This window comes from Triturus cristatus, chromosome 2_2 (assembly GCF_964204655.1).
Source record: "Triturus cristatus chromosome 2_2, aTriCri1.1, whole genome shotgun sequence".
Taxonomy (NCBI): Eukaryota; Metazoa; Chordata; class Amphibia; order Caudata; family Salamandridae; genus Triturus; species Triturus cristatus.
Window position 1 is genome coordinate 392048344 of NC_140582.1, and position 72089 is coordinate 392120432.

Genomic DNA, 72089 nt, shown 5'->3' on the forward strand with positions numbered 1-72089 from the left:
TCACGATCATGTCTCCTCCCAAACATGTACCTGTACTGTCCTCCAGATCTCTGTTTTTCTCGCTCATGTACTTCCTCTTCCCATTCCACTAAAGCCTCAAACTGTGTAGGTCTTGGTTTCGGGTCAAGACATAACATCTTTTCCCGTAAATTTCTCAACACGGCCAAATTAAATGAACCATGTTCTGGAAATGCTAGAACACCATCCTCTTTAGTATACCTAACCCAATTCTCCAACCATATACAGGTATGATACCCATATCTCGCAGCCATGTAGGATGCAGGTGTTTTCGGTGGAGGTAACAATTCACCCTCTCTCGTCTTAACATCTTTATCCTTGTTAAACCACGTTTTAATTTTTCCAAAGAATGTTTTCTTCTTTTTCTCTTCTTGGTAATACATTTTAGTTTTTACCAAAACTCTCTACTCTTTTCCGTATTATAAATATACAATACAGATTTTCAACCAATAACAGCGCGACTCACACTAACGCACCAATCCTGGAGCGTCTACGTCACTAGAATAGCTCTTCCAATCCTTGTGCGGCTCACACCAATGCACCAATCCCAGCGCGAACACTATTCTGATCTATTATCCAATCAGAGCGCGGTCTTCCTGACGTCAGCAGTCGCTGCAGTCGCTTGTCTCCTGTCTCCTGTCACTCGTCTACCCCTCCTTTACAAAATCGTTTCAGTAGACTTCGTGTCAAAATTTCTACAAAATCTATTAGTTACAACATATAAACATCTCCATTGTCTGCTTCGCTAACCACAGAATAGTAAAAGAAATCTATTTCACAAGAACCTCTCGTTGACACAGTAGCACTTCCCTCTACTCTGCCCTTCTAACATACATTCATTAACTGTTTCCTCTAGGACTTGTCCAAAGAGTCTTACAATCAACTAAATGTATATGCATTCACGCACATTCATACAAGAAAATATAGTATATACACACAGAATCCTGCTTCCCGAGAACAGCAAACAATCTGCTCCACTACAGAATTATAACACACGTTAACCAAGCAGTTTACCCTGCCCAGTTCCTCAAACAAGCTCAGAGAATACCTATTACTCCTCCCGCGATAAGCTTTAACGGTAAACCTTACGGACACCTGGGACTTAAGACCAGAGTTTCACAGATAACCTTCACTACCATACACACTCCTTATATACCAGAAATATATTCTAATAGTAACATACAATAATGTCACTGATTCCGAACCCAGACAATGTGAATTTTCCTGCATACATACAGGACCAACAATCCCGTCTTTCCCGAGAGCAGCATATACTTCCCTCTGCCCTACTACGGAACTGCTACCAGCTTCCAAATTCCAGAAGCACTACATATAACTCAACATGACAACGCCAACATATAGTATTAGTACATATACCAACATCAATAATCAATAATCAATATGTCATCTAATCAGATCAAGACAATCATCAATAACCATCCTACTCTGCTACCAGGAAATTGATAGAGATCAGGGTGTATATCATATCCCTACTTCCACAGATAGAGTAATCTCACAGTTACACGCACATACATTCTTCATACACTAGGGCCCATTTCACTAACATACGCTCAAATACTCTACCAGCAATAACCTGTGGAAGGAAAACTCCTAAACACCCTGCATCTATATCGGGGTCGATAAGATCTGGTTATTGAGACTGCCCTTAAACATAATCTAAACAATTTATACAATAATGATCAAAATAGGATACTCAATAATTGACAAGAAATAATAACCAACACCATATTCAAAATTATATTGCTTTATCTAAAATTAGTCAAAGGAAATCAATCAGAATAAATCATTTTTCTCATAGTTACCTATTCTAGCTAAATGTCAGAACGGGTCAGGACAAGTCTCTCGGTAAAGTCTCTCAAGACGAAGTCCTCTCAGCAACGATCCTCACCAACGCAGATTCGGAACGCGGCAAAAGGCAAATGGCAAGTGGCAAAGCCCTCTCTAGGCTACCAATTCTTATAGCAAGTCGAACAAAGGAAAATATAATTTGTATTAACTTCTTCCGTCAAACCTCTGAGCAAAGCGAGAAGGAAAGGATGTAGCATCGCTACATTTGAAAATCTCCGCTCAGGAAAAATCACAAAATAAACATAACGGAACAGGAACCAAAAAATACATTTGTATCTTGTAACTTCCACGTCTCCTCGGCAATGAGATCACAGTTCAGAGTCTTTCTTTAAAGCTCCTTTGTTTCCCAAAGCTGCCAAGGACGCTTCATTCATTTGGAGATCGCCCAAAACTGCTGCTGTCCTCACGGAAAATTTCAACCAGGCAAAGCAAGGACTGTGGTCAGCTGACTTCAGGACCATATTCAGCAAGGCTCTCTCTCGTCACAAATTCTACTCGAGGCCAGGCTTTACGTATCGGCCATCTTTGTTTAGGCCACAATAGGCCACAATAGACCATCTTAATTAAAAGAGACAAAAACAACGTTACCACAGCATAGTGATTGAACAGTGTTAACCCCACTAATACCCTTATGTGTATGCAATTATCTAGCTCTTGCAACATAGAAAAGCATTAATTCAAAAAGCGTTTCGTGCTTAAAAAATAAACAGCACTCAGCAACGTTTAAACATGAAAACATGCACATTATTGTTAAATAGCACACTTATGCATTCCCACGTGTAATTCTCTCTTGTTAAAACAAACAAGTTGATTAGTATAAACACTTACACAAGACAAATAATTAATAATTAATAATTAATAAATTAATATAACAAATAGACATGCCAGAGCTTCAAAACCCAGTTATTTTCAAACTGAAAACTCTGCTCTAGCACCTGCGCGCTAAGAGAGGTACTAGACCTGATTATGTTTTTAGCAGCTTACACAGCAACCCCACTCTCATTTTCCTACTCCCTGCTGACGAGAGGCAACTACCTCGAAACACGTGTCCAGGGATGGCACACGCCACGCATACTTGCACGCACTCTTGAGCATAGGTGTATCCGCCGATGCTGACCTTCAGGGACCATTTTCATTGGGGGAACACGACTGGTAGGTGTAGCAGTGTGCGACCAATCTGATGTAACTTTATATTCAGGCTCCCTTGAGCCGGTGGAGTCGACGGACTCATGGTTACGCACCAGCGCGCTAAGAGAGGTACTAGACCTGATTATGTTTTTAGCAGCTTACACAGCAACCCCACTCTCATTTTCCTACTCCCTGCTGACGAGAGGCAACTACCTCGAAACACATGTCCAGGGATGGCACACGCCACGCATACTTGCACGCACTCTTGAGCATAGGTGTATCCGCCGACGCTGACCTTCAGGGACCATTTTCATTGGGGGAACACGACTGGTAGGTTTAGCAGTGTGCGACCAATCTGATGTAACTTTATATTCAGGCTCCCTTGAGCCGGTGGAGTCGACGGACTCATGGTTACGCACCTGCGCGCTAAGAGAGGTACTAGACCTGATTATGTTTTTAGCAGCTTACACAGCAACCCCACTCTCATTTTCCTACTCCCTGCTGACGAGAGGCAACTACCTCGAAACACGTGTCCAGGGATGGCACACGCCACGCATACTTGCACGCACTCTTGAGCATAGGTGTATCCGCCGACGCTGACCTTCAGGGACCATTTTCATTGGGGGAACACGACTGGTCGGTGTAGCAGTGTGCGACCAATCTGATGTAACAACGACTGATGTCTCCCAATCTGGCCCTCATCACGGGGACTATATGTCAGTGGTTTTCGTTTTGAAGCTCCTAACGACACCCCTCCACCGCTCAGAATCGCCCCGCCTAATTGCTCAGAACTGGAACGTCTAAACACCCCGTCCTCCCAGAATAGCCCCAGTTTGGTACTAGCCATCCCAGGGTATTTTGAACAATACAGCTGATGACTTTATTTTCTGAAGACACATTGCCTAAACTAATAAGGGTTACCTATTGTCTTTAGCTTGTTTCCCTCCCCGAAATAGATATTTGTGAACCCATGACAGTGGCACCTCGCATTTTTTATAAACTTCCTCGGAGAAAAATGTGAATTTACAGAGCTTGTGTTAGAAGAACGAGTTTCTACCGGAGAAGCCGGTTCGAACTTTGATAGACCAGAACGTTGACAGATGTCAGGCTTCCTGCAACGATTATAAAGTACAGGAATGGACACCTAGCAGGCCAGACGATGGAAATTTGCAAGAACACACACAAAACATGCACCACAGCAATGATTAATAAGTTAGTAACATACACCGACATAAGAATTAATAGACATCCATCATAGAGCGACCGACAAAACATTTCCCCGACTACTCGGTGGTTGGGAGAGAGGATGAAGTGCGTAAATGTCTTCCCTGCCAACTCTCTAAGATTTTGTTTTTTGTACTCATTCAAAGATAACATGCAGTCATCGGAAGAGAAGGGGTGGGACGTGACGCACAGCCTGGCTGCGGATCATGGAACACCTATGGCATCGACCAAGGGGGAGCCACGAAGCAAAAAGGTCACGGGACGAGGAACCATTATCAACATGAAAAGCGATAGAACGAAGGGCCATCCCGAGGCCCCCTGCTCGCTGATCTACGTGCCTGAAGTCCCAACCCGTCGGGCCCGATTGATGGGCCCAGTGCTGAAAGATTCTGCTCTCCTTGGTCCGCTTTTTGATCCGATCCCACTCCGCCCCCTCTTCCCTCGGCATCCCAAAGCACGCCCCTATCCCCCCCCCCTCTCGTTTATATGGGATTTTGAATTTGACTTGTCAACAGAAGAACAAAATGCGGGTACCCCGTCTCAAGGTACCTATGATAAGATGAGTTAGGAAACAGGACTGTGATCCGAGAACAACAAATGGTCACACCCTGCTACGTGAAAACTTGGATTTGAGCTGGACCTTAGCTCCACCGCCGGTGCTCAACAGTGCCAACAAAAGAAGAAGAACAATGAGAGCTTACCAGTGATGGCTCGTTATAATAGGACACTGGGAAGAAGAACCCCCCCCCCTGACTGTAACCATTGTTAAGTTGAATTCCTCTCCCAACCGCTTTCGTATTGACTATCTTCCAATCGAGTTTTCATGATATTGCATCGGTCACTTCCAACTGTACACTGATAGTTAAGAAACTTTAACTTTATATGATGACACTTGTATAACACCAGCCGTGCACATGACTATGCTGTCTAGTTTGATCCACACGAAGTCTAGGCCTTAAGTAATGTACGTAATATTCCTTGTTTTTCCAGAACATTTGTTTTATTACTTTACGGTATCATGTTTGTGTTCAAGCGAGCTTCCCTCCTCCTATCTCCGGGTCTCACATATGACGCAGCTGACGTAATTTTGTATGCACTTCCTCCTCACCTATCCCATCAACTACATGTAATTATGTACAAATGTGTCGGATTATTCCTGTCCGCCCTAAAACTCTGAACTTTGAAGCAGAATATATGAAAGCTCTATACAGGGTAAAAGTTCGCGGCATTACGGGGATAGATCCGAACTAAACAAGCTGGCGAGATATGTTAAAAGGGAGGACTGTGGAAAAGTAGCTCGTAACTGAATATTATCTGCGCCATCTTGTCTCTCCCCAGCGCAACACACAGGAAAGCGCACGGCAGCCATTTTAGGCACCCTGGTCTCTCTCCCTGCTCATTGCCGATCGCCAGTGCGTCCCCCTGACGCCGCGAACCTCCCCCACGCGCCGGCCACCCCCGCTCTCTCATACATGGGCCATAAACCCTCTCCTTCTGCGCGACCCTGCCATGGAACCACATCCCACGCCTGACCGACATCCCATACATGGTCATACATCTCTTTGATAACCCCCTTCCTCTGCGCCCGATTGTCCGGGCCGATCCCGGGCCATCACCTAGCCCTGTGGATGCAGTTTATTGCCCCTACTGTAAGGGAAACACCCCACATCAAAGGGATTACAGTAGATCAAGGTCCCCCCACCCCCTGAGACCCGACCAGTCGCACACACCCCCGGGAATTGGCGGAATGTCCAGCTGTGTGATAGCCATCTCCAACTGTGGGTGGGGTGGGGACTTCCACTGTAGATATGTGTGGGAACGAGCTTGAAGTGGGGATTCTGAGGATGTTCTTTCATGTATCAAAGCGATCTCAAGAATGTGCCATGTATGATAAACCTGCAATAAAGTCATAAACCTGTGTATAAGAGGCCAGGCCTCAGAGATGTGGTTAGAGCACCTCGTGACAATACCTTGCTGTCTGACCTGATGTGTTCTCCTCCGGAGAGAATAAAAACTTTGTTTCCTGCCTTCCAGTCTCCGGCGCCTGCCTCTCTGTTGATTTATCATCGAATGGTATAAGAGGCGATTACCGCCGGGCAATACTTGAAAGGTTATCGACTGCAACTGCCGCTACCATTTAACACAGTGGTAACCAAAAGAGTTCCAGTGTTCTTTTATTTACAAGACACCACAGGCACTAGTGCCCAATTAAGTTGAAAGACATAAAATTATTACAGACCTGTTATGAGGACCAACATCCCATGTCCATTGGGAATGGCCCAGTGTTGCTAAAAATTAGTAAGGAGTTAAAGGCAGCTCTTAAAGACCACTATGGGGCACATGTATCAAATAGTCACTCAGCACAGCAAGCCACCTTGTTGTGCTGCACTAAGGGTGCCTGCATTGCAAGCAGGATTACTTCTGTGCACGAAGGGACACCTTCCTGCACAAAAGCAATCCTCTGAGGCATTTTCCTCTGTCCATGTGTACTGCAGAATGCAGCACAAATAGAAAGAGGAAGTACTGAGGAGAAATAAAAATATAGCTCCTTGTTTCGCCTCTCCTAGGATGGTGTAGTATTTTGACACATTCCAAAGACTTTCACTAATGGTCAACCTGGAAATGCGCCAAAATCCATGGATGGATGCGTGGCAACACCCAAGCTCCACCCACGAATGCCTCCCTGGGACAGAAAAAGGCAACGCAGCAATTTGTGCTGCATTGTGTTACTCTAGATTTATCAAACCACATAAGGTCACGCAAAGTGGACTTGTGTGGCTTGATAAATCTCACTTAGTAGTAGCGTTGCTGCTGCTTGGTAACTATGCCCCCAGTATTTTTATACTCTGGTACACAAATGGCTTTGTGAATCGGGCCTTTAAGTAGATATTGTATGTGTGTTATTTTTAGGAGTTGCACCATCGCACAACTATTAAAAAAATGTGATTGAGTGGAATTACTCCTCCGTTTCCCCTCGTCTCCCTCCGAACAGTTGCCACTTTCTTCCGGGCTCATGCTCTCAGCCGTGCCACCGGGCAGCACGGTTAGCTGCGGTACGTAAACCAGCCCGTCAGCTCTGACACTCCGTCTTCCTGACTACCACGCGGAGTGTAAACTGGGACATTTAAATAATGATAGAGCTGTCAAGATTCCGATGTGATTGTCTCCTCGAGCAGCTCACCTCACATTACACGTTTTATTGTAACTCATATTAGGCGTCTGCGAGCCCACGGCTCATCCTTGCCGGCCCATTTGCACGCACGCCACGTACCGCCGAGTTTTAACTGACTTACTTCTGAAGGATTCGCCGTAGTTGCTAGGAAACCTGCCTGTGTTCTTTTCACTTCTTATAGCGCATTAGCTTTTCAATTGATAAGGCTGTACCTTTTGGTACTGAGGGATTTACACAGAATCAAACAATGACAGTGGGACTGTGGATAGATAAGCAAAAGAAGACCTGTTCTTTACACAAGTAATACATGGGATTAGAGCCGAAGAGAGGACGGAGCACGAGTCGGCCCAATTTCAATGTTTTCAAAGTATTTCGGAAAACAGAGCAATTGGTTGATGAGAGCAAATTGTGCTATCCTGGGTTTAATATACCATCGTTTTTGTGAGTTTACAGTCCGCATGCATTTCCCGTCCCTTGCTTTTTGTGAGCCTGGTATTTGCAGAGATCGATTCCATACCTGTGTTATCGACGATGGTTTAAAGGTTTGGGCAGCTGGGCCACGAGGGATTTGCATCACTGCTTCAATAATCCCGGTCTGCACAAAATCTCAAGAATAAAGAAGGTTAATAATAATTCTTCATTAAAATTCAAGTTTACATTCCTGCAGAAGACTATATTTCATTGAATGTGTGCATTTCATGTGATGACATACTCGTTATATTCAAACTGTATTTTGTATCTCTTCCCTACTAAGTAAAAAATAAAAATAAAAAAGCGCAAAAAATAAAAGTAAAAAAAGTGTAACAGTTTACTGATTGGTGGTACCAAAGCACTGATGGCTGCGCCTTCCATGGGTCGTTCGGATCAGTACTGATCTTAATAATAATAATACCTCAGCGTTCTTGCAGCATTGCAGCATTTGTTGAATACAGATTCAGACACGTTGTTTCATGTGTTTAATGTTTGAGCTATTACCTTTTGCAACAGCTGCAAAAACGGAAATAAACCCAAGCGTGTGCAAATTTTATATAGAACTACAATTTAACCACATTGACTAATGTTCAGAACGTAATTAACATGGGGTCAATATTCAGTGTAAGATCAGCATCACACAGGTGTATGCTTGATTCATTTGAATGTCAGTAATTTTCAAGTTATGAGGACGCACAGAGCACGACAGTGCGCCCTTTTTACTACAGGGAAGTTCTTCTTATAAATACTTTTAGCTCTGGATACGCAGCACATCTATTCCCATAATCTAATGCTTCCAATATATTGTAGGGCATGATCGTGTTATATGCACAATGCAAACCCAAAATGCGATTTATCAAGCCACACAACGCCATTTTGCGTGACCCTGAGTGGCTTGATAAATCAGGAGTAATGCAACGCAGCACAAATCACTGTGTTTCCTTACTCTGCTCCAGGGAGCTTTCCATAGGCATTGTGTGGGTGTTCCTACACAACTCCCATTGATTTCGATGCATTCCCAGATTTACCATAACGGGTAGACCTGAGAATACACCAAAATGATACGCCTTTCCATGGGAGGCGTAACAAGGAGAAATAGTTTGATTTCTCCTCGTTACTTCCTCTTTCTATGCACACATAGATACAAGAATAGGCCTTGGGGGATTGTTTTTGTGCTGGAAGGTGCCCCTTCCAGCAGAAAAAAAATCCTACATGCAACAGAGGCATCTTGTACCATGGTGCATGGATGCCTGCGTTGGTGCTAGGCAGCCCATTGTGCGACAGCTCTGAAGAAAGGACAGGAATGCACCGTATTGGGTTAAATATGGTGCATTTCTGCCCTTTCCGTTTAATGATGCGCAGAGCATCAAGGTGACTTTCTGTGCTGCATTAATTTTTAGGCCGAGCTTTCGAGACTTTTTGTATATACTTTAGTATATACTTACATATATACTTATATGTGGGCTTACAGCCCACCCACTGCTTTCATTTGTCTATTTCAGCCTCCTTTAGAAATCCTTGCTTGCTAGTGGTCAATCCCTCCTCTTATCCCTCCTTTTTGTCTTTCGTTTCCTCCCCCTTGGAGCATTGACCTAGTATGATGTTTTATGGTTTTGGGGGACTTGTATTTTTTTTACTTCTGTTAAAAGTTCTGCCTGTTAAATTCATCCAAACTACTTGTTTTGCATCTGCAGCGCTGCCCAATTACGAAGGGCTCAGCCGCTGCTCAGACCAGGTGTGCCTGGGTCAGTTTCATGCTCCGATCCAGCGCACACCCAACCATTCCCCCGGGGCCAAAGCAGGCATCCTCATTTGTGTGCCTTTGTAGTGCAGAGGGTTCCCCGGGACAGGCGCACATAATTATGTGTACAGATTAATTTGGCATGTTTAAAAGTACAGCATTCTCTAATGGTACCAACGCATTTGTTATCTAATGTGGACCTGGTTTATCAGCATGCCATAAGTATGGTTGTGTTACTAATGTAAAATATGTCTGAAATAAGAGTCCGGGGCGTTTAACTCACCCAGAAAGCAGACCTTGTCTACCTCGCTCTAGAAGTATTATTTGAAGTACATAATATTTCCTGTTGCTTTGAATATTTTGGGATTGTGCTGTCAGTGGTCGCAGCTACACTCTCAAACCGATGTTTGCTTTGCGGTGGGAAGACATCACTTGCATTTTAGGGGCAATTTCTTCATATTTTATGATGCCAGTCAATAATGGATGGCTTATTTTGGAAAATATTGACATTGACAGGCACCTCTTTTGTATGAATTTTGAGTGAAAATATTTTGCACATAATGGCCATTTTGTCATTAATAACCTATAACCAATAACCATGAGTTATATCAACCAACGAGGAAAAAAAACTTTCAGTCAATCAGCATGGAAAATTCAGTCTCCGGGGGATGAGGCTTAGCCAAAATCCAGTTGGTTCCTTTGTGTTGAAACACAAGAAAAAGGTACAGTCTTACGTTTTTAGGTCTCTCCTGATCCAGCGCATGCGCTGGCCTGGCCGAGACATTTAGTGTACGGGTTTTCAAAGTGCTGCCACACGGCCTAGAGCTTGCGTTCACGTGAGCGAGCACGCGCGCATCCGGCAGCGTTCAGCGCCCTAGGTGCCATCTGGAGCTTTCACTTTTTCCGCTGCTGCGCAGGCACCACTCGCATGTTTGCCGTCGCACCCCTGCTTTCACTTTTGCCGTCTTGTCTACTTTTTAAAATTTCCTTTTGCTGCTTAGCGCACGCGCACTCCCCCCACCCCTCCCACTTGTTTACTTCTTGCTCCCATGCCTTCTCTTACACTTCCTCCTTGCGCGCACCACTCGCATGCTTTTTAAAAAATTTCCTTTAGCTGCTTAGCGCGCGCGCAATTCCCTCACCCCTTCCACTTGTTTACTTCTTGCTCCCATGCCTTCTCTTACACTTCCTCCTTGCCAATCTCCAATCCTACCTTCCTCTCATAAGTCCGTACTAGCAACTCTGTGTCCCTGCCTTCCAGGGTCTGCTCCACCCTCTCAGTAAATGGCTCTACACTCCTGCTCCCGCCTCCTCATGGGTTGGGCCCTCCCTGTTCCCCACCTTCCCTCTCTCACATGCAGGGCTCTCTTGTCCCCTCCTCCTCTCTGAGGACGCCTCCCCCGGTGCACGCCTCCAGATCTCTCAAAGTTGGGCCCTGCGTGTCTCTGTGGGCTTCAGTTCTCATGAAGTGGCTGGCCTCCATGTCCCTCCCTCCTCAGAGGGCAGCTCCCTCCTTATATCCCTCTTGTGACCCTGACCCATTCTATCCCCCTGCCTCAGGGGGTGTCGCCTCTCTGGCCACCGTGTACCCTCCTCGTGGGGTGGCACTCTCCTCAGTGGGTGCCACCTCTCAGCGGGTTGGCCTGCCCTCCACAGACGGTGGGCCTCCCCTCTGGGGGCATCACTTCCCTGGGCCTCTCCTGGGTGCCCCGCCTGGCCCTGGCTCAGCACACCCCCCCTTGCCCGCCTGCTCTTTCATGTAGCTCCACCCCCTCAGTAGTGCGCTCTCCCCGCTGTAAGATGGCGAAGGCATACGATCACCTCTTCAAGCTGCTGCTGATCGGGGATAGTGGGGTGGGCAAGACCTGTCTCATCATCCGCTTTGCGGAGGACAACTTCAACAGCACCTACATCTCCACCATAGGTGAGGGGCCAGGGGGTACACCGATACCCTCACCTCTACCACTGGTAGGGTTGGGGGCCATCCCGTGGGGGGAGATGACACTCCTGCTGGCCCCTCAGGCATCGGGTCACGGCCGGTGTAGATCTACCCCCAGAGAGTGAAGTGGTCTGTGTCCGGGGCCTGTAAGCGCACAGGTGCCTAGTTCACCACAGGCAGGATACTAGATCTTTGTATGAACTATTGCGCACTCTGCTCCCTTCATTGATGACGCTATAATCTTGGACAGTGCCTAGACTCCCCCGGTGTGCACCCTGGCGCTCTCTACACTGCCTTAGTTTCTACCTCATCTCTCCACTCCCCCCATACCCATTGCATCTCTCCGCTACACACAGTACCACGCTGCAGTCCTCCATCCCATCCATTGCTTCACCCCTGCGCATTGCACCCCCTCCCAAATTCCCTGGGCCTTGCCCAAGCATTACCCCTTATTAACCCCTTCTTTGCACAGTACTCCCCAATTCTCGTTCTCCTCCCTTCATGCTCCCAGCCGTTGAAGACAGCAAAACACAAATCGCCGTTATGATTTTGGTAGCCAAAGTTTGGGTGACAAACTACAAAAGTCACAGGATAACTGAAAATGTTTTTTATTAACCCATGTACATTTCTTATCGGTTTCCACTTAGCTCAAGTTTTCCGGGCCCCTGCATGCGTAGCTCATCCATTTCTTGATTTATCTTTGCATTTTGAAACTTGTATTCCTCAGTTCCTAATGAGATAAACAGGACAGCAAATCGCAGAATGCGAGGTAAAACCCTAGACCATATGAGCTACTTATGCATAGATCTGGGAAACATATGAACTCTGCTTCCAGCCTTATTTAAGTGTGGGACACAAGGAAATCAACTCTAAAAAAAACAAAAAATCATCAGATAGTAGAGAAAAGAACACCACTCTGAACAATGAAAACACAAAAACATACAAAGCACACTATAGCCCGCTAGCTACTTGCACCTAGGGTTCTTTGAGTGTAAGTGCTACACAGTTTGCATACTTGTTAAAACTAGTGCGAGTGCCAGATTTTTACCAAATGAACCACTGGAAGACCCTACCTGCTCACCAGAATCAGCTTTTGCCATTAGTACCCCCAGTGCCAAATTCTCACAGAGAGCACCAGTGCCAGATTCCATACTGCCCACCAATACCAGCCTTTGACATTAGTACCACTGTGAGATATTCACAATGTAAACCAGTGCCAGATCCCCACACTGCCCACCAGAACCATCATTTGCCACCATTCACCAGTGATTGACTCCCATGCTGCTCTTCATTTCCGGGTCCTCATACTTACTATCAGTGGCAGACACTTACTTGCACACCAGTGCCAGATCCATCATTGTCCACCAGTGCCAAATCCCTCACTGCCCACCAGTGCCAGATCCCTCACTGTCAGTCCCAGTTTATCCAGTGCCCACCTACGCTGTTCCTTGCGTTGCCTACCTGCCTCAGAAGTTCACAAGGGGTAACAATGGAAGGTTTCCACTCTGCCTATCCATGCCAGCTTTTCTCACTGCCCACCACTGGTGACTTCTCGCGCGTCTCATTCGCACCAACGCCTCCCGTACTTCACTAATGCTAACTTGAATTCAATGCCCACTTGTTCGTTGGCCTCTCCGCACTCAGCGTTTGTAAACAGGTGCAATTTGTTATTGTTTTTAGGTCTCGCCTGGCGCAAAAACTAAACAAGTGCCACCATTCCCAAAGCCCCTGTCCCGGTTGGGCACGTCGTCCTGACTCTAAAAGCAGATGAGGAATTAAAGACCTTAAAAACAGTAACGCTAATTACAACCCCCGGTTTAGTCATCTGTCAAAAGAGGTATACATTTATTGCAAGTGCTATTTCCGGAGTCCCTTTTAACCCAGAATATCCTGCTTTTCTTGAACATGCCGGACCGGTCTGCATCTAGCAGCAATTGGAAATACATCCTGTCCTTCGCGATAATCCGTGTGTTTGTTGTTTATGAACAGTAAAATAGAGCCCGAGCAACAATCCGGGTCTGACTGCGACAGAAAATGGGTCCGGTCATTGGCTTCTTTTGATTTCATGGTGCTCCTCTGCAAATAAGAACTATGGGTAAATGGCGCATGCGCAGTACAGTTGTTGCCTCTGACTCCCTTCATTGGCAGAAAAGGCCAGTGCGCATGCAAGAGGAATATGCACTGATGTTACTCACAATATAACATTCTGCATCAAAAGCAGTCAGTGCTTACATGGCTGACCCTTCCCATAAACTTAACAGTAGCTATCAGCGCAATAAAACAAGCATTTGCAATGCAATAAGTCTCGCATTTACGAGAGTTTGCGCTATTGGCATTGCAAATTACAATGCCATTTAGTTATGTGTTGTTTTTAAACAGATAAATTCCATTGTCATTTACAGTGCCAAAAGCTTAAACTCTGCAAATGCGAGACCTATTGCATTGCAAATGCTTGGTATAAACATGCACTCGATGTTATTATTATTATTACGCCAGGAGGCTATTTAAATTCATGCTATGTAGTAAAAAACCTCATCTCAAAGCACTTCCAGATATGTGAATCAAGACTACCAGCTGTACAAAAATAACACTTTGAATAAGTACTTCTCAAAGCAGTGCTATAATGTGAATATTAGTGTCAAAGCTTCCATGTTAAAGAGCAGTAGATGTTGCAACACCCAGGATAATGTGTTCTATGTCTAAATACTTATAACGTCCCAAAGGAGAGACCGATTGCATTGCAAGGGCCTGTTTATGAAAATTCCCCTGAGATGGTGTTTTGGATCATCCCTCTTCAACTATTGGCTTTTTTTTTGTTGTGAGAGACTCTTGAGATGCTGTCAATCTTACCTTGATATTGAAAGTATTTTAGCATCACTGTTGTGCTTTTGCTCTTTGAGTGTATCAGTCCACCAGCCGCTGTACGTGCAGGTAGCAGGGATGGGGCGGTGGGGCTGTGTAAGGGGGGATTCCGAGGGACGATGCAGAGGGAAAATTAAATAAATAATTAATTTTCCCATGCATCCTCCCTCGGAATCCCCCCTTACAGAGCCCCACCGATGTTATCTGCACGGACCGCGGCTGCAGTTCACCTTCTTGAAAGTGTTTTCATTGAATAGCAGGAGGAAATATTTTATGTCTGGTCACATTCAGCCATACTTCAACTAAATGCATTGAGAAAAAAAAGTTTTTTCTCTTTTCAGTGATAAGACACATTGGGTCATTTGACAACAAACATAAATATTTGCTGGGGTGTCCAAATATCTTTCATCTAACAGTGTCCATTAGAGAAAAAGCCCTTTAGAATACCCTGCAAATGATGGAGCGGGTAAAATATTTAGTTTTTATATACCCAATCCATTTATATAAGTTTATATTAAAATGATTAAACGATTAACTTTAATGATTAACTGTGTGCTGTGATGAACTAACCAACCTTATTAATCAAGAGAATATACGTGGGAATGCATTAGCATGGCTAAAATAATAAGTGAACTAAGTTTGTACGCATATTAAAATGATAAGTGTTGCTTAGGCACTGTTAATGTGAATTGCGCCTAAATAAATCAGCATTAACAGCTTTAAATGTTGCTTATGGCTAGATAAATACATACACATAAGGGTATTAGTAAGGGAATAATACTGTTTTAGTCATTTATATGTATTAATTACGATTCTTGTGTTTCTTTATTTAAGTTGACCATTTTGGCCTACTAAAAGATGGCTGCCGACTGAATCCTTACTAAAGTACATGACTTCATTATTTGAGAAATGGAGAAAAGGCCTGAACTGATTTCTTCGTGTTCTCACCATGAACTAATGAACCAGGACCATGAAGAATACTCTGGGCGAGATGCCAATGTCCCTGAACACGGATGAAATGTTGCCATCTGGGAACCAAAAGCCACCTATTGACAATAGACTGTTACCTTCCTGACCTGGGAACAGCTTTTCCCATGCGCTTAGTTTATACATCATCCGTATGTGAACTTTTTCGAATGTTTCTTAAAGTATTGGGACGAGGCTGAATTCAGCCAACCAGAGGCCTGGAAATAAAGAAAATGATACTGTAATATGTAAATTTTAGTATAAATATTAGTAGTCCAGAGAGGGAAAATAGGTTACCACCCAAAGAGCTTGAGACGCATCATGATCGAAGCTACTCTATGCGGCACTCCATGCTGACAGCAGAGGACGGGACGGTAGAACTCTGATGAATTTCTGAGGACCAGTTTCTGACTTAGAAAATGACAATTAGCCAGAATAGGTAATTATGACAAAAGATAATATTGCATTGTTAGGATTTAACCTGAAAATGTAATTAGATAAAGAAAATTCATTCTTTGAAGAACTGTGTCTAGTGGTTATTTATTTGTAATGTTTATTGATTAATATTAGAGTTGAAGTGTTGTTCATCAAATTCTAAACCAACTAAATGATCCAGTCAACCTCCGGATGGAGGAACTGTTAGGGTAATTAAAAGATGTGGTTTCCTCTATCCAAGTAAAGAAACTGTAGTTCGGGATAATTTGAAAATCCCTCTGTAGGCACGGATAGCTTGATGAGAATGAATGTTAGTGTTATGGGCCCCACTAGCGTGTGATGTGTGTATGTGCGTGTGACTGTGAAATCATCCTGTCCGTGGAAGTAGAGGGAGATTTTGTGTTCTGAACTGCACCAGTATTTCTGGTAGCAAGATGATGGTTTTTATTGATTAGGATTGATGATTTGTGTATATATGTAGCTACTAGTATTTCTGGTAGTTAGAGAAGGTTTTTATTGTTTTGGTTTGATGATTTTGGCATGTATATAGCTTATCAATTATTGATTGGTATTGATATATGTACTAACACTATATGTTGAAGTCGTATTGAGTTTTATGTTGTCTGTACGGCTTCCAGGAGGTAGGAAGTCGGGAATTGATGACAGTTCCGTAGTAGGGCAGAAGTAAGTGCTGCTCTCGGGAAAGACGGAATTGTGGTTGCCCGTAGGTACACGGGAGAAACGTGTGACAATTGAAGTTGCATGGCACATTGTCTGGGTTCGATTCGGCAGCATCGCCGTGTGTTGCCATTAGTGATGTTTTCTGTGTGAGAAAAGCGTGAATGAAAGCGAAGGGTTACCTGTGAAATTTTGGTCTTAGGTACCAGGAAACCAATTGGCATACCGATAACGCTTATCACTGAAAAGGTAGCAGGTGTTCTCTGAGCTTGTTAGAAGGACAGAGTAGAGGTAAGCGCTGCTTTGTTAACGTGTGTTATAATTCTGTAGTAGGACAGGCTGTTTGCTGTTCTCGGGAAAGACAGGATTCTGTATGAATGAACTATAATTTTCTTGCGTGAAAGTGCGTGAATGAAATAGCATTCTGGCTAATTGCGGAACTCTGGTTTTATTTCTCAGGAGCATTGCGTTTCCAACTATGTGTCTTAATTCCGGAGAGAACAGTTAATTGATGCTTGATAGAAGGGTGAAGTAGAGGGATGCGCTACTTTGCCAACTGACGTAATAATTCTGTAGTAGGGCAGAGGTAAGCGCTGCTCTTGAGAAAACAGGATTCTCGTGGGAAAGGTCTTTTGCTATTCTGTGGTTAGCGGAGCAGACAATGGAGATGTTTGTACGTTGTAACTAACAAGTACTGTAAATTTGAAACAAAGTCTATCGCGTAGTTTTGTAAAGGAGGGGTAGACTGAGGACAGGAGTCAGGAGCAGAAGCTGCTGCAGCGACTGTTGACGTCAGGAGGACCGCGCTGTGATTGGACAGCTAGTCAGTGATGTAGACGCTCCAGGATTGGTGCGTTAGTGTGAGTCGCGCAGGGATTGGAAGTTGTGACAGCGACGTAGACGCTCCAGGATTGGTGCGTTAGTGTGAGTCGCGCAAGGATTGGAGATTGTGTCGGTGACGTAGACGCGCCCGGATTGGTGCGTGAGTAAGAGTCGCGCTACTATTGGATTAGAGATCGTACAGTGGTAGAAAAGACTAAAGAGTTCACAAAAGACAGGAGAATGTATTATCATTCACCCGAGAAAAAGAAAAAGTCTGTGTTTAGTAAAATGAGAAACTGGTTTGTAAAGGACAAGGAGATTGTGACTAGGAAAGGACAGTTACTCCCTCCGGCAAAAACCCCCGCATCCTTCATGGTTGCGAAATATGGGTATCATACCTGTATCTGGTTAGACAATTGGGCAAAGTATACAAAGGAAGACAGAGTTCTAGCATTTCCAGAGGATGGGTCTTTTAATTTGGCAATATTAAGGAACTTACGGGAAAGGATGATGAGCTTAGATCCGTGACCTAGGCCTACACAGTTCGAGGCATTGACAGAGTGGGAAGATGAAATGCATGAGCGAGAAAACAGAGAAATGGCAGTAGGTATCGGTATATGTTCGGACGGCCAAACGACCGTGAAACTCATAGTGATCGAATGAGAACATGGCGAGATGCTAGTATGACTGAAGGATTATTTCCCGTTAGAACAGAAGGAGAAAGTGGAGGAAGGAAATGCTTAGAAAAGAGAAATCATGTAGAAACCCGGAGGTATGGGGCTAAGGAAACTGATGATGATGTCCTAGATGATATGTTTTACAAGAGCCCACCTCCGTACAGACAAGAACCAGAAACGCCAACCTCAGGCACACCAGTGAGGGAGACTCTGAGTATCATTAAAACAGAAGTTGTGACCCCAGAAGTAAAAAGAAGAAATTCACTTAAAGAAAAGGGAAATAAGGCAGAGAGTGAAAACTCTAGAGAACTAGCAAAAACCACATTAGAACTGACAGAGAAAATAAGAGAATTGACGAAAAATCTAGAAGCAGTTACAGTCCCTGTGACCATAGGTCCTGTTATGCCTATTTTTGAGAAGCAGAAAGACAGTGAGCACGGACTAACAGTCCCATATTTGAACAAAGGACTGGCAGAACAGCCCATGATGGGAGCAAAAGAGAGTTCCTGGGGACATACTATGTTTCGCGTGCAATCTGATGCCATTTGTTGTCTGTAGGTGCATGTTGCTGCATCTTTGTGATTGTCACCATATTTGTGCCAGTGAATTACATATGTCAAAGAACCCATTTTATTGTTCTGATACTACCGAGAGAAGCAGAAGGGTAGAAGGATCAATATTAGAACCACAGAGACTGACAGAACCAGGGAATGCAGAGAAGTCAGTGAGCATAACTACTGAAGAATTGAATGACTGGCTAAAAAGTTTGCAGGATAAAGAAAAAGAATCCCATACCATTGATGTGGCAAAATTAAGGATGGTGTTAGAAGAATTAATTGTAGGGACCATCCCCACGGAAAAGCTGAAAAATTACCAAGATGAGGAGTTATTATTCCTGTGTAAGAGTGTTACTTGGAGAGCAAAGAATTTACTTGACAGATTAGCAGAGATAGCCAGTGAAATGGGAATTGACATGGACAAGGTAAAAGCTTTACAGAAGCCATACCGATTGGATTTTACAGAGAAAGACATTGAGAATCTGAATGCTGCAGGAAGAATAGGGCAGATTAGGGACATAATCACGGTATTAAGGAAATGGGGAGATGTGGACAAATGGAGGAGCAGGTGGTATAGGAAGCGGGATGACACCTCAGACAGAACATTTCCAGCGTTTCCTGTGAGAGAGAAGGAGAAGGTGGTGATGGAGTTCCCTATGAGAGAGATTCCAGGAGGGGGATATGTGCATGTCCCATGGACCAGACAGGACATTTTGTCATTTACCAATGATTTCCCTCGATTACGGGAAAAGCCAGTCGAGTGGTACAGACAGGTAGACAGATTTGTGAAATTGTCAAAAGTGCTGTGGATTGATTTGAATAGTCTGTTTGATATAATAGTGCCAGCAGACTTGTGGGCCGAATGTAAGATAGTCATAGATTGGCCCACCAAAGAGTACCCGAGAGATCCCACAACAGGAGCCCCAGACCCAGAGGTAATGAAGAAATATGAACAGGTCATGGCATTCTTGAAAAACAAAGTGCCCCCCAAAGAAACAGACTGGGTTAAAATAGATAGAACACATCAGGAAGCAAAGGAGTCAGTCCACGCCTATTATGAGAGGCTAATATTAGCCTTCAAACAGTTCAATGGGGATGACAGTCTGAGAGAGAAGGACCTGAGTCATTTTGTGTACAGATTTGTGTATGGTCTGCGTCCCGAAATCAGGGACATGATCAAGCAGCACACCGTGGACTGGCAAAGCAAGAAAATAGATGAGATCCTGAGGCATGCAAAATACTTTAGTGATGAGATCGAGGCCAAGCAGCGAAAGCTAAAAGAAAAGGCAATGTGGGCTCAAGTGAAAGTAGCAGAGAGACAGGAAGCTCAGCTGGTTGAACAGGCTAATAATCCAGGCATGAAACCAAGATTTGGCCCAGGAAAAGGGAAAGGTAATATAGAAGAAGCAAAGAAGAAATTCCCCTGTCACAATTGCGGAAGATTTGGACACTGGAAATCCAAGTGTAAATATCCACCAGGTACTAATGATGAAAATCCGTCATTAAATCCACAGGTGCAGTGTGAGGGCAGTGGCCCACCGCCGCAACAGCAGAAGGCTGTTAATCTACAGAATCAGATGCCAAAACCGCCCTTACCACAGAGCCGGAGTACACAGAAGTATAGCAAAGAGACGGGATTCTACAATGAAGAACAGGTAAACAAACCGCAACGCGCAAGCGCTGTATCACAGTATTTGCTGCAAAATGACGAAAGTGAGCCAGAAGAGTTTTATTGACGGTGCCGAAAAGAGGAAGCAGAGTGCGTACTTGGCGCATCTCTAGAAATAGATCAGACAGGACCATTTGTGGATGGGAAAGTTAATGATGAAAACATTACTTTTCTAGTAGACACTGGAGCTACACGATCCACTGTCAGATCAGCAGATGTTAGAAATCTTCCTCTTTCGGATGAAACAATCCAAGTAGTAGGTGTGTCCAACACCCAAATTAAAACGTACCTTACTGATCCTGTAAAGGTCAGAATAGGGACATTTTCAGACATGCATCGATTTGTGGTGTGTGACACCAGTCCTGTGAATTTACTAGGAAGGGATTTATTGTGCAAGATGAATTGCACCATATTCTATACACCAGATGGGAAAGCCTTTGAAACACCAGATGAGGATGTTCTGTATAAAATGACCATAGCTAACCGAGAGTGTGAGGTTGCTGGAACCTATGCAGTATTCAATCCAGATGAATTGCCCCCGGAACTGAAACAGACAGTGAAAGCAGCAGTTTGGCATTTCACTAGGGAAGATGTAGGTCTAATGAGAAATGTAGACCCAGTGAGAATTGCGGTAAAGGAAGGAGCTGTTTACCCAAATATTCCACAATACAGACTGACCCCTGAAATAATAGCAGGAGTAACCCCATTGATTGAGAAAATGATCCAGCAAGGAGTGCTGAGGGAGATAATGAGCAGTCCATGTAATTCGCCTATCATGGGACTGAAAAAGCCAAGTGGGAAATTCAGGATTGTGCAAGATTTGAGAAAGATTAAAAAGATTGTCGTCTCATGTTGTCCAATTGTTCCAAATCCCTCAGTAATTTTGTATCAGATCCCACATGATGCAGAATGGTACACAGTAATCGATTTGTGTCATGCTTTCTTTTCCATTCCATTGCACCATTACAGCCAGCCGCTTTTTGCCTTCAGGTTTGCAAACCGTATTTTGGCATGGTGCCGAATCCCACAGGGGTACACAGAGAGCCCCTCCATTTTTAATCAGTTGTTAAAGAAATCCCTGGAGAGTCTTACTATGCCTGAGAGTTCAGTTTTAGTGCAGTACATTGACGACCTATTGGTAGCGTCAAAAGCACGAGAGGCCTGTGAAACAGACACCATAGCCTTGTTAAATCATTTGGCAGATGGAGGACTGAAGGTATCTCCAAACAAATTGCAGTACTGTAAAAAGGAAGTGACATACTTGGGTCATAATATCGAAAAAGGCCTGAGAAAAGTAACCATAGACAGGATCAGAATCATTAGAGGAATGAGAGCTCCAATGACCAAAGAGAGGTGAGAATGTTCCTAGGAATGGTTGGTTACTGTCGTCAGTGGATCAGTAATTTTTCCCTGATTGCCAAACCATTGGTGAAGTTGACAAAAAGTGAGGTTAAAGACCCCCTCGAACTGAACAAAGAAGAACTGGCAGCATTCAAACAGCTGAAGAACAGTCTATGTGAAGCCCCTGCTCTGGGTATGCCAGATTATGAAAAGGAGTTTGAGCTATACTGTAGTGAGCGAAACGGATGCGCACTTTCAGTGTTAATACAGAAACATGGAAGACAAAGGAGACCAGTGGCATATTTCTTGTCAATGCTAGACCCAGTGGCAATAGGGTTGCCAGGATGCCTGAAAGCAGTAGCAGCTACATGCCGAAGCCTAGAACAGAGTGAGGGAATCGTGATGGGGTATCCAGTGAGAGTGTTTGTACCCCATAGTGTGGCGATCCTTTTAACAAGGAGTCGAACACAGTTCATGTCACATAGTCGGCTGACTAAGTATGAAAAAGTCATTCTAGGTGCAAACAATGTGAGTATGGAAAGATGTGTGAATGTGAATCCAGCTACACTTTTGCCTGATGCAGAGAGAGTGGAGATAAGGGAAGAGGCTGATCATGATTGTTTGGATGTGCTTGACTATTGCACAAAACCTCGTCCTGACATAAGAGATCTACCACTACCAGAGAGTGATCATGTGGTTTTTGTGGATGGATCCTGTTTGATGAAGTAGTGTTGAGCGCAGCTTACGCAGTATGCACAGTTTCAGCAGTTATAGAGGCATCGCCCTTGAAAGGAGTTAGATCCGCTCAAGTAGCAGAAATAGTGGCATTAACCAAAGCATGCAAGATTGGGAGGAATGTGAGAGTGACTGTGATGACTGATAGCCAGTATGGCTTTGGAGTTGTCCACGATTTCGGCCAACTATGGTTGCAAAGAGGTTTCCTGACCTCAAGTGGAACTCCCATAAGGAATGCAGAAGTGGTTGGGAAATTGCTTGAGGCAATACAAATGCCCAAAGAATTGGCTGTGGTAAAATGGGCTGCTCATGGACAAGGGAGTGATTACATCACTACCGGGAACCGATTTGCAAACAACATGGCTCAGTATTGTGCCCGAAATAAATATTCCATAAATCGGTCCAAAGAAAAGGAAATGTCTTCTTGCTCCATAATGTTTACTAACGTTGTGGGAACATGGGATGAAGTAAGGCAATTGCAGGATGAAGCAGTGGATGAGGAAATGAGACAGTGGGTGAAAGCAGGATGTGCACCCAGGGAAAAGGATCATGTGTGGGTCTATCGGGATGGAAGACCAGTAATGCCTGATAGCATGATGTCAACCATGGCACGGATGTATCATGGCCAAGGACATCTGGGAAGGGATGCCATGATAAGGGCCTTTAAGCAGACCTGGTATAATCCAAAATTCAGGCTGATAGCAGAAAGTCTCTGTCAGAGATGCCTGACATGTCAGCAGTACAATCCTGGAAGAAAAACGGTGGTGAGTCTGGGTACTATAGGCCGGGAGGGAGGACCTTTCACCAGGATGCAAGTAGATTTCATTGAAATGCCTCCTTATAACAAACTGAGGTATGTTTTGGTGGTAGTTTGTCTGTTCTCTAGGTGGGTGGAGGCATACCCAACCAGAAGAAATTATGGAATCACAGTGGCTAAGCTATTGTTGAGGGAATTCATCCCAAGGTACGGGTTTCCAATAACCAAAGAATCAGACAGAGGTGGACATTTCTACAACGAGATCATGAAATTGATTTGTGAAGCATTAGGTGTACAACAAAAACTGCATTGTGCCTACCGACCAGAGGCTTCTGGTGTGGTTGAGCAAATGAATGGTACCATCAAAAATAGAATTGGAAAAATGTGTTTAGCCACAGGTTTGAAATGGCCTGATGTATTGCCTCTGGTTTTGATGACCATTAGGTCTACTCCAGACAGAACCACAGGTTTGAGTCCACACAAGATCATCATGGGACACGCCATGAGACATGTGTTTGTACCAGTCAACAAGCTGATGACTATAACTGATGACATGATTTTGGATTACTGTAAAGGCCTGGCTGACGCAGTTCATTCTGTGTTTCACCAGGTTGGAGCGGATACCACCACACTTGAAAAGAAACCAGCCCATGATTTGAGCCTAGGGTGAGGATAAAAGTCCACAGGAGAAGGAATTGCCTGGTTCCAAGGTGGGGAAGGCAAAGACAGGTCATTTTGACCACAACGACTGCTGTAAAGTGTGCAGGACTGAAAAACTGGATACATGCAAGTCACACTTTGAGAGTTCCAAATCCAGCAGACCGCATTGGAAAAGAATACTTTGACAAATCAGAATCAAGTGATGAGTCAAGTAGTGAGAGTATAAAATCAAAAGAAAATCCTGAAAGGGGGGAGACGGAGCCCAGACTGGTTCAAACCCCCAGAGAAGAAATACTGAGGAAAAGATTGCAGATTTCAGACGATTCAGATTCTGGAGGTGAACCGAACGCCAATGGTGAGCACGGAAAGAAGAAAAGAAAAGAAAAGAATGTTCAGTCAGAAGTTACATTCACCCCAAATGAGAGAGTAGGAGAAATTCGACCTGAGACAATATTGGAAGAAGAAGAAGGGACAGTCACAGAGAGAGAGGGACAGATTGCGGAAAACCCCCGAGGAGGTGTAGGGAACTGCAACACACAGCTAGGTGAAGGGACAAGTAATCAGCAGGGAGAGAATGCGCGCAGGAGACCCGAGGAGGGACAGAAGTAGGGCCATCACCAGAGGTGGAAAAGGAGAATACTGAGACAGAAAAACGAAACGAGACAGAATCTGAAGACAGTGAAACTGAAATACCAGAAGGTCGAGTTCTGAGAAAGAGAACTTGGATCGAAGAAAGAACCGGCAAAGACGGCAAAGCAAGAAGGAATGCCAAAGGAGACATTTGGCCAAACAAAATCAAGAAACTAAGATACAGATTGACACAAGCTAAACCCTCAGAGGCTGAACAAGTGTATGAAGTAACCAGTCAACATCCAGAAAAAGAGGGAGAAACAGAAGTGTCAGAAGCAAGCAAACGTGCAAGAAAACCAAATCAGAAATATAAGTCACCTGAATGGACGTACGTGGCACTGCCTGAACAAGGAGAAGAGGCAGATAGTCAAGGAAATCCAGAGGAGACTTGGCTGAAATTGATAAAAGAAGAAGAAACAGGGGAGATCCTGAGAGTTATCTTATCCGACATTGGAGAAGAAGCGGAAGATCAGGAAATCCTGCATGTGGATGACGAGAAGGAAGTGAAAAACGACGAAAAGCCAAGCTGAGAGATTTGTATAGATCCTTGTAGAAATACACAGGATTAAATAAGAAAATCGAAATATTTGGACAACCTGAAAAGTGTTAGCTCTTAAAGCTATAAGAGGCGGAGTAGAAGAGGCTAAGTCAAAAGACACGGTTAGCTCTAACAAAGATGGCTAACATAGATGATAACCAGAGTAGATGTACCTTCATGAGAAGATGGTGCAAGGTATGCTGTTGTTGTACAGGACTATTGATGCTTCTTTGGAGCGTACTTGCTCTCTTGATCTCATTCAAAGTAACCTTAGATACACTAGCAGGACATACTGAGAACATGACTAACATAGTGAAAGGTTCGCAAAAAGTAATACCAGTTAGAACAAGCACTGAGCATGTGCATCAAGATAGGTCTATAACTGATTTTTCTAGCAATGTGTTTTCAAAATTATTGTAAGAATATGTAAAAACAATGGATGTAAGGGATTGCTACGCTTGCATGCAATTACCTGCCTCTGTTTCAGAAGGGGTGACTTATCATCACCTCCCAGCAACTTATGAAATAACATGTAGCATCCTAACTAGTATATTTTATCAAGTAGGAAAATTAGAGTATATTCTGTCTAATATAGATAATATTCTTGGACGATTGCCCATGAATAAAGAATTAAATCCAGCTAAAGATGCTAATGTGTTAGGAGAAATTTTTATAGAAACTAAAGGACTAACTCTAGAATATATTTTTAAGAACAATTTATCTTGCAGTTTGAAACCAGAAGAGAAAACATTCTTGAATATGGTTGAGGAGAGGAGGTTGAAAATACACAAGAATGCAGAAGGACATAAAGAAGGGTAAAACATTTGGACAATAGATGGGAACAAAGAAATGAAAGGTGATGTTAAACCAACAATAGCTATAGACTCACCACAGAAAGGCAAATTATGCATCATGAGAGAAAGATCTCAATATGATTATATATACATAGGGACAAGTGAGTGTCATGATACATATTTCATTGCATCTGGATGGGGATTTAGAGTTGGAGAAGACCCAGTTTTTCCTGGATTGTATTATATTTGTGGGAACAAGGCTTATTACAGTTTGCCTGACCATTGGTATGGCACATGTTATGTAGGCCTGGTCTTTCCAAAGATCTTTCACATGGATAGAGTAGAAAATAGTGGACCAAATAACCTACTAATGCGTAGCAGAAGAGAAACTTGGTTAGAAATTGTAGGTGATATTTTTGGAGCCTTGATACCAGCAGTGGGAATATCTTTGAATGCAAATAATATTCGGAAGCTGTCCACCATAGTGGATCGTTTGTCAACAAGCACAGCTGGAGGATTTCTATTGGTAAACACTGAATTGGTTGCCATGCGTGCTATGATTATGCAAAATCGACTTGCCCTTGATATCTTATTGGCTAAAGAGGGTGGAGTCTGTGGAATGCTGAAAGTTCAACATTGTTGCACTTACATTCCTGACGAAAGCAGAGATCTAAAAGTATATATAAAGAATATTACAGAATTGCATGATGAAATAAAACCACTGGAGGTTGAAAGTATCTGGACTAGAATTAGTAATAAGATGGCTGCTATAAAAACTTTCTTGGGTAAATTAGGTAGTACTATAATAGGGAAAATATTATTCCCATTAACCTGTGTGATTTTCGTATTACTATTACTTAGATTAGGATATGTGTGTTGTAGATATAGAAGAAATAAAAAGAAAGTCAAACGAGAAATTTACAAAAAGAGGGAAAGGAAACCGGAAAAAGATGTCAATGAAGTAGAAATGGAAGAATGGAATGAGAGCATGTATGACAAAACCAAGAGAGAAGATGAAAGGGAAACAAAATTATAAGCAAGAAGACATTTCTAAATTTCTGTAAAAGGGGAAAAATGGAAATTTTTGTGGGTTGGTGGTGATAAAATCACCAAAGGGGGGATTGATGGAGCGGGTAAAATATTTTGTTTTTATATACCCAATCCATTTATAAAAGGTTATATTAAAATGATTAAATGATTAACTTTAATGATTAACTGTGTGCTGTGATGAACTAACCAACCTTATTAATCAAGAGAATATATGTGGGAATGCATTAGCATGGCTAAAAAACATAAGTGAACTAAGTTTGTACGCATATTAAAATGATAAGTGTTGCTTAGGCAGTGTTAATGTGAATTGCGCTTAAATAAATCAGCATTAACGGCTTTAAATGTTGCTTATGGCTAGATAAATACATACACATAAGGGTATTAGTAAGGGAATAACACTGTTTTAGTCATTTCTATGTATTAATTACGATTCTTGTGTTTCTTTATTTAAGTTGACCATTTTGGCCTACTAAAAGATGGCTGCCGACTGAATCCTTACTAAAGTACATGACTTCATTATTTGAGAAATGGAGAAAAGGCCTGAACTGATTTCTTCGTGTCCTCACCATGAACTAATGAACCAGGACCATGAAGAATACTCTGGGCGAGATGCCAATGTCCCTGAAAACGGATGAAATGTTGCCATCTGGGAACCAAAAGCCACCAACTGACAATAGACTGTTACTTTCCTGACCTGGGAACAGCTTTTCCCATGCGCTTAGTTTATACATCATCCGTATGTGAACTTTTTCGAATGTTTCTTAAAGTATTGGGACGAGGATGAATTCAGCCAACCAGAGGCCTGGAAATACAGAAAATTATACTGTAATACGTAAATTTTAGTATAAATATTAGTAGTCCAGAGAGGGAAAATAGGTTACCACCCAAAGAGCTTGAGACGCACCCTGATCGACGCTACTCTATGTGGCACTCCATGCTGACAGCAGAGGACGGGACGGTAGAACTGTGATGAATTTCTGAGGACCAGTTTCTGACTTAGAGAACGACAATTAGCCAGAATAGGTAATTATGACAAAAGATAATATTGCATTGTTAGGATTTAACCTGAAAATTTAATTAGATAAAGAAAATTCATTGTTTGAAGAACTGTGTCGGGTGGTTATTTACTTGTAATGTTTATTGATTAATATTAGAGTTGAAGTGTTGTTCATCAAATTCTAAACCAACTAAATGATCCAGTCAACATCCGGATGGAGGAACTGTTAGGGTAATTAAAAGATGTGGTTTCCTCTATCCAAGTAAAGAAACTGTAGTTCGGGATAATTTGAAAATCCCTCTGTAGGCACGGATAGCTTGATGAGAATGAATGTTGGTGTTATGGGCCCCACCAGCGTGTGATGTGTGTAGGTGCGTGTGACTGTGAAATCATCCTGTCCGTGGAAGTAGAAGGAGATTTTGTGTTCTGAACTGCACCACAAACACATCAGCGTGCTCAACGGCTCTTGTGTTGTTGCACCCAACAGCTTTACATATTAGCCGTCTACTGCTGAAATACAAATTGAGGGAATTCTGTGGCTTTGGCAAAGTCTGTAGGTCTGGAATGCAAACCAGACCTATTTGTTTTGCCTTGTTTTTTAATACTGAAAGTCCTCGGAGGAAGGTGTGTCCTTGAATCATTAAATGGAAGTTTGATTCCAAATGAAAACCTGACAACCTCACTCCCATTTAGGGTTACCAAGTCAGCCGGTTTTTGCCAGCCTTGCCAGTAATTTTTTTATATACAGGCCAGCAAAAAAGATGACAGCCGTACTTCATAGAACTAAAAACCTTTCTTCTGCTGGGTTATATTAAACAGAAAACAAGTGGTTGTCTTTCTTCATTGTTGAAGTAGAAGAACTACATATAGAGTTTACTGTAGCCGGAGCACCGCTGTAAATTAGTGGTGCTCCAATCCCACTAAACACAGTTACCCCACACTAGTTTGAGCCTTGGGAATCTCTGAGTTTACACTGGTGCAGTCTGTGTTGCTTTCATCGGTGTAAACCCTTGACCTGATGGCCTGTCAATAAAAGGGTCATCAAACCACAGTGACAGTAATGCACTCAATTAAGGATAGGGTAGTGGTTCACTAGATTTCCCTGACTTCAGCAGGGGCAATGTACAAATACCGGATGCTCATACAGAAAACTTCAGGTGCATCAGGACAGTTGCTTTTTATGTACTGAAAATAAACACCCACTTTGGGAGTTTGTTTCCAAAAAATAAAAGAACTTTCTAAAGCAAGCACATTAAAATGTTGCATACTCTGCAAAAGATCTGTGCCTTCGGTGGAACAGCCCCAGAGACAATTTCACTAAAGGTACTAAAATCCCCACCCGCCGAACAGAAACCTCTAAATATAGTGGGCCATCTTCCACCAGGACATAACCACTGCTTATCTGGTGGGGATCAAGCCATGTGTCAAGGTCTAAATGAGCCTCCTAGTAGATGATCATCAGAGGAGGGAGAGTCACCCTGTAGAATGATTCACAGCGGAATTAGCACCTCAGAGTAGTTTAGGCAACTTATGCATGCTTGCTTTCTAAATATAAGGGATATATTCATCAAATATTCACGCATCACAACACAGCAAGCCATGGTGAAAGGGTGCCTGCATAGTACGCTGAATTGTTTTTGTGCAGGAAAGCAAGCCTTCCTGCACAAAAAAATAATCTGAGGATTTTTCTCTTTCTATGAGCAGTTTAAGTCCACTCCGTGATACATGGCAGATAAAAATACGTTTGTCATATAGGAACAGCCTATTTTTATTTATTCATAAGTCACCTCTAAAGTTTGCCTTGTAAAGCCGCAAGGCAGAGTGTTAAAGTATAAAAATAGGGCACTTTACATGTTGGGGTTAGTATGCCCTCACCAAAATCCAAAAGCTGTTTCACTACGTATGCCTTGATAGATTTAAATGGCATTAAAATCTTAAATCTGTATTTCCACTTTGGAAAAAGGGTACTTCAAAGTTACCTCAAATGCTTCAAAGTTATTTCCTACTTAGGGGTTGATTAGAAAGGCGGGCGGATCGGCCCGGCGATGGCGATCCACCCGCCATGGCAACCCGATTTACCCCCGCCATATTATAATGGCAGGGGGTATCGCGGCGAATGCAAAGTGCATTTGCCGCTTTTCCGGCGGTCGCCAATCGTTCCAATTGTCGGCTGGGGGGACATGGGCCACAATATGGTGGCGGTGCCTAGCAGGTACCGCCATCCATATTAGGATGTCTGGCTCCCAAGGCCTTTCCATGGCGAAAGGCTGGTGGGGATTTCAAATGGGGGCCCGTTGCGGGGAGTTGAGGGGGTGGCGGCTGCACTTGAGGGGTACCTATGGTACCCCCCTACATTGCCATGCACAAGGTGGCAAGCACCACACGGTGCCTGCAATGCAGTGCATGGCATCTTCACAATTGCGGCTGGTGCTGCAACCAGCAGCATCTTCTGCAATGTTAAAAATGACTGATGCGACCGCTGCGGTGGCAGGTGCATCATGATTGGGGCGGCGGGACTGCCGCATGGCTTGCGGGCGGTCCCGTTACCGCTAGGGTGGCCCGCCATCCTAATCACCCCCTCTGTTTTTAAAATCTGATTTAATGGAGAAATCAGATTTTTGACATCTTCATCGGAATAGCAATTTTATAAAAATGTACTCGAGTCTGCTTGCTCTGCCACTCATCACACTTCCAATGCAGAAATACTTATTCTTGGCTGGGCAAGTTATCTCCGGTTCAGAGAAGAGTGGTCTACCTGTGAGCACAAGAAAGAAAGTGGGCATTAAGGGCTGACTCCAGTCACATGAGGGAAAACATTGGACTCCTTTCAGAAGGGAGGAGAGCTCATCTAAATAGGAGAATGGCTTTGAAGCCAAAAACAGGCCTGCCTTTGGCAGCTGATATGGCAGCTGGCCATCTTGAGACAACTTTTGTCACTCCTATTGTCTATATTTAATCCCAAATATAAAAGTGACTTGGACTGCAACAACATTCCCAAGTCAATGATATGCTCTATTGATGTACAAGCCATATCTCCCATTGAGAAAAGTTGTAACATTGAACAATTTGTTTTTAACCCAGACATGTTTTCACATTCTTCAAGCACTGACAACAATCGCAGGACTGCGCTCCATGGGTCCTTCATATAAAGGAGTGTGTCATTGTATATAGAGACACAACATATACCATGTACTTTGTTATGCTCTTGTCTGCCTTATCATAGTATTTTAGCTTATGGTAATATTGCGAGGGCAAACAGCACCAGTTCCAGTGGGCACTTCTGCATAGTACTGCTTCCCAGCTCACAGGGATTTGAGATTATGTCACTTGTCTCAACCTGAGCCAAAGGCTGGGTAAACTAGGAGAGTATGTAGAGCACTCATTTCATGTTTTACAGCAACTTGAACATGATTTCCCACCCTACAGAGCTTTCTCTAAATAAATCTTGTCTGGTCTTCATGGTCCAGGACAGTGATCACCTTCATAATCCTCTGGGCCAGTAATTCAGTAATGGACTTTTCATATCTGCATTGATCATTGACAAGGGATGAAGGGAGCCACGTTCTTTGACATCTTTACCAATCTTTGGGATTACTACCATATGTCTTCTGGCATTCTATCAGTCAGGATGCCTTTAAAATAGACCTCTTCACCCACCTAATATATAAGCTGTATAGTTATTTTATTGAACTCATATGGCAGCCCATTGGTGCCTAATGTTTGTCATTTTACATTCCCCAGAATTTCTTTAGGTTGCTCCCCTATTATGAGTATAGCCAGTCCATTTCTAGTATTAGGAAGATAGATGCAGAATTGTCTAGCTCTTAAGTCTTCCTTCACTTGCATTGAGTGTAATGTTTCTCCTTCTTTGAATGTGTGTCCTGAAAGTATTATGTATGGTTTCTTTCTCATGTGAGGCATACCATCTTCGCCTGTCAGTGTCATTACACCAGCACAATGTCTTTTTAGACCTTGCATCAACCACACCAGCATCCCCCCGGGCCTATCCTGCTCTATGTGAATTCTAAGAAGGCAGCACTTACTTTTTAACATCAAGAAGTAGGGGGGAGGGAGATATATGCATAAGCCAGAAACCAGAAGGAAGAAAAGATAGAAACAGAACTGTTCTAAGACATCATGTTCTTCTTTGAAGGAGCAGTCTAACTCAATAACATTCTTAGTAATGTTAATAAGTGAAGAGTTCAATGAAAGAATGTGTTGAAGTGACATAATCTACTAGAAAATATAGTTTTCGACCTTCCCATAGAGGCATTACCGATAAAATACGATAACAATGCACAATGCAGGTAAATCTTACTTAAATGTTTCTTAATGAATAAGATTTGTAGGGTAGAATATGTGAGAAAGAGATTATTTCATTTTGGAAAGACAGACCTAACTGTGAACAGTTTTGTTTTTTAGAAGAAAGATGAGTGGGACCCAAACCATGACGTGTACAATGCTATTAGTAATGTACATGCAACACTATAATATTTGTAAGTTTTTGCTTCAAGACAGCGTAGACTGTGGAAGATTTCCATTCCTATGAAGACTTTGCGATGTCATTGGTGGAAGAAGCAGGACTACTGCAATAATTATATTGGTTTTAAATATCAAAATGTTATATTAGTGTGTGTTCCTAGACTAGAGAGAGCGAGCTTTTTTGGCAGATGTAGATTTCTCATTCTCCACACCCGGGAGAACTTCTCAGACTCTCTGTGCTCTAAAGCCCTGTGCTTTGAGCAGACATTGATCCATCTTCCTTTTCAGAATTTATCCTATAATTTTCTGAGATTCCACTGAGTACTTGATTAGATTAAAGCTTTATGCTTTTACCTCTTGACTTCAAACTCCTTATGGATTCATGACACTTTTCCCTGCCTAATATTTAGAATAGGGACTCTGCCTATATTGAACACACTTTATGCAATTGTTCTGTATAGTATTACAGATTAATTGATTGCTTATTGATGACTAACAAATACATATTTATTAAAATATATTAATACAACCATTTAAACTCATACCAAAATGCCATCAGTGACTCCCAATAATTGATGTGTAACTGAGATATGTAATTTGAATTTGTAGCTTCTGACTAATTATTTTCCTTCAGCAAAGTACTGTAGCTTTAGGGCCCAGTAAGAGCAGGGACTTTATTTCCAGGGATGCTGAGACACAAATTCTGAATCGTAAAGCAAATGTTTTTTAAAGTCCCAAGCTCCAACAAATCTGGTAGCAGAGGACTGTTTACATATTGTGAAAGAGGACAGTAAAATGTAAAAGTGCCCAAAGTAGATCAACGCACATATGCCCAAAGCCAGAATGCAGGTCTGGAATTGGAGGTGTGAGTATTAATTATTATGATTTGCAATTTGTATAAGTATTGATATGTTGAACGGAAATAATGTGTTGTGACTTTTGATTTATACGCCTTTGCTGGAGAAGATAAAGAGGTTATTGTTCTAATAAGTAGTCTAGGATCCCAGGATAGAGAAATAAACAAAGAGTTGATTTTTGACTACTAAAGATTTGAAGTGCAGGTCATGAGACATTTTCAACTGCACAATTGAGATAGGCACAGTAACAGATTGTTATGATTGCACTAAAATGTATCAATGTTGGTGGAACCTGTTGTGCAAAGGTGACACTGAATTGATTTTGTGATTTCCCGCTGGTCAAGATTTCATTAGGGTGTGTCTAACTTTCTTTTTGCTTGAGAGAAGTCAAATGGTATAAAAACCTCAAAGTTACGGTTGTTGAATCATTCTATATTAATTTTCTTCAGAAGAAGCAGACAATGTTGCATAGAAATATAGCACTGAAGCTTTGTGTGTGCATGCAAAGAAACTGTAAAGGAGAGTGAAGAGTTGCACAGAGCAGGTTGCAACATCATGTTGGGCTTCATTGGTATTTGTCAGTTACTGTGAGACACTGTGCTGAGATTGGTTAAGGTGTGTGGAGAGAAGCATTGCTATTGGTTGGTTCCTGTAGAAAGTCACGCTGAGATTGGCAGTAGTGCTTACTGAATCTGATGTATATGGAACAGAATTAAAATATTGAAGGTTTATATGTACATTTTACCATTTGTTGAATTAGGTTTGAAAACATGAAACTTTTCAGAGCATTAAACATTTCTAAGTATAATAAGAGGTGATGTGACTATTGCTGTTCAGGAAGGTGAAGAGGCACCTCAAGAGGGTACGCCTGCTTACCACTTGATGACTGAGGAAGAGTTGCACACATGTTGATGACTTTGCCAATGGTGCAAGATCACCGAGAAATTGAGTCCATTGACCTTTCCTAGATGCAGTACCTTTAATTTGAGAATTATTGACAGATTGAGAGAGATACTTTGTGTTATGGAACCACCTCCTAGACGGTTCCCTGACACAACATCGATGTAAAAAATCTCGATGTTAAAAATATCGAGTACAGAATATATACAACTAAAATATTGACTCCTATACTTAAACAGGTAAGTACTAAAATATCAACTAAATAATATTGATGTAAAAAATATAGATGGATAAAATATCGACGTTTATATAAATATAAAATAAAATAATATATATTAAATATATTAAATATTAAATATAATTTTTACAAAATAAAATAAATGTAATATACATTTTAATAAAATATAACAAATAAACTTAATAAAAAAATAAACACACAAACATAATAATTTATACATATATATTTACTTTAAAACAATTAAGAAACTATTATTTTTGATTTATGTTAAAGTTAAAAATATTAAAATACAAAAATCTACAATAAATTCAAACATTAAAGGGGTCGATTCTGATCCTGGATTTTTTGTTCCCGTACGAACCGTATCCGTATTTTTTTACGTACGAATCGTACAAGTCCCGTACAAACGGCGAAGTACGATTCGTACATGAAAATTACATACGACTCGCCTCGGGAAAAGTCTACGAGACGTCCCCGGACAGTTTTACATACAAATAGCGTGCAAGTACGATCCGTACCGCCCGTCCGAAAACACAAGCGCATGGAAAAGGCCCCGTACAGAGCGAAATTTGTACGACCCCTACCCCGAGTACACTTGTGCCCGGGGTATGAGTCGTACGGCCCCCCCAGCCTCCCACCCCTCCCGCATACATCCGCACCATACCCCCCACCCCCCGTATGTACGGACCGTACCCCCCCCACCCGCGTATGTCCGCACCGTACCCCAGGCGTACCCCCCCACCCGCGTATGTCTGCACTGTATCCCAGGCGAACCCCAATCCTCGTGTATGTACGGTACTATCAAAATATATTTAAACTTAAATTTTACAGTAAAATCAGTGCAGCAGTAGGGAACGTGTTGGATAGTAAAGGGTTAAAAATAACTATTCCCACTCCAGTGAGTGCAACAGTAGGGTAAGTGTTGGATAGCAGAGAAATTAAATTTCCTTCTTCCAACTCCAGTGAGTGCAACAGTAGGGAAAGTGTTGGATAGCGGGGGGGGTGGGGTAAACATTACTATTCCCACTCCAGTGAGAGAAACAGTATGGAGTGTTAGATAGCAGAGGGGCAAATGAGACTATTCCCACTCCAAAGAGTGCAACAGTAGGGAAAGTGTTGGTTAGCGGAGACGTACAATCTACTATTCCCACTCCACTGAGTGTAACAGTATGGAAAGTGCTGGATAGCAAAGGATTACAAATTACTATTCCCACTCCAGTGAGTACAACAGTAGGGAACGTGTTGGATAGCAGAGATGTAAAAATTACTATTCCAACTCAAGTGAGTGCAACAGTTGGGAAAGTGTTGGATAGCGGAGTGGTAACATTTACTATTTCCACTCCAGTGAGAGCAACAGTAGGGAAAGTGTTGGATAGCGGAGAGGCAAAAATTAATATTCCCACTCCAAAGAGTGCAAAAGTAGAGAATTTGTTGGATAGCAGAGGGGTCAAAATTACTATTCACACTCCACTGAATGCAACAGTATGATAAGTGTTGGATAGCGGAGGGGTAAAAAAGTTTATTCCAACTCCCGTGAGTGCAACAGTAGGGAAAGTGTTGGATAGCAAAACGGCTAAAATTACTATTCCCACTCCAATGAGTGCAACAGTAGGGAATTGTTGGATAGCATAGGGGTAAAAATAACTATTCCCACTCCAGTGAGTGCAACAGTAGGGTAAGTGTTGGATAGCAGTGAAATTAAATTTACTATTCCAACTCCAGTGAATGCAACAGTAAGGAAAGTGTTGGACAGCGGGGGGTAAATATTACTATTCCCATTCCAGTGAGAGTAACAGTATGGAAAGTGTTAGATAGCGGAGGGGCAAATATTACTATTTCCAATCCAAACAGTGCGACATTAGGGAAAGTGTTGGATAGCAGAGGGGAAAATATTACTATTCCCACTCCACTGAGTGCAACAATAGGAGAAGTGTTGGTTAGCGGAGGGGTAAATGGGTAAAATTTACTGTTCCCCCTCCACTGAGTGCAACAGTACAGTAAGTGCTGCATAGCGAAGGGGTAAAAATTACTATTCCCACTCCATTGAGTGCAACAGTAGGGAAAGTGTTAGATAGCAGAGGGGCAACAATTATTATTCCAACTCCAGTGAGTGCAACAATAGGTAAAGTGTTGGATAGTGGAGGGGTAAAAATTACTATTCCCACTCCACTGACTGCAACAGTAGGATAAGTGTTGAATTGCAGAGGGATAAAAATCTTTTGGGCTCATTATGATGGCGGGCGGAGACACAACCGCGGTGCTGGTGAAAAATGACCTTTTCTGCACTCCAGCAGCGGTCTTTGTGCCCGCCATATTACAATGGGCAAATATAGCACATTTTCCGTCTGCCGCAGAGCGACGTGAACCGCCAGAAATTTGCACCCGCCACAGCGGCGAAGAGAGTCAATAGAGACCCACCGCCGTGCGGAATGATGTCTCATCTGCCGTACAAATCACGATGCCCCAAACAGCCCAACAGACTGCAGCAGAGAAACCACCCACCCGGAGATGGCGGCAGCTTGACAGCGGAGCACGAAAACAGACTCCCGATCCCCTCTACCTGGTCTTGACCGCAATGGATCCAGATCTTCAAGCCATTCTGGTGCGTACCTCATCCACTACCAGCAAATAATGGACCATCACAAACATCGCCACAGGTACACAATTACACAACTTGCATGCAACCACAGCACACAACTCCTGTGGTGATATGCGGTTCCTGTCCACATCAGACACTCTGGTGGGGACAGGAACCTATCCCCCAGTGTACCCACACATGTCCTACCTGTCAGAAACCCACACCTCCGCATCCGGGTCACCCATCAACCGTGAAATGACTGCAATGTCCCGATCACGTCACCACAGCGGTCAAGACGTGGGAAAACCTGCGCACAATGTAGTAGGCCGAGCCAGTGCCAGGAATGGGCAGTCCACAAAGATTTACAGGGCTCCACCTCCACCCTGCACACACTATGCTTGCCACACCCATTTGGGAACATACTGTGTGCTCCTCCTGTGCCCCCTGCACAATTCTTCTGCCAGGTGTAGCCAAATCCTGCACCTCACACACCAAAGGACAAGGGAGCCTGTCTTGGAAGGTGGGGGTGAAGAGGAACACACTGCACAGGGGCTGGACAACCCTCCTCCTCACACCTACCTCCCACTCATGTGAAGCAAACTGAGTATAATCACAAAATGAAGACTCACACTGCCTATGAACATCCACACATGGGCATCCGAACAGTGGAAAGGCAATGTGAACCTAGACAGGACAGGAGTGCACAACATTGTCACTCAGGGCCAATGCACAGACACCATACCCCAACACAAACAGGAATTGCAAATCAAAATCAATGATGAACACTAACTGGGATCAATGGGACAATCATTTAACACAGACAGAGACACCACCCATCAAGTGAACATGTTGTCATAGTGTACCACAAGCATGCACATGCACAATCCTGACAAGTGACAGGTTAAAAATAGGAGGGCAAACCATCAATGTGCACTCAAAACAAGCTCAGAAACAAGAATCCGCCTTGCTGCATGTGACAGACACATAAGTAATGTACACAACACTTGCAACACACATCTGAATGTATCACAATGCACAAACTACTCACACACAATATCATGCAAATAGAACATCACACACACATAGCATCGGTCAGTAGAAAGAGCCAACACAGGCCAAACACTGCATATATCCATAACAAAAACACAACAGATTCACAGACCAATCCATCATATTGCAAACTCAGTGCACAACAAGCAAGTACAAGGCAACATACACTGACATCACTGCATGCACACCAAGCAGTGTGTGCACACCAACCAAATCAGTAGCACACTCATCTGATTGCCACACCATGTACTCCCACTACACAATTTATCACAGCACACAGAGAACACCACACTCAGGAAGGGTAGCAGTTCCTCAGCAAACACACATACAGCTTACCCATCACCGACAGATGCACAACTGAGGGAAACCCAGGGGCAAACAACATGACTAGAGGACTGTGCTGCACAAACATCTGCATTGCACATAAGCAACCATGACTGCAAACAAGAAAATAACACATAACCAATTGGGAAACTGTCCTGAGTAGCACATTGGTCAGGTACACAGATCAGCCTCACACAGCATAGTGTCACACTATGAAGTGGTGGGGAGGCTCACACACTGACAAGCCATGGGGTGGAAGACATGAGATTGAAGTGGGGTGTATCAGTAGTGGACAGGTGAGGAGTGTACAGTACACAAACACATAGAGGAGTTACTCACAATGTGTAGGCATCAGAAGCACATATAGGGGATGGCATGACTCCACATACCATACTGGAGCCAAAAATGGGTAAAGTTACTCACAAATAATTTCAGTGTGGCTGAGCAGGTCTGCACAGTGTGCACAAAATCTAACAAGACACATGGCTGATCAACAAAACACAGACTTGGCTGTCACACACTCTGCATACTCACAACTGGCATCAACAACAAGTAGGTGTCCCCCAGGAGTGCAAAGACACACCAACACACTGCACAGTGCCCAACCTACAACTCCAACATGTGCCCACAATATGAAGCAAATGGCAGACACTCATCTTCTGGGTCATACATGTGTGCAGTTGGCATTGCAAGGGCACACACACATCAACACTACTGACAAAGTCACCCCTTCACACTTTATGACCACTCAAGGGCACACATTCAAATGTACCCATGTGACTAGGAGGACAGGCCATCACAAGATGACCATACATCAACACTGCTGTTCACACATCAAGAAAGATCACACAAATATGATGAACCCTGGCCAGCCCACAAGTAAACCTGTGGATAGAATTCACCTCTGTTCTGGTATTGCATCATAACATGACATATGTGCAATTTAGCAAACATGACCATATGATGAGTAGGATGATAGTAGATTATCACAAACACCAATCATTGCACCCTCAAGCCTCAGAATGAAGCAGAACTAAAGTGCCTCTCACCACTGGCAAACCCTGAAAAAGTAAAATACGCAATTGGCAATGTTATACAGAGCAATTGTCACATGCAACCATACCCATACAGAAAACACTTTTATTTAGCAAGGACACTGACAAAGCAGACAACAGGAGTAACTGTCTTTATTACATATCACCAAGATAGGCATCAAAAGTAGACAACAGCAAGGCCATTCCATAGTTCAAAGAAGGTACATGTGTGCATGAGAACCTGCACATGGAATGGGCATCCAAAGTTACAAACAGCAAGGCCGGTGGCCTGTCCATAGTTCAAAGGAGAGACATGTGTGCATGAGAACCTGCACAGGCAATGGGCATCCAAAGGTACAAACAGCAAGGCCAGTGGCCAGTCCATAGTTCAAAGGTGGTACATGTGTGCATGAGAACCTGCACAGGGAATGGGCATCCAAAGTTACAAACAGCAAGGCCAGTGGCCAGTCCATAGTTCAAAAGAGGTACATGTGTGCATCAGAACCTGCACAGGGAATGGGTGGCACCGAACACTGCCATGGGATGCAACACAGCTAGGGGGATATTAATGGGCTGTCCGGGCACCGCTGTGGGAGAGATAGGTTTGGGAGGGGGACTTTGCCTCAGACTTGGCTGTCAGTCGAACTGGGAGGTGGCTGATTGTCGGGGACAGTTGGAGGACTGGACCTGGGAGAGAGAGGACCAGCTGAGGTAGAGGCATCAGTGTCTTTGGGAGCCAGAGGGCTGCTTGGACCGGGTAGCACGGTGGCACGTGGAGGCGGAGACATGCTGCCGTGAGACACAGTGTGTGAGGGTGAATGTGGAGGGCTGCCTCTCCACTTCTTGGTGATTCGATAGCCCAGAACCATCTTGGTCGGAGTGGGAAGTGGGGCGGGCACAACAGGCACCCTCTCCATCAAAGGTGCTTCAGGTGCAGGTGGTGGCCCTCCCTCTGGGGATCTGTTGGATCTGGCGGTACGCTTGGCCTGGCCTTGCCTTTTCCCTTCCATCCCCTGTTGACCAGGTGAACGCCCCCCAGTGCCCTCCTGTCCCAGCTTCACAGGGGTGTGGGTGGGAGTTGAAGTTGTGGGTGAATCTGCCTTAGATTGCTTTTTATGCAGACTCTTTCAGGCACCAGCTTCACAGCAGGCACGGCAACTGTTTGTCTGTCTTTGGGATCCACTTTTGGGACAGAAGTGTCCTTGGATGGGGCTGATTTTGAGGCATGTGAGCCTGAGGCCTGCTTCTTGGCTTGATGCCCCTGAGTGTCACCTGAAGGGCTTTTGCCTTTGCGTTCCTGTGTGATGTTTTTTTGTTTGGGGGATCGTGTCTGCCTCTGGGCCGCTTGGGGTGCTGCTAAAATGTGCTGCGTGTGGAGTACCTGGAGCCTGAGGGCTGTGGTGTGTGGTCACTCTCATCAGATGTTGCCAGTGGCAGGGGTATTGCCAAAGGGACTGGAGCTGGACTCTGAGCCTGTGACAGCTGTATGGATGCCATCACTGTGGAGGACAAAGAAAGGACAGTTTTGTGTAGCCCACCCACGTCAGAATAAATGCCCTCCATGAAGGCAACTACCTGTGCCAACTTCTTGTCATGGTCCTGGAAGGCATTCAGGAGAGTAGTCTGACCTCAACACAGCTGGCGCAAAAGGTCCACCGCCTCAACACTGAGGGCAGCAGGGGAGACAGGGGCAGCGGTTCCTAGGGAGGAGGACACTCTTCCCTTCTTACTGCTGCGGGCATGTGCAGCACTAGTGGAAGTAGCTGGGAGGGTGGGCACTGGACGATGTGTGGTGGAAGAAGAGGTAGATTTCCCACTCCCTATGTCCGCCAACATCGAGGAGTCACCGCTGGCATCAGATGACGTTGAGGTTGGTGTTTCTGGGCGTGATTCTTCAAGGGCACTCCTCCGCGGCACTGGCACATCAGTGTCGGTTAGATAATGTGTAGCAGTCATGCCAGAAGCTTCACCCCTAGTGTCCGTCCCCTGTCCTTCTGTGCTCTCGGTAGATGATGCAAGAGACAGAGACGTAGGTTCAGTTTAGTGCCATACTCACAAACATCATATGCAAACAAAGCACAAAACAAGGTGATGATACCCCCATGTTGCACACACCCCTGTGCAGTCTGCAAACGCAACCTTAATGCAAAGATCAAAAGATGCATTGTAACATGCATACTTGGCATTAATGACCCATGTGATGTTCACACAGTCAAATAGCTTGCCCGTGCCTCCATGTAACCTGGCATACAGATTCCTGTAAGCATCTCTAGGTGCCTGTAGGTGAAAAAGATGTACATCTCAACATGTTGTCACAGTCACATATGGAGTCACTTTAAGGGGACAACATAGATACCGAGTTCAAAATGTCCTTTTGCAATGGCCACAAGCACCTGCTATCCACCATGTTGTGCTTTGAAGCACAACTACAGTTGCACATTGGTGTCAGATGTGTAGTTCACACAATTTTGAGATCAGGCACTGCACACATCGATGACAGCACACTAAGATGAGACACACTGCTGTTCACTGCCCAGAGATGTCCATGACGCCCCTAATGCAGCCGATGCCATAAGGTCACATCTCACCATGCAATGTCAAGGGCCATTACATTAAACACATGAGAAAGTACATGTAGCCTAAATGCATGACAGCTGCACTTAACAAAGAGGCCACTTACAAGCCATAGCATCACACTAGAAACATCACAGAGCACCACACTGGATCATGGTTGAGATACATGCAGTCACTCACACCCAAATTCACACTTTGCAGAATACTCCCCCCCAACTTGCTGCTGATGGGCCCTCAAACATTCATCCAGCTCTGGCTGTGTCACTGTCAAGATGCGGGCCATTAGTGGTGTCATGCTACTGCGCGCCAACCTGCCAGTCCAAGGGAGCAGCCCGAGCATCATCTCTGCCACGTTTTCGCTCAGCTGGCAGATGTCATCCCACCTCTTGTGATAGTGTGTGTGCCATCAGTTGAAGACGCCCAGAGCCAGCACCTTGCATGCAATGGCCCTCCATAAGGCCTTACGCTGGTGGACTTTAAGCTGCAGGCATGGGAGACAGGAGGAGGAAATATCAGTAACACTGTTTTATGTACCACTGTGTCTCAGTACAGGAGCATGCACAAACTCAGCACAGCTACTCATATATGTTTAGTGGAGGCCATACAGCATGACACGCAGTACATTAGCATAAGACAATCGTACCTAAATGCATGCAGGTATGAGGATGGACACAGTACCTGGCCAGCTCATGCACATGCAGAATGCCAGCACAGAAAGCAATGTAAAGAACGCCCTCATCTGCAATGCAGTTTGTGAGTGAGCAAGACATACATTACATTGTAAATGATGTTTCGGGGCAGAATCAATGTGTCCAACAATGCACACCCCTCAATGTCCTTGGCCTGTGAATGGCTCACTGTGTCATGGAGGTCACATTTAGGGACTTGATCTTACATTCCCACACCCTTCTCACGAGGTCTGTCTTGTGCAATCCACAGGCTTAAGCTAGCACATTGAGGAATAGGGTGGCAGACAACACATATGTCTCACTCTGTCAATTCAGTGATGGGTCCCTTTCAAATTGGGCAGTAACTGTGCAGGCCAGGGGTGCTCACACTGAGGTTCAAGGTGGACCATCAGTACAATCACATCCATGTACAATTTGAGAGGGCAAACGGTGCCTACACATGCGAGTCAGTACACATAATGAAAAGAATGGAAGGGGGATGTTTCTGAAGTACAACAATCTGCTGTGTCATTTGGGAATTTCCACCAAGAGTGTCACCCTCAGTCATTTCATTCTTGTGCATACTGCTCACAGATCCATGGTGGCAATACAAAGGAAAACATACTTCCATCAGTATCCTCTGGACGAAAAGTCTTTGTAATGTCACAAATGAGCATGAGAAAACCTCATGGACTAAAACATCCATTAGCACAGGCAATGTCTGTTCTGACTTCTACTTTCCAAACTGGCAGTGTCACTGTATGACTGCAAAAACACTGCATGTCCCTCCCATCTGAAATGCAGCCCGGGAAACGTGTGAAATAGGCAACAAACTCCATTTTCCTGAAATCAGCACTATCAGACACATATTGCAGCAGATCAACTTCATGTGTGCACTCCCTCCACTCTCCTACTTCCACTCTGAAACACTTACCATGACATCAGGAGCACCATATAGCCTCCCATGAGAACACCTCGTCCACCAGGACCTCCAGCTCCTCTGTGGTGAAGGGACAGGGCCTGATGTTCTCAGTTCTCGCCATCACTGGGTCCAGGAGACAGGAACAGCAGCAGTTGATGGTGAAGAGTGACAGTCAGCAGTGTCTGAAAGCAGTGGAAATGTGTGGCTCTCTCACACATATATAGCCCCCTGGGGTTGTTTCAGTGGTACTCATCTTCTGCAATTGGTGTTCTAGGTCAGCATTTTTCAAATGCAACCAATGACCTGTCCCGCGGTAGTGAAGAGCGCCTACCGCGATTTTCAAAAGTGCATTTTTCTTCTGCGATTGTGGTTCCCATTGACTGTAAGGGCATGGGCATTGGCGGTGACACACCGCAAGGGCTAGACGGTCGCTACCATGATCGTGCATCTTTCAATTGCATTCAATGACCAGCCCGGCAGTAGCAGAGCATGCCTACCGCGTTTTTCAAACATTAATTTGTTTACCACGATTGTGGTTCCTATTGGTTGAATGGGCATGGGCATTGGCAGTGACACACCGCAAGGGCCAGGCAGTCGCTACCGCGATTGTGCATATTGCAATTGCATCCAATGACCGGCCCGTGATAGCAGAGCACGCCTACTGCAATTTTCAAGCATGCATCTGTCTACCGTGATTGCGGTTCCCATTGGTTGAATGGGCATGGGCATTGGCGGTGTCACACCGTGGGGCCCAGGCGGTCGCTACCACGATTTTACCGCTTGACATTGGTGCCTATGACCCTGATTGTGGTGGTGAAGCACGCCAACCCCCATTTTGCAATGTGTATATCACTACCTCGATTGCGGTTCCCATTGGTTGAATGGGTATGGGCATTGGCGGTGTCACACCGCTGGGCCCAGGTGGTCGCTACCGCGATTTTGCCGCTTGACATTGGTGACTATGGCCGTGATTGTGGTGACGAGCACGCCAACTCCCATTTTGCAATGTGTATATCACTACCGCGATTGCAGTTCCCATTGTTTGAATGGGCATGGGCATTGGTGGTGTCACACCGCGGGGCATAGGTGGTCGCTATCGCGATTTTGCCGCTTGACATTGGTGCCTATGGCTGTGATTGTGATGGCAGTGCACACTTACGGCACCTCTGGACACATCATGCTGTAGCAATGGCAATGGCCAGTTCTAAACATTGAACAGTAGACACTTACTATGAATCATGCCACTAGATAGTTCAGAACATTGCTAGTGTTACATTTAACTCACTGATGACTACACATGCCATGTCAGTGCACAGGATTACGTGCATTGGCATGTACTCCCTCACATGTCACTTATGATATTGTTGTGCATGTACACAGATCTTTGATGTGATGGAATCTCCAATATGTACACATGTCAATGTGTGAGATGGCTAAGCAACCCACAGTGATGAAGGTCTGACTCCACAATGTGCCTATTTCACTGTGTACATTTCTTTGCTCATGTACATTCTTGATCTTTATGCACACACTGTGCTCATTGTTTTGGTAATGTGTGCCCTGTCCAACTTACGCAAGAACGTGTGGCAGGTACAGCAGCTACGTAGAAGCCAGCAGTGTTGCTGTTTCACACATGTGCTGTGTCAACTACTCTCAGGGCTGGTAACACAAGATGTTGAAATGTATCTTTTGGCATTCACATAGTCTGAATCTGATTTGGGGGTACTCACTGTGTGAATACTGGACAAGTGTACGACTAGTTAGATCAAGGTGTCCCTACATGTAATTTGTGCTGTAAGCTGTAGTTTCATGCCAATCATTGTTGGCGCTGTGTCATTCAAAACGTAAGATGTTGGACACATCTCATTGGGGAATTGAATTGATATATGTCCCTTTCATCTCACCTAGGAGGTGACCAAATGTGCATCGTACATTCACATTGCTTGCGGACATGGAGTATGAGGACATCATACGTAAATTCCGTTTGGATCAACCTACCATTCAAGACTTATGTGGTCAGTTGGAGCCCCATCTGAGGCCTCGCAGAACCTATCCGACTGCTTTGCCACCAACGTGTAAGGTGATGGCGGCCCTGCATTTCTTTGCAACTGTTTCATTCCAGTACACGGTTTCCAGTGCAGGTGGGATGTCTCAACCAATGTTTAGCATGGTGCTACGTGATGTCCTATCTGCTATGATGACCTATAAGGACAGCTACATCCATTTCCCCAGGAGGCATGAATTGGCAGCTGTGAAGGGTGATTTTTATGACCTTGGCCACATCCCTAATGTTGTTGGTGCCATTGACTGCACACATGTTGGCCTGGTTCCACCACAGGCATGTGAGCACATCTACAGGAACAGGAAGCATTTTCATTCCATTAATGTGCAAGTGGTATGCCAAGCAGATATGATAATCTCCAATGTCGGTGCCAAATATCCAGGATCAGCCCATGACTCCTACATCCTGCATAACAGCATCGTACCACAGCTGATGGCAAATCTGCATCCAGAACATGTGTGGATTGTGGGTGAGTACGCAGAGTCAAGTAGCGTGCTGTATGTGTGACATGCTGTCCTCTGCCAGAGTTATGGTACAAAATTGTTCTGTGTATCTCACACCAAGGTGACTATGCATATCCCAACCGGCCTTGGTTGCTGAGCCTACTGAGGAATCCCAGGACCCCGGGTGAAGTCGTGAAAATGATACCCATGGGAGGACACGTCGTGTGGTGGAGCGTACTTTTGGTCTACTCTAGTCTCGATTTCGGTGCCTGGACAGGACCGGAGGTTCACTGATGTACTCTCCCCAAAAGGTGTGTCAGATCGTAGTTGCATGCTGCATGCTCCACAACCTGGCCTTGCGCAAGGAGATCCCCCTGATCTTGGACGATGATGAGCAGCCAAGGCCCCTACCTGCAAATCCACACATGTCCAGTGACGAGTATAGTGGAGAGGAGGAAGGTGTCGACCTGCGTCAACAACTCATCAACCACTACTTCCCTTGAAGGTGAGTAACATTGTAGAACAGGGCCATTTTCTGCTGTTTTTGTTGCTGTTTTAAAGGCCTAGGGGAGCTTTGTGACTGCTGTCTGTTGTTGGCTCTGTGCTGAGGGCTAATGTTTCTGGGATAGGGTAGTTATGCACAGCTACATGATGTCTATATGGATATTGTTGCTCATTGTAATGTGTGCAGGTTTGAGTACCTTGATAACAACAAGTGTTGTGTAATGGCTGTAATGCCATCACCTGACAAGTGAATGTTGTCCTCTTGAGTTTTCCTAGGTCCCTTCCGCCTCTTAATGCCTCAAAACAATCAGTGCTCCTGGTACATTGTAATTATAGTCAACATTGTGTACATCCTGTGATAAACATGGAGCTGACACGAAAACATAGGTGTGCATAGAGTGTTTATTTACAATAAGTATATGTGACAGGGAAGGGATTATTTACAAAAAGGTGCAAAGTGAATCAATGAGTTGTCAGTGATGGTAGACGAGTCATTAGAGTAGTCACCACATTGATGTGGTGACACAGTACAACAGACGCCTGCCATCAACATGGCAGTTTGAGTAAGGATAGTCAACAAAGTCAATGGCAAGGTGAAGAGAGGTTCCATCATGACTGGCTCTTTGACTGGCGTTTGGCTGGTGCTTTGCCACATGATCCTCCTGTGCTTTTCCTCGGATGGCCCCTTGAGCAATTGGCGGGGGCCCTTTGCTGTGGGCTCAGTGGTGTCTGAGGACTCATTCGGTTCCAGCTCACCCCTCTCTGTGGCTGCAGTTGAGGTAATGGGATTGTCATCCTGCGGGCCACTGGAGGGAGGTTGAGCTGTTCTTTGGGCCGCAGGCCTGTCCCTCAGAACACACACAAGCTAGCCCAAGAGGTCCACGATTTGGCCCATATGTGTGTCCATGGAATTCAGCAGCAGGCGGACCTCACACACTTCTTCCAGAACCTGGCCCATTTGTCCTTGGGTGTGTTCATAGGCCCCAAGCACTCTTGCGATGTTGGCCAGGGCTTCGGCCTCAGTGCCATGTTGGATTTGTCACCCAGTTGCTCTCCAACCTGCCCTGCTGTCCCGGACCTGTGGCATCACCACTCGACATACCCGCTGACTCTCCCTGCCCTCCTCAGATAGTGGGGTGGTGTGGGTATCATCTTAGGCAGGGACAGTGTTGCAGGCAGCACTGGTGGTGGTGGTGGAGGCCGCACAGGTCGTTACAGCAGGCGTCAGCGCAGTTGTTGTTGCTGAGGTGGTGGTGGGGCCAGTGGGGGCCTGGGACCTGTTGCGCTCTGGCAGGCCTGATGGGCCAGGTTCTGGGTCCGCATCCAAGGAATCTAGGGAGTCTGCATCCGAGAGTCCATGTTCCGGCAGGGAGACTGGCTCTGCAGGTTGATGTTGTCATCTGCAGCAGTCAGTTCTTGGTCACCTGTAGAACAGAGAAGAAATGGTCACTGAAGTGCACCCCACAAGCTTGGTGTTAGATGTTTGGATGTTACATATTATACACCACACAGTTTACATTGATATCACTTTGTATGGCTGCACGGTACTGAGCATCATGACATGACATTACTTGTCCATGGTGTGACATGTCAACAGATACCATGTGCCACATACAGATTGTGTGATTACAAGGACATATCGTCATCTAACGACTAGCAGCAAAACAACTTTATGTGAAGCGTCTTTGTTGTTTACTCTCCATGGAAGACATTACATCTGAGCATGAACTAGCCATTGTAATCTCATGCATACCTTTGTCATATCAGGTGCTTTGCTTTCTTTTTACAACGGATCATGCTTGTTTTGTTTTCATATGGGCCTTGATGCTCTTCCCCCATGGCACTTACAGATAGCATTCACTGCTGTGCATGATTGTGCCCTGAATTTCTTCAACATGTGATTTGGTGAGTCACACTTTGGTTTCTGTGACAGTTACATAAGCTTAGCTGTCTGCACACTGGAAATGGCTATTGGATCTGAGCCAAGTTGGGTGGGATGGGAGGTCTGGTGTGGTCATATGGCTCCATGCTTTTTGAAAGAAATGGCAGGGTGCATGCACTGTCTACCTACCTGTTCTGTGGCACAGTTGCGGGGAATTGCTGACACATCTTTCTGGGTGTGGGGTGTAGTGCTCCATCCTGCTGAGCTGTGGGACAAGGGTGCCTGGTGGGAGTTTTAGTGCTGGCTTCCCACCCACAAACCCCCCTCCCTGTGAAGATGGTTACCTACCTGTAAGTTTGGTTAGTGAAATACAATGGCTGCCAAATGCTTCTGGGTGGGGGGGAGTGCTCCATCCTGCTGACCTTTGGGACAAGTTGGCCTGGTGGGAGTTGTAGTGCTGGCTTGCCACCCACAAACACTCCTCCCTGTGAAGATGGCTACCTACCTGTAAGTTTGATGAGTGAGATTCAATGGCTGCCACATGGTTGTGGGTGTGTGGAGTGCTCCATCTTGCTCAGCTGTAGGGCAAGGGGCCTGGTGGGAGTTGTAGTGCTGGCTTCCCAGCCCCCAAACACTCTCCCTGTGAAGATGGCTACCTTCCTGTAAGTTTGGATAGTGAAATACAATTGCTGCCACATGCTTCTGGGTGGGGGGAATGCTCCATCCTGCTGAGCTTTGGGACAAGGGGGCCTGCTGGGAGTTGTAGTGCTGGCTTGCCACCCACAAACACCCCTCCCTGTGAAGTTGGCTACCTACCTGTAAGTTTGATGAGTGAGATTCAATGGCTGCCACATGGTTGTGGGTTTGTGGAGTGCTCCATCTTGCTCAGCTGTGGGACAAGGGGCCCTGGTGGGAGTTGTAGTGCTGGCTTCCCAGACTCCAAACACCCTCCCTGTGAAGATGTCTACCTAACTGTAAGTTTGGTTAGTGAAATACAACGGCTGTCACATGCTTCTGGGTGGGGGGAGTGCTCCATCCTGCTGAGCTTTGGGGCAAGGGGGCTTGGTGACGGTTGTAGTGCTGGCTGCCAATACACATGCCCCCATGGTAATGTTGCTAGCTACCTTTGGGGTGAATCAGAGGGAGTGAAGGTTGGATCTGTGAGACATGTGTTGGGGAGTATGTGGTACACATAAATGCATTTGGGCCGAGGAGGTGTAGCTTTGTAGTTGTGCAAGACAGTACTTAGCAGTGTAATGGTAGACATTTGTTTGTACTTACCAGCCTCCACTCCCACGGGTTTTCCTGTGAGACTCTCTTAATGCAGTATGGCAAGCACCTTCTCCTCCCATGCAGTGAATGTTCTTAGTGGAATGGGAGGGCTACCACCAGTCCTCTGAGCCAGCTGACAGTTCTAGTTATTCTTCTCTTTCACCTTGCTCTTGAGGTCATGCCACCGCTTCACAATCTCTTTCTTGGTGCACCAGACAGTCCCTTCTGCATTGACTTTGCTGACTATCCTTCCCCATATTTGTGTTCTGGTGGCTAATGGTGTCTGTTGGACAGGTTTCCAAACAATTGTGGTTCTACTCTGATTACCGCATCTATCATGACTGACAACTCATTTTCAGAGAATTTGGGCATTTTCTTCTGTGCCATGGTGTGTGATATGCAAATGGGGTAAGGGTGCAGGTGTGAGAGTGGTGTTGGTGATGTAAGTAGTGTGTGTGTGTGTTGTTGTGCTGGTGATATGTGTGGTGGTTTGCCTCTCCTTTGTGCTGTAGGGTTGGGTCCTTCAGTGGTGGAGTATTGCAAAGGATTCTGGTCAGGGAAGGGGCTGGTTTTATACACAGCTATATGGGTGAGTCAAAATGGTGTATTGCTGTCAAGTGTGTTGTGTGGGTTGATCTGGGATTTGTATTTTTTTAGTTGCCATGGAGATGTGTCATTGGGTTGTGTTAGGTGTTTTTTGAGGCTGAGCCAGTTTCATGGGTGCACTTGGTGGCCTTTTTGTGTGTTTTTATGGTCGACTGCCATAATTGTTCTGGAGCGGCCGCGGCGGTGGGTATGCAACCGCCCTTCTGCCGGCTCTCCCATTCATCACTGGTTGCGATCGGGGCAGTGGGAAACAGCAGATCATTCGGCTGTCACCTCCATGGTATCCTAATTTTACGTGCAGTCAATCTGATGGCCGTGCAGCGGTTTTGGCTTTTTTCCCCTGCAAATCCAACCGCCGCAAATGGATTTTCACCTGCACCGCATGCTACCGGTGGTCTTTCGTGGCACCGTTCCGCCGCCGTCAGATTTTTTGGGGAGTGATCCTAATCGGTTTTGCCGCGGTACATGCGGACGGTTCATTTACGCGTCCGACTGCCATCCTAATCGACCCGTTTATTCAGACTCTGGTGAGTGCAACAGTAAGGAGAGTGTTGGATAGCAAAGGGGTTAAAATTACTATTCCCACTCCAATGAGTGCAACAGTAGGGAAAGTGTTGGATAGCGGAGGGGTAGAAATTACTATTCCCACTCCAATTAGTTCAACAGTAGGGAAAGTGCTTGATAGTGGAGAGGTAAAAATTACTTTTACCACTCCTGTGAGTGCAACAGTAAGGAAAGTGTTGGATAGCAGAGGGGTAAAAAATACTATCCCAACTCCATTGAGTGCAACAGTAGGGAAAGTGTTGGTTAGCAGAGAGGTAAAAATTATCATTCCCACTCCAGTGAGTGCAACGGTAGGGAAAGTGCTTGATAGCAGAGAGGTAAGATTTGCTATTCCCATTCCAGTGAGTGCAACATTAGGGAAAGTGTTGGATAGCGGAGAGACCAAAATTACTATTCACACTTAAACAGCTATACAAACAATATATGAAAAATTAAAAGAAATCATAAAAATAAACAATATTTAAAAAATGAAAATTCAAATATATTAAATATATAAAAAGAAAACATATTATAATATTAATGACATATAACAAAATCCTACACATTATATATAACATAACATAATTAATACATTAAAAAAAATTAAACCAGAAAATATTTACAAACAAAAAAAATAATTAATACATAAATACATTTATTTTATTTCCTACCATAAAACACCACACCAAAAACAAAACACTTCAATATTTTAAATTAAATTTACTTTCATAATTAACATAATTAATATTCAATTTAAAAAATATTAATAAAAAACTATTAAACATTAATTGACTACACACACTTTAACACTAATATCCACAACACACTTAAATTAAACTATTAAAAATTAAAACACAATAAAAACGTATTTTTAAATTAGAAACTTTTACTATTAACAACTAATAATAAAGTAATCAAAATGTATTTAAAACCACCATTTACCCCTCTAAAATTAAAAATAATACACATAAAAATAAACAATTACCTAAAATAAATATAAAATAATTAACTGTAAATAACAACTATATATTAATTAAACACAAATTACTTCCCACCCTTTACTCCTATAAACACCGCAACCCACACCTAAAATGAATTACACAATTACCATAATAAAATTGTAATTCATTTAATGAATATCAATTAACAAAACATTAATAATAAAAAATAATCTCCTTCACATCCTTTACCCCTATAAACCCCAAAACACACACCTAAAATTATTTACACAAATACCATAATTAATTACCAATTAATTATTTAAAATTAATTCAAAACCAATTATTAATTCATAAATTAAAAATAAATTACTTTCCATCCTTTACACCTATAAACACCACAACATACACCTAAAATTAATTACACAATTACCATAATTAATTACCAATTAATTAATTAAAATTAAATACCAACCAATTATTAATAATAAATAATAAATTACATTACAAATTTAAAGCAAAAAAATTCTCAATTAAACAAATATTAATGAATACAATTATCAATTAATTTGATATAAATAAATGACTGCCCACCCTATTCCCCTACAAACCCACAACCCGCTAGGGAACTAAAAACGCAAAAAATAATGAATAACTTGTAAATATGTAACCCATATAATAAAAATAAAAACAATTCTAATACAAAAAATCATACATTACACATATATACAATGTATACAAAAATACATTAATTAAAAAAGCGATATTTTAACCCCTATATTTTTGCAAACCATATTAAACACTTTGATATTTTTAAAATCGATGTTACTTACCTGAAGTTGATATTCTTGACCATTATATTCCCGCTGTCGATATTTCTGAATCACAATATTTATTGCTCGATATTTGTTCAACTCATTATTTTTTACTGGATATTCTGTCTGCACACCCTCCTAGACCTATGCAATTTGAACTCTTAAGCACTTGGAAGGAGATGGCTCGAGATAGAGAGAGAGAGAAATACCAAAAATGAAAAAAGCAAGCCGTGAAACATTTTCAAGACACTGAGGGGCCGATTCTGATCTCGCTCGGAATAGCTCCGAACGGGATCCGGCCGGGAAGAGTACAAGCCAGACGTGTGTTTTGCAACAGACTCATACAACTGTACGAGCGAGCAAGTACGATGTGGGAAACGTGAAATCGCCGACCGAGACGTTTCCGGGTCCGAACCACTCTGGGGCCGATTCCGATCCGGGTCGGAAAGCACTCCGACCGAGTCGGATCCGGAGTGTTTTTCGACCGAGCCGGACCCCTACAGTCCGACCGAGCGAGTGCGATGCGCACGTATGCTGTCGGACTCGGTTCGGTCGGACTCCCATAGAAGTCAATGGGAGGCAGTTGTACGATGCGTACATGCTCTCCCATTGACTGAATGGGTACGTCTCAAACAAGTGCACCCCCTACAGTGGGTATGCATCGGTGCCATCCGCGCCGCACATGCCTGTGTGGGGGAGACCCATGGGTCTCCCCCTGTGTGCGAGTCATACGGCTGCGGGTGTCAGGGGGTCCGACGCGGACCCCCGAAGTCCGACTCTGGGATCTTTTGCGAGCCGGACGCTCCGACTCGGTCAAGCTGTCCAATTCGAGCATCGTACTTGTTTGGTCGAGAATCGTCTCCATTGCACGTGTCGGTTTGCGGACGGATCGGGTCGGAGTCGGGAACGAGTCGGTCGGAGAATTTGCGCGTCTTCGTATCGTACTTCGTCGTCCGGACCCGTGTACAGATCGGTTGGAAAAGAAGCATCGGAATCGGATCCGCTACCGCCGAACCCGATTCGGTGCCCTTCCGACCGAGATCGGAATCGGCCCCTCTGTAGTTGTCGGCTGTTAGCGAACCATGTCGTGCAATTGAGGCGATTTCCGAATGCAGGATTCGGAGAACCTGATTGAGATGGAGTTTCCAACTCATAAAAGCTTTGGGAAGCGAACTGCAGGGGTCCGTGCCAGACCCCCCTTCACCCATAGCCTTACGAGTCGGTCACAGGGGTGGACCCAAGGGTCCCTCCAACACATGCATGTATGGTGCGGGTGGCAAAGATGCGTCCCCACTTCAGGGGGCAACGTACCTTTTTCGTCAATGGGAGCCTATGTATGCGTCGTACAACAGGCTCCAATTGACTTCAATGGGGCTCTGAGCGACCCATGTCCATAAGCGCGTGATCCCATCGTACTCGGGCGTTCGGAGCCCCGGAGTGCGAGTTGGTCGGAAAGCACTCCGGATCCGACTCGGTTGGAGGACTTTCCCAACGAGATCAGAATCGGCCCCTTAATGGGATAAAAGACAGCAAAGGTGGAGAAAAGTGATAGTAGAAGGAGCTAGATTATATACATTTATTACAAGTGAAAAATCAGAAAACCCTGAGAACCCCAAAGGCTTAAAGCCAAAGGGAAAAATTGTGAGAAGTTGGCCTGGGAGGGTATTTCGGGATGGGGGTCCTGCACCACTACTCCCACCATGCCCCCTGTCCCACAGCCTAGCAAGATGGATCACTCCCACCACCCCATCCCAAAGCATGTATCAGCCATTACACAACCCTCATTAAACTTAAAGGTAGATAGCCATCTTCCCTGGGAGGGTGTTTGGGGGTGGGGGGCCTGCACCACTACTCCCACCATGCCCCCTGCCCCACAGCCTAGCAAGATGGATCACTCCCACCACCCCACCCAGAAGCATGTGTCAGCCATTACACAACCCTCATCAAACGTACAGGTAGGTAGCCATCTTCCCTGGGAGGGTGTTTGGGGGTGGGGGGCCTGCACCACTACATCCACCATGCCCCCTGTACCACAGCCTAGCAAGATGGATCACTCCCACCACCCCACCCAGAAGCATGTGTCAGCCATTACACAACCCTCATCAAACTTACAGGTAGGTAGCCATCTTCCATGTGAGGGTGTTTGTGGCTGGGAGGCCTGCACCACTACTCCCACCATGCCCCCTGTCCTACAGCCTAGCAAGATGGATCCCTCCCCCACCCCACCCAGAAGCAGTTAGAAGCCATTGCAGTACACCAAACAAACTTACAGGTAGGTAGCCATCTTCACAATGAGGGTGTCTGGGGTGGGGGCCTGTACCACTACTCCCACCATGCCCCCTGTCCCACAGCCTAGCAAGATGGATCCCTCCCCCACCCCACCCAGGAGCAGTTGAAAGTCATTGCAGTACACCAAACAAACTTACAGGTAGGTAGTCATCTTCCCTGGGAGGGTGTCTGGGGGTGGGGGCCAGCACCACTACTCCCACCATGCCCCCTGTCCCACATCCTAGTGAGATGGATCCCTCCCCCACCCCACCCAGGAGCAGTTGGAAGCCATTGCAGTACACCAAACAAACTTACAGGTAGGTAGCCATCTTCACAATGAGGGTGTCTGGGGTGGGGGGCCTGTACCACTACTCCCACCATGCCCCCTGTCCCACAGCCTAGCAAGATGGATCCCTCCCCCACCCCACCCAGGAGCAGTTGAAAGTCATTGCAGTACACCAAACAAACTTACAGGTAGGTAGTCATCTTCCCTGGGAGGGTGTCTGGGGGTGGGGGCCAGCACCACTACTCCCACCATGCCCCCTGTCCCACATCCTAGCGAGATGGATCCCTCCCCCACCCCACCCAGGAGTAGTTGGAAGCCATTGCAGTACACCAAACAAACTGACGGGTAGGTAGCCAGTACGTGCACCCACCCATTTTTCACAAATTAAATGGTGCCATATGCCCTCTCATTGCTTAAAGAGGCCTACCTACCCCATTGCCAAGCACAGTGTGCACACAGGTAAGCTAAGGAAACTGTCACAACCACCAAAGTGTGACACAACAATGCACAAGTAGAAGAAAGTCAGGGCACAATCATGCACAGCAACTAGTTACATGTGCATCACCATGGGGCAAGTGCAACAAGGACCATTCGAAAAATATGAAAGCATGTGTGGTGGCACAAATCAAGATATACACAACAGGACAAAGGGATGCAGGAGATGATAAATGGCCAGTCCATGGCCAGATGTGACATCTGCTAGGTCAGACAAATAAACTATGATTCCTCAATTAAACACATGTTGTGCCAGGCCCTAGATGGCAACAAGTCCCTGTAAACCTCAATTGTGCACGGTTCGCATGGTATGCCTTGACACCTCACACCATGGACAAGTAATGCTTGTAGCACTGCATCATGTCAGGAAGCACAGTACTGCACATAGTCAACAATGTGATGATATGTCAATTGTGCAGTGTACACAAAGTGAGTGACACACAGCTAACACAAAGCTTGTTGGGTGCACTGCAATGACCATTTCACATCTGACACGCAGGTGACCAAGAACTCACTGCAACAGCAACCTGCAGAGCCAGTCTTCCCCCCCGGTACAAGGACTCTCGGATGTTGACTCCCAGGATTCCATGAACGTTGAGCTTGAGCCCGGCCCATCTGGTGTGCCAGGGAGCAACAGTTCCCAGGACCCCATCGTCCTCCCCATCAGATCTGCAGCAACACCAACTCCACAGCAGACCCCTGCTATCACAGCCTGTGCGGCCACCGCCACCACCATCACCACCACCACCATCACCACCACCACCACCACCACCACCACCAGTGATGCCTGCAACACCCTCCCTGTCCCAGAGGATGCCCAGCACACACCACCGATGGAGGAGGGCAGGGAGATGATGAGGGTGCCCACAGTGGTGAGGCACCAGGTCCGTGGCAGCAGGGCAGGTGGGAGTGGCAGGGTCACCCACGGACACCAGGAGGCTGGGACCCACTCCCTAAAACTCATCACCAGAGTCCTGGATGCATACGAACAGGCCCAGGGACGAACGGGCCGGTCGGACGATCTGTTGCACGAGCTCATCCTGCTGATGAGGTCCATCGACATCCGCATGGAACAAATCGTGGACCTCTTGGGCCAGCAAGTGGTGGTACTGAGGGACAAAAGCCTGGAGCGAAACGCCACTCCAATCCGGATGCACAGCTTTGTTTTACATGCATATTAAAGATGCCACAAATTTCACCATATTTCACCAGTTTTTATTTTCTCATTGTAATCCAAAAGTTTTTGCCATTCTTCATATTTATACCTCATGTCACAAGACAGGCGTTTACATCTTCACTATACTCTAAATGGTGCAGAAATGCCAATCCAGGCCTTATCCTGCACCACGACAGTGTGCATAAGTTTATCCACAATCGTTGATCTAATTTACCCAATGTATTTCGGGCCTTTTTTCCGGCCCTTCGTCAGGGGTTTTCTACGAATTTAAAACACATGAATTAGACAGTGTATTAACCCTACTGCATCTCATTGATCATTGCTCATAAAAAAAATCTCAGTTTTCATGTTACTGCATAATCAACGCTTTCCCGCTAAAGTCGTCGCCTGCCACTACCACTTAATGCATACCCAAGATTTCAAATGAAACAGCCCTTGTTCTGCCCCTCAGGTCCACCCTCTGTTTCATTTCACTCCCCCTACCCTTAATGACATGCAAACGTTTTTTACTTTAAATCTAACTGGTACCCTTCAGTACATCGTAATTCCCTTTGATCCATACCTTTGAAACTGCGAGTGCAAGCATCCTCCCAACTTGTCCACCAAAACGAAACAAACCAACTTTTCACCTCTCTAATCTGTCTACGTTTATCTTGACGTGTCTCCATCCCTCACCTTCACCTGTTACCAATTAAACTCCCTCCCATTCTTCAACCTACTCCTTCACTCACGATACCTGCCTACAAGTCCCACAATGCACTCTGTTCATCATCCCGTTTCGTTCAGTATAAATCTGCATTGACCAGCCTAAATTCAACCTCCCTCCTTCCCCTTTTCTCCCACAATAATCCTGGGTTAAACATTAAAAATGCACCGCCCACCCTCAGATGTCATCTATGACATTGATTATGGTATATTACACCCTACAATATTCCGTACGTAAATTGTTAACAAAAATCCTATGCAGCAGAAAACTATAAATGTGTCACGTTTTTTAAGTGAAAACATAAATGACCCGAAAGTCAAAACCACAATCATCCATCATGTGTAAAGAAAACATAGTTCACAGATCCCGCTCCTAGGATAAAATGTTGGTATACTAGTCTCTCTTGTGATGTCATCATATTTCTCAAATATTTGATGGTACTCCAATGGGTGCTCATCGTCTATAGGGTTGAGTGCAATACATTCAATTCATTATGGGAGCGACGAAATGCACACGATTTCCATATTTTAAACTCATCCCTTTGTAATCACTTCATTTCACGATCTGCGTGCTACCCGGAAACATGGTCAGCCCTAAACCACGTTGTTATGAAATATGCAAAAGCCTGGAGCGAAACGCCACTCCAATCCGGATGCACAGCTTTGTTTTACATGCATATTAAAGATGCCACAAAGTTCACCATATTTTACCAGTTTTTATTTTCTCATTGTAATCCAAAAGTTTTTGTCATTCTTCATATTTATTCCTCATGTCACAAGAGAGGCGCTTACATCTTCACTATACTCTTAATGGTGCAGACATGCCAATCCAGGCCTTATCCTGCACCACGACAGTGTGCATAAGTTTATCCACAATCGTTGATCTAAATTTCCCAATGCATTTCGGGCCTTTTGTCCGGCCCTTCGTCAGGGGTTTCTACGAATTTAAAACACATGAATTAGACAGTGTATTAACCCGATGGCATCTCATTGATCATTGCTCATAAAACAATCTCAGTTTTCACGTTACTACATAATCAACGCTTTCCCGCTAAAGTCGTAGCCTGCCACTACCACTTAATGCATACCCAAGCTTTCAAATGAAACAGCCCTTGTTCTGCCCCTCAGGACCACCCTCTGTTTCATTTCACTCCCCCCACCCTTAATGACGTGCAAACGATTTTTACTTTAAATCTAACTGGTACCCTTCAGTACATCGTCATTCCCTTTGATCCATACCTTTGAAACTGTGAGTGCAAGCATCCTCCCAACTTGTCCACCAAAACAAAACAAACCAACTGTTCACCTCTCTAATCTCGCTACGTTTATCTTGACGTGTCTCCACCCCTCACCTTCACCTGTTACCAATTAAACTCCCTCCCATTCTTCAACCTACTCCTTCAACCTACCTGCCTACAAGTCCCACAATGCACTCTGTTCATCATCCCGTTTCGTTCAGTATAAATCTGCATTGACCATCCTAAATTCAACCTCCCTCCCTGTGCCCGAGACAACACCTCCACCTCCCTCTGGCGGGCTGCACGATGACAGTTCACCATCCTCTCCTGCGCCCACAGGGAGGGGTGAGTCGTCAGACCCCACTGGCACTGCAGCAGGGTCTCCCCGACGAAGGGGCCGTCCCAAGAAGACCCTGGGACTATCTGGAGGCCAAGCAATTCTCATATGCCCTACACGACAACAGCAATATCATCAGACAATGGGTATGTTGCACATTGACACCCACAGTCAAGTGAAGTAGCAGGTGATGAGATTTTCACGCAAGTCAACACCTTCCTCCTCTTCTCTGTCCTCATCACTGGACACGCCTTGGTTTGCAGGCTGGGGCCTTGGGTCCTCACCATCATCCAGGAGCAGGGGAATCTCCTTGTGAGTGGCTAGGTTGTGGAGTATGCAGCATGCTACAACAATCTGACATACCTTCCCGGGCGAGTATGCCAGTGCACCTCCGGTCTTGTCCAGGCACCGGAAACATGACTTGAGCAGGCCAAAAGTATGCTCCACCACACAACGTGTCCTCCCATGGGCCTCATTGTAGCGGACTTCAGCCGGGGACCTGGGATTCCGCAGTGGGCTCAGCAACCAGGGACGGTTAGGATATGTAGAGTCACCTAGGTATGACAAACACAAATAAACATTGCAACGTCGCAGAGGCTCAGGGCAGCAGGCTACACACACAGCACACCACACGACTAGGCATACTCACCCACAATCCATGCACGCCTGGGAAGAAGATTAGCCATCAGCTGGGGCACTATGCTGTTCCGCAGGATGTAGGAGTCATGGGGCGAGCCTGGGAATTTGGCACACACCTGCGAGATGGTCATATCTGCCAGGCACACCACCTGCACATTGATGGAGTGGTAATGCTTGCGATTGCGGTATATGTTCTCACTTGCCTGTGGTGGCACAAGACCGACATGGGTGCAATCAATGGCCTCAACAACATTGGGGATGTGTCCAAGGGGATAGAAGTCTCCCTTCACAGCTGGCAATTCAGCACCCCTGGGGAAATGGATGTATCTGTCCTTGTATAGCATCATGGCGGACATTACATCATGCAGCACCATGCTGAACATCGGTTGTGACATCCCACCATCGCTGGCCACAGTCTTCTAGAAAGATCCAGTGGCAAAAAAATGCAGGGCTGCCATCACCTTATAAGTAGGGGTGAAAGCTGTTGGATATGTCCTGAGTGGCTGCAGGTTGGGCTCCAACAGATCACAAAGGCTTTTCAGGGTGGCTCTGTCCAGGCGGCATTTATGTATGATCGCAACATCCTCCATGTACTCCAGCCCTGTCAAGTGACGAGTCAAATTTTGCCTCCTCCTATTGGAGATGATAGTGGACACATCTCAATGCAATACATCATGAGATGTGCACAGCATATCACGTTCTGGATGACACAACAACAATGACTGACATCTATAGTGACTAACAGACCAGCTTACATGGAGGGACACCTTCAGCTACACAAAGGGCACACGTGTCAACTTACACAAGACAAGTACCTCAAACACCACCGTGGGCAATGTGAATGCACATAGGGATATGGCCACAGTACACATGTGCATGTCTGGGAGTCTAGCATCCAGCATATGTGTAACTAATCAAAACCACTGTCTCATACCTAGATGCTGTACCGGTCACACCTTAATGCATCATTACAACCTGGCACACATTCACCACACAATGACCACAGTCGTCGCTGGAATGATGAATGTGTTCATGAGCAGACATGAGAGGCAATGCTATATAGATCATCATTCATCAAGACGAGCATTGCTGTGATTGTCACTGGACCTCAGTCCAGGACTACACTGTCCTGCCTACACCAACATCAAATCCTTAATTGACATGTGAGTGGGTAGGGGAAAATCTACGTTACACACACACAAACATGGCATGTGTAGCCATCAGTGGAGTAAATTGAACATTGGCATCGTGTGCACAATGATGTGCCATTGAACATGTTGGCACTGTGCACTGTTGATGTGTGACAGATGGCTATCGCCATTGTATGGTACCCATATTGCGGTATCTACCGCCTGGCCCTGGCGTTGTGTCACCAGCACCCCCATTCACACAAGCGCGGTAGTCATAGGCATGGAGACATGTGGAAATGGCGGTTACCATGCTCCGCCACACAAATCGCAGTGCCTCGTGTCAATGCATGGCACCCATATCGCTGTAGCTACCACCTGGCCCCAGTGGTGTGTCACCAGCACCCCCATTCACACAAGTGCGGTAGTCATAGGCATGGAGACATGTGGAAATGGTGGTTGGCATGCTCTGCTGCGTGAATGGCGGTGCCTCGTGTGAATGCATGGCACCCATATCGCGGTAGCTACCGCCTGGCCCCGGCGGTGTGTCACCAGCACCCCCATTCACACAAGTGCGGTAGTCATAGGCATGGAGGCATGCCCATATGGCGGTTGGCATGCTCCGCCACCCAAATCGCGGTGCCTAGTGTCAATTCATGGCACCCATATTGCGGTAGCTACCGCCTAGCCCCGGTGGTTTTTCACCAGCACCGCCATTCACACAAGTGTGGTAGTCATAGGCATGGAGACATGTGAAAATGGCAGTTGGCATGCTCCGCCACTAAAATCGCGGAAGCGCACACCGGACCCCTGTGGTGTTTCACCACCATGGAGCTCGCCCTAGAGCCAATGCGAAGCTCGATAGCGGTGGCATGATGCAATTTTGAAGATGGCGGCAGGCGTGCTTCACCACCGCGGAGGCGGACATTGGCTGGATTTGAAAGTTGTACCATCGCGGTAGCACACCCCGGGCCCCAGCGTTGTATCACCACCATGGAGCATGCCTTTACAGCCAATGGGAGCCATGATTGTGTTGACATGATGCAATTTTGAAGATGGTGGTAGGCGTGCTCCGCCACCGCAGAGGCGGACATTGGCTGGATTTGAAAGATGCACCATCGCGGTAGCGCACCCCGTGCCCCAGCGTTGTATCACTGCCATGGAGCATGCCCTTACAGCCAATGGGAACCATGATTGTGGTGATGTTACGCAATTTTGAAGATCGCGGTAGGTGTTTTTTGCCACCGCGGAGGCGGTCATTGGATGCATTTGAAAGAGGCAGACCTGGACCACCAATTGCTGCAGCTTGGCACTCTTGAAACGACCCCAGGGGGCTATATATGCGGGAGTGAGCCTCACATTGCCACTGCTCACAGAGCCTGCTGCCTGAGACCCCTCACCTGCTGCTGCCTCCAGGGACTGCTGCCTGAAACCCCTCACCTGCTGCTGCCTCCAGGAACTGCTGCCTGAGACCCCTCACCTGCTGCTGCCTCCAGGGACTGCTTCCTGAGACCCCTCACCTGCTGCTGCCTCCAGGGACTGCTGCCTGAGACCCCTTGCCACCAAAATTCCCTGCTGTTGTCTCACGTCCACAGTGAGGGCAAGGACAGAGAAGATCTGTGCCAGTCCCTTCATGAGCGAGGAGCTGGAGGTCCTCGTGGATGAGGTGCTCACACAGAACCCAAGGCTATATGGTGCCCCAAATGTCGTGGTAAGTCTTCAACAGTGGTGGGGTAGGGCAGGGGGGCCACACATGTAGTTGGACTGATGCAGTATGTGCCTGGGAGTGTGGGGTAGTGTCATGCACTGCCTGACATGCTGTCTCCAGTGGGAGGGTGTGTGTACCCCAATGCCACAGCTTTCCCTCCCTGCACATGTATGTATGAGTGACCTGTCTTATGTTGTCAGCCATACAGTGACACAGAAGGTTGTTCATGTTGTAGTCAGGACAGTGATTGCTTGGCTGAATGGCTGTGTGTGCCCCTGTAGTCCATCTCAGTGTGAGCCCAGCTGGCCTGCACAGTCCCCGCCTACAAAGACAAGGACAACTCACTGAACTTACAGAGTATGACATCAGTCTTTTCACGTAGGACTTCAGCTATGGGCCATCTCAGCACTGTGGGTTGCACACAACTACCCTTGTGATTGGAATTTTGTATTTGTGATATCATGTCCATCCATGTGACCACCCTTACACATTCAAATATTCACAGGACAGGAACATTGATGGCTGCACAGTCTTGGACACATTGAGTCCACCCCCAAACACAGGTTGACCTGTGGTGTATGTGTTGCTCAAGCCAACAATGAACTGGAGATGTGGGCAGGCTATATGGGTGTTTCAGTGCTGGCATCCTGCATGTGTATGAGATGTGCAGGGACTGTGTTCCCCCTCACACCTGCATGCTTTAACATCAGCTTTTCCAATGCAGAGGTCCCATGTGGGCTGTACTATAGTCTCTGATTGACCTATCGTTGGATATGTGATGATTTTGTATCTTGCTGCTATACTGATAGATGTCGGTACATGACACTGTGTCCCTGATCATTTCTCCCTCTTGTCTCCCATGCCTGCAGCTCAAGGTACACCAGCGTAAGGTCATGTGGAGGGCCATTGCAGCGAAGGTGCGAGCCCTGGGGGTCTCAAACCGACGGCGCACCCACTGTCACAAGAGATGGGACGACATCAGCCGGCTGGCAAAGAATGTGGCGCAGATGACCCTGGGGCTGCTTCCTCGCACTGGGTGTCTGGCACGGCGCAGTATGACACCACTAATGGTGCGCATCTTGGCGGTGACACAGCCTGAGCTAGATGCACGTTTGAAGGAGCATCAGCAGCAAGCCAGGGGTGAGCATTTGGGGAGTCTGACTTTGGCTGGGAGTGGCTGCATGTGTACAGAGCCTGTGCCAGCGCTGGCCTCTGTGATGTTGGTAGTGTGATGCTGTGGCATGTAAGTGGCTGCTGGGCTAGGTGTCTGTGGCATGCATTTGCACTACCTGTACTTACAAAGGTGATTCGGATGCTGTGCCTTCACATTACATTCTGAGTTGTGCTCTTCAGGTTTCTTCTGTATTGGTGTAGTCTTGGGAATGCCATGGGGGGAACGGCAGTTTGCCCAATCTGACTGTGCGTACATCAATGCGTCCATTGCATGCACCCATATTGGGGAGGGCTGAACATCTTCCAGCAATGTGCAGCATTCTATTGTCCCCAAGGTACAACATGGTGGGTGGCATGGGCTAATGTCCATTGTGGACTGTCATGTTGTAGTCTGGGTCTGTGTTGTCCCCTCCTGTTCCATCGAGTTCTGTCATTGGCAACAAGTAGTGTGCCCCCATCATGTCCCTAGGTGTGCTCAGAACTAGTTGTGTGTCTGTTTGAACGGAGCCACAAGCAGGGTGTTGTGCTGTGTGGTCATCACATGGCTCACTCTTGCCTGAGTTTCCAGTTTCCACGCACTGCTTGAGTCTATGTAGTGAGTTGGCACGATGTGATTGCACAGGGTGGTATGCAACATGTAGATTTGCTCGACTTTTGTCATGCATTGCTTGCATATGTTTGTTCTGTTTTTGCCACTGATCTGACCCTACATATCTCTCTCCCATGCAACATCACCTGTGGTTACAAAGGGACAGGAGACGGACACCAGTGGGGGTGAAACTAGCACCACAGCTGCCCAGGAGCCCAGTGACACAGATGTCACCAGCGCCTCAGAGGGGGACAGGAGTCTGTTGGAGGAGTTCCAGCCTGAGACGCAAAGCATCACATCATCCGATGCAAGCGGGGATGCATCCATGTTGGAGGGCACAGGGAACGGGGAATCTGCATCGACTTCCATCACACAGCGGCCATTGCCCACCCTCCCAGCCACTTCATCTGGTGCTGCCCGTGTCCGCCTCAGTAGAGGGGAAGAGTGTCCTTCACCCCTGGCACCGCTGCCCCTGCCCCTGTCCCCCTGCTGCCATCAGTGCTGAGTCTGTGGAGCTTTTGCAACAGCTGTGTGTAGGTCAGACAGCTCTCCTCAATGCCTTCATTGACCACAACAAGAAATTGGCCCAGGTGGTTGCTTTCATGGAGGGCATACATTCCGATGTGGGTGGGCTGCACCGGACAATCCAGGATTTGTCATCAACAGTGACGTCTGCCCTGCAACAGGCACATTCTCACAGTCCAGCTCCAGCCCCTTTGTCCACCCCCAGGCAGTGGTCACATCTGGCGATAGTGACCACGGTCCACATACATCAAAGTCACGATACAGCACACGGACCACACAGCAGCAGCAACCCAAGCGGTCCCGGTTACAGACACCATCCCCACAGAAGACCAATGGCACCCCAGAGCGCAGGGAGAAAAGCCCGACAGGCGACAACAGTGGACATTTAGCAAAGCAGCAGACCTCAGGCACACATGCCTCTGTGGCATCCCCATCCAAGGACTCTCCTGCCCCAAAGCATTGTGCAAAGATAATCGTACAGTGTTGGTGCCCACCATGGAGGTGGTGCATGCCAAGGGTACACCTAGGAAGGGCTCCGAGGCAGTATCACCAACCACCTCGACTCCCATTCCAAGCCCAGTGAAGCAGGGGCCGGAGGGCACTGCAGGGGTAACACCTAGTAAACAGGGGAAGGGGGGGCAGAGGCGAAGCAAGGCAAAGCATTCCACTGGGTCCAGTACATCACCAGAGGGGCTGCCAGCCCCTGCTGTAGCAGTGGTGGTAAGTGTGCCTGTTGTGCCCACACCACTTCCCATTGAGCCACAGTCAGTCAAGCCATTTAGGATCCCCAAGAAGTGGAAGGTGACCCCTCCACAATCTCCCAGCTGCACCGTGACTCCCGTCTGCATGACTCCACCTCCACGTGCCACTACACCACCTGGTCCAAGCAGCCTTCCAGCTTGCCAAGCCACTGATAGCTCTACCTCAACTGTTCCGCTCTCTCCCCGTCAAGTGCCCCAACAGTCCTCGAGACACAGCAAACTCCCAGTCCGCCTGACAGCCAAGTCTGAGTGGTAGTCACCCTCACACACCTGTGTCTCACACAGATGGGCCTGTACTGCACATTGTTGCCCCCTGACTGTGTTGCTGACCATGGAAAGGTACAGTCGCACACATTCCCTGTGCAGCTTCTCATGGACTCTGCACTTTGTCATGCCCACTGGCCTTGTTCTTCACTGCTGTTTTACCCTTGCCTGTGCAGCTTCTCATGGACATGCTCTGCACTCTGCTCTGGCCACTGGCCTTGTTGTTCACTGCTGTTTTACCCTTGCCTGTGTAGCTTCTCATGGACATACTCTGCATTTTGTGCCTTACTCTTCTCTTCTCATGGTACCTATCCGTGCAATGTGTGAATAAAGACAGTTGCTTCAGTTGTCTATTTTGTCAGTGTCCTTACTGAATAAAGTTATTTTGCTGTGTGTAAAGGGTTTACTGTGCCACATGGTCTGTGTGGCACATCAACATGGTCAATGTTTGGGCTCACTTGCTCTCTTTTTTTCAGGGGTGACAGGGTCTTCAGTTCTTCTTGGCCCAGATACTGGTGGTAGCAATGGTGTCAACTTTGAATGCTTAGCAGTAGTCATTTACTTGATTAGTTCATATTGGCTCTATTGTACACATGTCAGGTTGGGGGGCACTGCCAGCACAGAGTAGGTTTATGTACACAGTATTGCAGGCAGGCTGTCCAGGGTCATCATGTGTGTGTTCTTCCTATATGTGTGCCCAGTGGTGTATGTGTGTGGTCATCTTGTGATGGCCAGTCATCCTAGTCCCATGGCTTACTTTCCATTTGTGCTCTTGGATGGCCAGGTAGTGTGCAGTGTGAAGGGGATGAGTTTGTGGGGAGTGTTGATGTGTGCATGCCTATGCAATGTCAACTACACACATGGGTCACCCAGGAGTTGTGTGCCTGTTATTTTGATTGTTCAATCCTGTGGATGTGGTTGTATGCCCATGTGTGAGTTGTATGTTGTGCACTGTGCAGTGTGTTGGTGTGTCCTTGCAGTTCTGTCTGACTCCTACTTGATGTTTTTGTCACTTGTGAGAATGCTGAGGCTGTTACTGGCAAGTCAGTGTTGTGTTTTGTTGCACATCCATGTGTCTGGTGGCTATTTGTGGGGTCTGTGCAGACCTGCTGCTCCCCACTGCCATTGTGGTTGTGTTGTCTCATGCCTTGCTGTCCCATGGTGTCTTCTTGCCTCCAGTATGGCATGGTGTGTGTGTTGTCATGCCCTCCCCTATATGTGCATTCAGCTGCATACCCATTGTGGGTCTGCACACCCTCTCTTTGTGTATGGTACACTCCTGCCATGTCCCCTACTGACATGCAGTACACTTCACTTTGATGTGAGCTGTACCCTTGGTTTGTATGTGTGTGTGCCTCCCCATGACTTCATTTGTGCCACTCTGCTTTGTGGTGCAGTTCTTTGTCTAGTGTCAATGTGTCACTCAGTGCATTTCCCCAATGGGTCATGTGTGATGTTCTGGTGTTGTTTGTCAGTCATGGTTGCTCCTATGCAGTTCAACTGTGTGTGCTGCCCAGTCCTGTGGTCAAGTTGTTTCCAGCATTGTGTCTCAGACTTGTGCATCTATTGGGTGTTGTGTTGGATGTATGTGTGTTGTTTGTGTTATTGCTTCACTTCCTAGGTGAGCTGTTGTCTTTGTGCTATGCTGTTTGGTGGTGTGTGGGTTGCTGTTCTGTCACTGATGTCTGTGTGTGTCTGGTATGCTTGGTGTGCACACACAGCTTGTTGTGCATGCAGTGCTGTGTGTGTATGTTGCCTTGTGATTGCCTGGTGTGCATCCCCTGATGTTGTGCTATGTTTGCTATGTGATTGTTCTGCCTGTGCATCTGTTGTTTGTTTGCTGTGGCTGTGTTGTTCTGTGATGGTGCACTTCTTGTGTGTGTTGTGGTATGTTGTCTGTGCATGGTTCCTGAGTGATGAGGTTGTGCACTCCTGTTGCATCTGTGCTCCCATTGCTTTTCCCCAGTTTAGCTGCACAGGACATGTCTGTTGTTGTTGTTGTGGCTGTGTGTGTGTTTCTGTTGGGTTATGTGTTTGTCGGTTGTATTTGTTTCCACATTTGTGGTGGCATCCCTGTGTGTGTGTGTGGTTGTGTGTGTGTGTGTGTGTGTGATGTTTGTGGCTGTGCCCATGGTGTGTGGTTGTTTGTGTGTGTATTACCTGTCAATTATTGCCAGCCTTCAGTGTGTTTGGCACTGGTGTTGTGTGCTGCTGGTGTGAGGGGGGTATGTGTGTAGATTCTTACTGGTGTTTGTCAGTCCTGAGGTGTGTAGATTGTCCCTGTGTGTAGTGCTGCTGGTGTACTCCTGTGAAGTAGTTGTATGGATGTGTGGCTGTTCCCAGTTTGACTTCAGGGCCTTCCTTTCATCCTTTCATCCTTGTGCCTACAAATGGTTTGCCTTGCTGTCTCCCTGTGTTGTTGCACTGAGCTGTCTGTGGTTTGATTTCACTGACTGTGCCAGCCATGTGTGCTTTGATGGTGTGAGGGTGTTGTGCTCTGTTCCTTGTGTTGATGTGATGTACACATGCTCGTTGTGTGTCTCCATGGCTTTCCATTTGTGTGCAGCACACTTTTGTTTCCCTATTTGTTGTGCTCCATTTCTGTTGGCATGTGGGGTGTGTATGTGTGTGTGTGTGTAAGTCTGTGATATGTATGTGTGACTGTGCACGCTTTGTGCCCATTTGGATGTTAATTCCTTGTGTGTGTTCATTTGTTGCTTGTCCTCATTGCTTTTTCCCTGAGTGTGGTGTTGTGTGTGTTTCCCTGGCCCTGTGCTATTGTGCTGTGTGTTGTGTGTTCCTGTGCAGCCACTCCTGCATTGTGTGTCTCCATGATTGTCTGTTGTGTGGTACAGGGTATGTATTGTCCTGGCTTGTTGTTGTGCATGGGGTGCACAGGGGGGGGCACATGGCATGTGCCTTCATGGGGTGTGCTAGTGTGTGGTGGGAGTTGGAATGGCCCCGTGGTCTTTGTGCCCTGCCCATGCCTGACACAGGCCCTGCCTTTTGCATTGTGCGCATATATTTGCTTGTGTTCGCCGCTGCGGTGACGTGACCGGGACATTGTTGCATGGTGGTGGTAGCTGTGTGTCCAGGATGCAGCGGGGTGACTTTGTGGCAGGTGGGTGATGTGTGGGTGCCCTTGTGGATGTATCCCTGTCCCCCCTAGGGTGTCTGATGTGGATTTGGCCCCGTGTCATGCTGTGGGTTGTGTGTTGTGTTATTGCATACCAGCGGGCGCGGCCGCGGCGGTCCATGAGTTCCTGGTGATGTAGCAGGTACAGCACCGGAAAGACATGTAGAGCTGGGTCCATGGCGGTCGTGACCGGGACTCTGGTTTCGCGCTCCGCTGTCGAGCTTCCGCCATCTCTGGTTGGGCGGTGTCTCCGCTGCGGTCATCCTTGTGTAATCCTAATTTGTGGAGCGGGGCAGACGTCATTCAGCAAGGCAGAGGGTCTCCATTGGCTCCCACCACCGCGGTGGAGGGCGCACTTTGATGGCGGTGTGCGTCGCACCGCGGCGGCCGGAAATTGGCCTATGTTTGACCATACTAATATGGCGAGCGTGATGTCCGCTGCTGAAGGCGGAAAAAGCCACCGCCCTCCATCCTAATGGACCCCTAAGTTGGTCTTTTGAAAAGCGTCCCATTACAAAAATGTTTCAGGGTACAGTTGGATGATGAATTAATTGAGAAAATGCATTCTTCAGAATTGAGACAGCACATTTCTTTTTAGTAGTATTATTTGTTTTTTCAAGACATAACAAAAAGGCCCCAACTGGTGCCTAATGCAAATAAAAATATAGAGCGGTAGGACATCAGTACATGAGGTATTACCATATAAATAAATAAAAACAATATAGAAGACAACATAAGTATGATAATAAGTAGGATGGCATGATGAACCAAAACACATAAATTAGGAGTTGTGGGATGAAGATACATAAATAGCTTCACCTTGCAAATCTAGTCCATAGTAGTTGACCCAGTCATCCCACACTTTTTTAAAGTTATACAGGCAAGCCCAGCTCTTATATATCACCCTTTTGGCTTCCATGTACATGTCCATTCCTGTTTTCCACTCTGTCATGGTCAGTGGTTCAGGGCCCCATAGCGTATGGAGGAAGTCCCCTCACTGCCTTTACATCTCAGGCATTCTGGGGAGGGCACCCTACCTATTTTGTGGAGGCAAACTCAGTCATAGTAAGTGTGATATAGGATTTTAAGCTGGATAAGTCTCAATCTAGATTTTATCACTACCTCTTGCGGGCACATTATCATAGCTTCACAATCAAAATTATCTCGTTCACCTATATTTTTCTCCCAGGTGCGTCTCAGTTTCAAGACAATGTCCGGCATATTGTTAGTGATAGATTTATATATGGCGAAGATTGTTTTCTCTTGTTTCTCTCCCATAAAAAACCTATCTTCTATGAGTGCATAGTCAGGGGGCGTTGTGGGAATGTGTTTCACTTTCCAGGCATTGGCCAGCTGCAATACTTATAACTTTGTGCAGGGTTAAGTTGGCATTCCATCTGGAGGGACAAAAAGGGCATTAGGGCACCCTCCTGAAGCAAGTCACCTAGTCTGGATATGCCAATCTGGTCCCAGGCCTGGAACCCCTTCAGCTTTCTAATTTCCTTAAGACATCATCCAAGCCACAGTGGGGTCACCGGGGGGGGGATGTTTGCACCCATCCCCGACATTTAGTTGTACTGAACCATGCCACCAAAGTCATTTGAGTAGCAACTAGGAGGTCTCTTATACCCATGCCACCTAGAGATAATGGTGATATGGGCGTATTTGGAATTGTGTCCTCTACAGTGCATAAGTAGGTTTGTTGCCCTCTGTCTGTCCCCACTCATTTATGGATATCAGATGGGAAGCCCAATAGAAGACCTCAATGTCTGCAAGGGCTATTTATCTGTTAAATGGATTACATTATAGTGTTCCGAGGGCTATTTTGGGGTGCACATTATCCATAATATTTACTTCAATTCTTCACCAATTTTGGTGAAGACATCTTCTGGTATTTTACAGTAGGTGTTGACTACAACATATAAGAATTTTGGTTAGGGTGATCATTTTAAACATCTCTGCCCGACCTAATATCGGTAGCGGAAGTTTCCTCCAATGTTCTGCATCTACCTGAAAGTCTGCCAGTACCCGCCTTACATCCAAACACTTCTACCGCTCAATTGTACCGTAAATCTCTAGATATTGGAATCCCTCTCGATTTACTCGTAACCTTCCAGAGGGGTCTGTTAGATTTAATCGATAGCCAGGGGAGGGGGGGGGGTGGAGGATGAATTTGTTCTAACTTATTGTATAGTCCTAATGGGCCCCATAGTGTTCAAAGACATGAAGGGCTGTGGGGAGCAATTCCTTTGGTCGGGTCAGATACAGGAGCATATCATCCACATATTAGGAGATCTTTTCTTTATGAATCAGGGATCTGTTTATCTCAAAACCTTGGATGTTTGGGTGTGAGCAGACCACACATACCCGGGGTTCCTGGGCAAGGCAAACGGGGGGGGGCGGGGGCACACCTGACGGGTCCCTCTCTTGATAGGAAACTCTGATCATAATGTTACATTGACTTTCACCACTGCCATGGGCAGCTTGTAAAGTAAGCCTACCTAGCTAATGAATTGTGGTCAGTGATTACACATTGTTTAATTAGTGAAGAGTGTTCGCCAATGAAGTGAATTTGAAAAATTAGAAAATATATGAACATAGAAACATGAAAATAAAAAGTCTCAGTCAGAAACAGCTAAGGCTAAGTGAAAGCCACCTGCAGGTCCTCCGTACGAAGAGGGAGGTTCGGCTTACCCACTGAGAGAAATACCAGGTGGAGGGTATGTTCATGTGCTTTGAAGCAGAGGAGACCTTGCATCATTTACAAACAATTTTTCAAACCTGATGGAAAATCCTGTGCAATGTTACACACAGGTTGGAATGTTTGTTAAGATTTCAAAGGGGCTATGGATTGATCTGAACACCTTCTTTGACATTGTTGTCCCGAATGATTTGTGGGCTGAATGCAAAATCACTCTACATTGGCCAGATACAGAGCCACCAAGAGAATCTCGTATGAATGCACCATAACCTGTTGTGATGATTAAATATAATGATGTGATTACTTTCTTGAAGGGCAGTGCACCTCCAAAAGATTTGGATTATGTGAGAATGAACAGAATTCAGCAGGATATGAAAGTGTCAGTCAATGAATACAATGAAAAATTGTAAAGGGCATTTCAGTAGCATACAGGCCTCAACTAAGACCTACTGAAATAGGATTCTTTATTTTGCATTTTGGGATTGGATTGAGGCTCTAGACATGACAGCACATGCAGCAGAATATGGGGGCATATTAT